Below are 66,833 nucleotides of genomic sequence, written 5' to 3' on the forward strand. Positions count from 1 at the left end.
CCTGTGCACGCAGAGATGTTTAATGCTGGGTTATTAAACCATGGGGGATTTTTACTCCGTGTTTATTAACCCGGAGACTCCAGTCTTGGGATTTCTCTGTGTTTGCATACACTGGAGTGAATTTTCAGTGTGAATTTGGTGCTTGTGGAGATTTGAGCCTGAACATTTGTGTGCGCACAGGGCTGTGAATCCCCCAGCACTGTGTTTGCGGAGTACGCTCACATCTGGGTGAGGTGTCTGTGCCATCCGCAGCTCTCCACCAAACCCTGTCTCTGCACTTGGCTCCGGGGGGTGTCACAAGGGAATGGCACCCAAACCAGACGAACAGTTACATTTCCACTGCACAGTCACCTCTTAGCCTGTGCAAGCTCCTGATGTCTTTTTCCCGTATTCCAGATATACATACACCCTCTGACACACCTGGGCAGGTACACATGGACATGTTCCTCTTGGCAGGGCAGCAGGACAGGCTCGTACAGCCGGTCCAGGTGTATGTCCATGCCCTTGGGCAGAGGGTAGGGGTGGGCTGGCCTGAGGAGTGTGGCCAGGGGGGTGGTGAAGTGCGCCTGTGAGACCTGGGGGGAAAGTGTGGGTGTCAGGGGGAGTTTGGGTGTCCGTGGGGAGTTTGGGTGTCAGTGGAGTCTGGGTGGGGAGCTGTAGGTGTCCATGTGGATGTCTATGGGATGCCAGCAAGGTTGGTAGGGGGAAGGTGTAGTTGGCCATGAGGAAGGGAGGAGGTGTCTGTGTCAGAAGCAGTAAGTATCCACGTGGGTGTCTGTCTGGAGTGGGTGTTGGTGTGGGTGTCAATGGCGTAGGAGAAGGTGTCCATGGGGACGGAGTGGGTGCCAGAGTGAGTGTCCGTGGGGAAGTAGTTTTTGAGTGTTGCTTTGAGTGTCCCTGATGAAGGAGTGATTGTTGGTGTGAGTGTCTGTGGGGAACGAGTGGGTTTCAGCGTCTATGAGGAAGGAGCAAGTGTTGGCATGGGGGTCTGTGGGGAAGGAGAGCGGGTGCCTGTGGTGGGAAGACGCAGGTGTGTGGGCGGGTGTCAGTGGAAGAGCTGGTGTGGAAGGAGAGATGTCCGTGGGCTTGTCGGTGGGAAAGAAGGGGTGTCCGTGGGGATGTCGCTGCAGGCCAGCGGGCGTGGGGGCAGCCCCCCTTGGCCCCCCCGCCGCCGCTTTGCATAGGAGCGCGGCTCATCCCACCCCATCGCGTCCTCCATATAAGCCGGCGGGGCCGGCAGCCGGCACACTGTCCCGGCCATGCTGCACAGCCCGCCGCGACCCCGTCCCGACCCGCCGTCCCCCAAAACCCCCTTCCACATCGAAGCGCTCCTCGCCCGGGAGCCGCCGCGACGTGGTCCCGCCGCCGCTGCCTCCGCCCCGCCGCCCCCGTGCTGGCCCGCGGCGGCACCGGGCCCCGGAGCGGGGCTGGGACCGGGACCGGGACCGGGACCGCTGCTGGGCGGCTGGGGCTGGGGCTGGGGCTGCGCCGTGGCCGGGCGGGGCGGTGCAGGTGAGCGGGGGTGTGTGTGCGGAGGGCTCCCGTCCGGCACGGGTCGTGGGGGGTGCGTGGGAGCGTGTCCGGAGGATGGGCAGGGAACGGGGGTGTCGTGGACGGGGCTGGAGTGCAGGCGGGGGGAGCGGGGACCTTCCAGCCGGGCGCTTGGGTGGCATCATCCCCGATAGAAAATAAGGGGGTTTGGTTTTTTTTCCCCCATCGGCTGTAGTTTCATTTCTCGCAGCCCCTCGACCAACCCCAAGGTAAAGAGTTGGGTTGGGGCTGTGGAAAACGAAGGAGGAAGAGCGAAGAATTTCTTACTAATTATTTTTCCCCACTGTAGTGATTGATAATTGATACTAGCCATTTACCCCAAACATGAAATGACTTCGTCAAGCGGCACCTTAATGACACGATTTACATCCTTCAGGCTTGACTGCAGCAGAAGGTTTCGGGTCAGGGACAGTCCCTCCCATGTCCACGCGTGCCCCCACCTGCATTTTAGGGGTCGCTTTGCACACACTGGCATTTATTTCTCTTTTCATGTACTGGAAAGACACCACAACGCCTGTGTTTTCATCACACCTGCAGAAACCTCCTGTAATTTCCCAAAGCCTCATCCCTGAAAGTAATTTCTGCCCTCTGCTGTCGTGTGGCGTCCCCTTTTCTCCCAAAGGTGCCCCTGTCTGTCTGTAATTTTGCTCTCATTGGGACCTCTCACAGAAATGTAAGTACTGAGTGTTTTGCAGCACCCAGCCCTAAAAACTGTTTGTATTTTTAGTGCAAAAGTCCCAAAGGAAAAAGGTTTTTGTTCTCGATCACTGGGTAAAATTTATACAGTTGGTGATGGACTATATTGGGTAGTCCATCAGGGTCTCCGTATTTTCACTGAGGGGTACTGTAACGTAACCTGAGCAAAAAGACTAATCTGTTTTAATGAAATACCTCTATTCAGAGTATTTTTCTTGAAATCAAGTATCTTCTTAGTATTCAGAGTCTGATCTCATTGCTGCCCAGACAAAACCTGCAGTCAAGCACATATTTTACTTGTAGAGAGAACACTTTATTTGATCCTGATAGCTACACTAGTCAGATACCAAAAGTATTTGCTACTCTTGTTCTTTTTTTTAACTACTTAGCATAACTATTTAATCTATTATTTCTTTTAAAAGACAGCATCTGCATAGTTGTGTGTTAATCTATGTATTATATCAAATATACAGGTATGAAAATATAGTTAAACAATTTGCAAAGCTATTCCCACAAAGTATTTCATGTTTGAAATTACACTTGCTATTATCCCAGTATTAAAATAGAAAAAAAATGTGACAGGTGAAATTATTTTAATGATGAAAATAGTTTTAAGTGCAATTACGGTTGTTAAGCTGTCAGGTCTCCATCCCACAAATCCTTAAACATGCGCAGAACTTACACCCAATTAACGAAAACTAAGTAGGTCAAGGTGCCCATTTGTGCCTGGAGAGTATGACAACATCAGTCATTACAGGAGAGATAAGTAGCGGGTGTGAATCTGTGTCATTATGTGCAGTATTTCTATAAAAGTTAAAGAAACTTGGCTTTCCATGATCTAGATACATCACACTAGGCCAACGTCCCTCGTGGCTGCTGTTGCTGTACCCTGGTGTTACTGGGCAATGACTCTGGCTGAGGGGGACCTCTGCGAGCTGCTGCATCCAACCTCTGCTCAAAGCATCTCAGACAGATGGCATCGCCCCGGGGCTGAGATTTCAGAACAGCCATGGTGGAGAGCATTAATGGCCTCATCCTGCAAATCCATACTGCTTACAACACTTCCCACACAGAAAAGTCCCCTTGGCTGTACTAGCGTGTTCTTTCTCAAAGTTAAGCGTGTTCCTGGGTGTTGGCAGGACAGAAGTTGTGGTACCATCAAACATATCTTAGCGCTGGCCTTGTCTGGTTCCTAATATCTTCACAACTGTACTTTGATTCTTGGCGGTGTTCTCATGGCACCCAGCGGTCTTGTCTGTGCAGGCAGGTCCCGCTGCCTGGAGTCTTTCTGGGTGTCGGGACAGGAGCCAAGTCCCCAGTCCAGCAGTTTTTGGCATTGAGCAAGATGGGCTCAACTGTCTCTCCAGCACTTCACACTCAGATGTGCAAAGTCTATGCTAATGTTTCTGTGCATGTCATAACTCCAGAACCAGCATCTTGGATGTTGAGGGTTTTTGCCCCCTTTACTCAGCCCTTGACTGTGGTCTCCCTGCCTTGCAGTCCTCCTGGCAGTGAGATCTGGCTTCAGTGAAGGTCCTTCAGGAGGACAGAGCTGGATGGGGATGAGCCCTGTGGCTCCTGGGGGATGGTCGGGGGTAGCAATCACACGCTCCTTATGTACATAGAGATGGATGTGAATCAAAGTGTGCTGGCAGGATGAGGGCTTTAGAAAGCAGAGACAGCACTGCTTTTAGGCTGGTGCCGGCTAGTCCTGTGACAGTGCTGGTGTTGTATTGTATGTTAATTAGGTAATTATGGTTATCACCAGGCCACAACTAGATAGGAGACTGAGACCAGATCCACTTCTTAGTCCTGCTAATGCCTCTGCACACGAGGAACTTTATGGATCAGTTAAACCTACTGAGACCAAAGGACTGAGGGCTGGGATGAGGACCTGCAGAAGGGCTGGTGACTCTTGTCTTCATGAGGCCAGTCTGCCAGCTTCAGTATCTTCTCCTGAACCCTGGCTGACCATGGGTGCCAAGGGAAGGGTAAAAGCAGGGGCCAGCATGGGGTAAACTGTTACAAAGATCCTGTATAGATGGAGGTCAAACCCTGCTCACCTCATCGAGACTTGACTTCTTTGGGTTTGGCTGCATGTCCAGGACTGTCCTAGGCTGTACCTGCGGGTAAAATCATAGAATATGTTGGAAGGAACCTCAAAAGATCATCTGGTCCAAGCTTTCACGGGAAAGGGAGCCTAGATGTGATGATCTAGGTAGGGACAGGGTAGTGACATCCCTGCTTTTCTTTTTGGTGCCCCCTTTAGCGCATAGAGCAGCTGCATTTGGATTTCAGCTACAGCTGAAGCAAGCTGGGCTTGGCACTTCAACAGGGCTGGAGGAATGGCCTCAAACATGCAGACCCTTTCAATTGCTACTTCTTTCTGGCAGGTCTGGAGTTGTCTCCCTGTGTAGGGGCCAACTCACTGGGCCCTGCTGTGCCTTGGAGGTCCGGGGGGCCCTGCAAGATAAAGAGGGTCCGCACTGTCTTCAAACCAGAGCAGCTGGAGCGGCTGGAGCAAGAGTTCCTCAAGCAGCAGTACATGGTGGGCACAGAGCGAGTTGACCTGGCTGCAACTCTGCATCTCACAGAGACTCAGGTAAGAAACGGGGGAGCTGGGGATGGCGGCATAGATCCCGGGTCTGGGTTTTGTCTGCGGTGATTCCCCTGCTGTGAAGTGCAGCGGGAGGAGGACATGATGCAAAGTGACCTGTGGGACTCCTTGCTGCAAGATGACATTGAAGCCACATGCCTGGAGGGATGTGAGCTAGGTTTAGATGGTTTGTGAATAAGAGCATCCTTTTCTTAATCCATGAAGTGGAACAAAAAGCATTTAGGAGCACAAACCTGCTTGCTTTAGAGTTCAAGCTGGGTTGGACTAATGTATCTACATTGTTATGATCCTCTGGAGACAGTTTATGCTTTAAGTGTCCTTTTATAATACTGGATCTAAATATTTTTTTTCTGCTCTTCCCAGTATGTTTCTGCCCTTCCCACTGCAAGCTGATTATTTAGTGTGGAAAGGAGGAGCCATGTGATCTTCCGTAGTGGGATCCAAATTCAGCTGGGAAAAGGGAGAGTAAAGCAAGGGCGGTTCTGGGGGGTCAGGGAGGGTGCGAACAGCACAGGGAGCAGGGGCAGGGGGTAGGTGGGTGCCTCATCATGCGCTCTGGCAGTCCTGCAGGGATAGGTTCAGTGGCTCATGGGAGCTAGGGGTGGTGCTTCCTTCATTCCCGTGGCCAGAGCCTCCTCTGTGCGGCTGCGTCCCCCTCTCCCCGGGTCCTTCCTCCCAGCACCAATCTGCCCATCGTAGTGTGACCTCCTCCTGCCCGCATGCACTGTGCCCCGAGCAGAGAAGGGGTATGTCCCCCTCTTTAAGGAACTCTGCTTTATGGGGACATTTGCCTCAGAAGCATGTAGCAACGGCCACCATTGGAAAGGGACTCCTGGAGACCTTGGATTAAACTGTTGTGCCATCTTCCTGCTAGGTGAAAGTCTGGTTCCAGAACCGGAGGATCAAATGGAGGAAGCAGAGCATGGAGCAGAAGGCAGCAAAGCTGTCACAGTTTGGGGTGACACAGCCTGCCACTGCAGACTCGACAGACATCAAGGACCACGAGGAGGACACCGTGGATGTTGAGCTTTGAACAGCTGATGATATTCAGCTGCCACTGTTGTTTTTTCAGCCTTGTCTGCTCGATGGAGATACAGGGGATGCAGGCACATTGGGGCTTCTTTGGTCCAAGTGAGACGTTACACTCTCAATCCGAGAGCTGGAGCTCCAGGACAAACTGCAGCTGGCTGGGAGGAACCCCCCAAATATTGTTTGGCTGCTGTTCAGTAGCCATGTGCCGTAATTCCTGGGGCTTCATCACCAGGCTGGTTGTCCTTGATGGTGCCATAGCTGTGGCAAGGCATGTGATCTCCTGTTTGCTCTTCAAGCACCAGGACACACAAAGAGTTCCCAGCAGAGAGGCTGGGGTGACAATCAGACGGTGCCTCTGACAGCTGGGAACATAAGGGCATTTGAACACGGGGTCACTTGCGTTGTGTGTGGCTGTGTGCTCCTAAGAGAGAGACCTGTGCTGGCAGGAGAATCAACCCTACTTGTTTTTCCTGGTCAACTTGACTCCCATGTTTGATGCTTAGATCACAACAACCCAAAAAAAAAAAAAAGTGAAAATTGAGAAAATTGGCAAGCCCTTTGCTCCCACCCACAGACTATCATTACTCTTGCAATAAGATGAACAGGGTCTGATCCTGCCCCTGGAACATAAGTGCCTCCTCTTGTCTGGTGCCTTGGTGCATTTGTGCCTTTGTTTTGGCTTCCCAAACCTGGGGGGCAGAACCTGGTGTGTCTCTGACTTCCGGCATCACCTTACTTCGCCAAGGTGTGCGTGTGCTGCTGCAGCAGGGAATGAGGCACTTGGTCTGGCTGAGGTGTGGGGATCAGGGCTGTTATAAAAAGGCAGCTTTCCAACACCTCTGGTGCTTCAGACGACCCCCTGCCCCTCGTCCAGATGTGCCGATTCTGGCCCAGACGGCAACTGCTCTGTTCTCTCCTCATTATACATCCAGGTGCCATGGGAAACAGCACCTGGAGTGTTCGGCGAGCACATCTGTAACCACCTGATGCAGTTAGCAGTTGCATTTCTGGTGGGTGGGAGGGCTTTGAGGGGTCAGGTCTAAGTACCTGACCCTCCCTGTCTGTGTGTTAGCAGCTAAGTGCTCTTAGGCCAGGCTGTCAGTGCTCAGGCTGTCACCTTGCCTTCCCAGGTCTGCCCAGGGTACCAGGCACCACGTCCTGTCAGCTCAGGATAATTTATTCCGTCTCTTTCTGACGCAGAACACTGTATATCACTTTACTCTTATATTGTTATTTATAGGAATAACCTTTTTTTTTTCCCCTCTTAATAAGTGTAACTTATTTATTTGCTTTGCTTCTTAATAAAAATCTAGTGTATTTTAAAAAGAGAGATGGGACTGGCTGGTGGGAGGCAGGGTTGGGCAGCTCCTTGGTTTCTGAGTAGGCAGAGATGCCTTGATGGCATCTTGCCCCCACAGCTGCCAGCGATGGTTTACTGATCCTTTTTGCCGTGTTTCTGAGGAAATGGAGAAAAAAAATACAACAAACGCACCTTTTCCTCCTCCTAATAAGACCTCCGTTGTCAAAAATAGCTGCTTTCTAACAGCAGAAGTCACAAAAGGATGATTTTTTCTTGAAAGGGTGATTTCTTCTTGCACGTTTTCATTCCTGACATGGTAATAGAAATATGAAAGCGGGTTTTTTTCCCCACACCTGTGTGTTTGTTGGTAAACCTGTGCGCCCGTCTCAACATTTGGAACATTTGGAATGGAGTAAGAATAGCTTTTAAAGAGATCAGCTGAAAACCTGTAAGCATCAAAACAGAAAGGAAACATATTTCTGAGTACTCTCTTTAATTTTCAACTGAAATTATTAACAAAAAAAAACCCCAAAAAACAAAAAACCCAACATATTTTCATCCTTCACACAAGTTTGAGGAGTTTTTCTTGATAACTGTTTCAGACAAAATAAATGCTAAAAAAACAGGTTTGTTTTTTTTTTAAAGTTGATTGATGGCCTCATATTATGGGTGAAAGTAGATAACATGAGTTATTATCTCAGGACCAGTTCCTGCAGAGATAGAACTACATTTATAGTAAGAAACGTAATGCCTGGTAAGCGTGGGGTGCTGGGGGTCGGGCTGCTGCTCCTGGAGACCAAGGACCTCTGTATGCAGGTGGACGTGGCCAAACCTTCTGTACCGCCGCGGCTCTGCCGGGCTGGTGCTTCAGCAAACTGAAGTCCAGGAGAAGGTTCCCACTGTGCTCTGCAAACACTTGACGCAGAAGCAATCCTGGCCCAGCTTCACAAATACTTCAAATCAATGTTGTGAGCACCAGGGCTTGTGCGGTGACATGAAGGACACTTTGAAGTGTTGTTGGCCAGGTGTCCTGGCCAGCCGTGACACCAGGCCATGACTCAAGCTGGTGTTATACGCGTGAAATGCCCTGCCACTTAGCACTGAAACCTTAGACAAACAGGGCACACATAATGCTGTTATTACAATAATGGCTAGTCCTCCTCCTACATACAAAGATGTAATTGAAATAGGAGTCATAAGGTAGCATGGTCCATCAGCGTCTAGAACCTTGTAGGCCCCTGGGATGGGCATTGCGTGGCAAAACAGTGCCCTGCACAGCCTGCTGCTGGCTTCACTGGGGCCATCCCCCCAAAATAAAGATGGGGAAGGTGTCCCTGGCAGTCTGTCTGTCCCTTGTCGCCGGCCGGGTGGCTGGGGAGGTGTCCTGCTCTGCGGCCATGCTTCCCCATGGGCTGCTGGCCCGGGCATGGGGACGGCGGGATCCAGCCAGCCACACAGCGTTATCACTGCAGTAACATACCAAGTCCTGCTGTCCCTGCCACAAGCCGACAGTGACATCTAGTGACTCCAAAACACCCCAAGACGCCCCGAATGCGAAATCGTCCCATATTCCCCATACCGCTGCAGCCGCCTGGCTGACGGAGAGCAGAACCAACTCCGAACGGGCGCTGGCAGCGCAGCTGTGAATTAGTAAATACAACTAAACCCGCATTTGCGTGGATTTTAGGCGTTTGCAGACAGCCTAGCAGGAGGTAGCGAGGGCGCAGGGAGCACGGTAGTGTGTTTTGAAGGTTTTTTGGGGTAAAGTCGGGCCAGTTTTGGGTGCGCAGCGGCAGCTGGTGATGCCTCCTCGCCCCGTGAAGGGGTACCTTGCGTTCCCGCCTGACAGGGACACGAAGGCTATCCCTCCCCCAGCTCTACGATTAAAAAATAATAACAATTAATAGGGGCAGCAAGCCTCTTATCTGATTTTGAAGTGGCTGTAGAAGCGACACAGACCCGTTTCAGGGCTTTTTGGCGCTGTTTTTGGAGAGTGGCGGTGGGCTGAAGGGAGGGGTAAGATGGCGACCAGCCCCCGTCCGCCCCGGGGCGTGAGGGGGGTGATGGCGGGCGCGGACCCCGCTGTGGGGGGAGCGTGATCGGCAGCCATCTTCGTGCGGGGCGGCTGGTGAGGGGGGCGGAGGAGGAGGAGGAAGAGGAAGAGGCGCCGCCCGCCCCCGGCGGGTCAGAGCGGGGAAGTCGCCGCCCGAAGATGGCCGCCGCGGCGGGGGACGTGTGCGGCGCTGCGCCGGGGAGCCGCGCCGGGGCCGGGGCCGGGGCCGGGGCCGCGGTGGCGGCGGAGGCGCGGTTCATCAGCAGCGCCAAGGTGAGCTCGGCCATCCCGGCCGGTCCCCTCGCCGCGGAGATCCGTCCCTTCCCTCACGCTGCGGCAATTTTTTTTAGGAAAAGAGGGATAAAAACGCGAGGGGATGCCCTCAGCTCCCGGGTGGGTTTCGCCTTCGGGTGCGTCCCTGACCCCCGCCTCTCCCTCGGCAGGGCAAAGGCTTGTTCGCCACCAAGAACATCCGCAAAGGGGAGATCGTCTTCGTGGAGAGGCCAGTGGTGTCGTCCCAGTTCCTCTGGAACGCCCTGTACAACTACCGAGGTGAGCAGCCGGCGGTGGTGGCACGTCCCTGTCGCCCGCCCCGGCGAGGTGACCGCAGGGTCCCGAGGGAGCTGCCCGGTTTTCAAGGAAAGGGTTTGGGTTTGTCTTGGCACCACCAGGAAGGTGGCCCTGCTGCCATTTCTGCTTCGGCACTAAATGAAGGGTTGACAAGTTGAAGGCGCTGGGGTCGTTTGAGGGCTGGTGACTTCCATCAACCATGTGCCACCATCGGGCACCATCTACGTGGGAACACCCTTTTTTTTAGTCGTATGGATGCTAATCCAAATCACACTGCAGAGTATAGCCCACAAAGGTGCCAGTGTTCTCCAGAGGTGCTAGAACAACAAAATGAGGGTTGTAAGGGCAGGATTTTAAACTTTTTTGTCCTACCTAGACCCTGCTGTCTGCCAAGCTCTGTTGTGGGTCAGCAACATGGAGACGCTTGCCATTGTTCGGCCCTTAACCACTTCTCGGTATTACAGAGCAGTAGGTGAGGGCTGGGGGTTTAAATTGCATCAGAAATGGTCTTTCCTATGGAGGGAGCAGCGAGAGACCAGTACCTCCAGCTCGGAGATGGTGTTGGTACCATTCATGCTGTCTTGCCCTGGGCCTTGGCCTCTTTTCTCACTGTGGCGTCTGTCCGTCATGTCTCCCTGCAGCCTGTGATCACTGCCTGCGGGCTTTGGAGACGGCGGAGGAGAATGCCCAGCGGCTGCTGGGGAAGAGCTCACTGGTGCTGCCTCACCCAGAGCAGTGCAGTATCCGGAAAGACCTGCACCAGCAGTGTCCCCGGTGCCAGGTATGGGGCTACTGGGAGGGAGTGTGGTCTTGTTGGGGTTTCTGACTCCTTTACAGCATCTAGCCAGGCACTTGCGCTGCCCCGAGGTGGGTGTCTGCCTTTACCTTCTGCATCACCATCACGATAGATAAAGAGTTGGGGCTCAGATGGTCAGGGAGGGGGCACAGCTAGGCCTAGGACCCCCTTTTCCTGCTGCTGTAGCCAATGCTGGGTGCTGTGCCCCTTGCTCTAGGTGACGTACTGCAGTGCTGAATGCAAGCAGGCCGCTTTGGAGCAGTACCACCAGGTCCTCTGCCTTGGCCCATCCCGTGACGATCCCACGCATCCCCTCAACAAGCTACAGGAGGCATGGAGGTAGGGCACTGACCTGCCTGATGCTCAACGGGCAGAGGAGGTGGCTCTTCTGGCTGGATGACACTGCCTGGAACCAGGGCTGAAGACTGTCCTTGCTTTGCATCCCTGCATGGGGTGGCTGGAGGGTGGTGGTGGCCTTGGGATTCTGCCCAGCTCTACCTGCTGGTTGGGCAGGAGGTGAATTTGTGTCGGCAGCACAAGGGTTTGGACACACAGCTGAGGAGTTCCTATTTTTCTCCCAGTAAAGAGCTAGAGAGCACTGAGCTGCGCATCCCTCGCTCCTGCAATTTTATAGTGCTCCTGCAGATCTCCAGCCTCTAGGAGATTCTCCTTGTAGCACCCCTGTGGATACATAAGTTGCTGTCCCTGCTTGCAGATGGCAAAATGGGCACAGACAAGAGAAATGACATCCCTGACACAAAGCTCGTCACAGACCTTACCTCTCGCTGCAGTCCTGGGCTTTGTGTGGGACTCAGACTCTAGTTTAGCAGGATGGTAGTGATTATTTGTATGCTCAGAGCAGGCAGGTGGGTGCAGGCTTCTCGCCCTGAGTGGTGCTGGATCCCCACTGGCCATTTTTGTGTGACGGATGAGTGCAGGCCTGACCACATGGATGGCAGTTGCCTCTGCCTCCATCCAGCTTTTTATTTCCATACCAGCACTGACCTGCTCATCTCTCTTCTTCGTTCTTATCCCCCAGAAACATGCATTATCCACCGGAGACTTCCAGCATCATGTTGATGGCCCGGATGGTCGCCACCGTCAAACAGGTACATCTGCAGTTTGGAGCCATAGCTGCTGGTCTGTGGTTTCCTCATTCCATTGTGGCTATTATTCCCAAGGACTGATCTCTTCTCTGGCAACTGTCAGGGTCTTACTTGAACAGGTTTCAACGTCTAGTGGTCCCTGTTCATGGAGACAGCAGGTGGCAAAGGAGGGTCCTATGACCTGAGCCAAGCAGGTCTTTTTTTCCATATCAAAATAGTTAGTCAGAATGGAATCTTTCCTTTGTGTCTGTTTCTTTGGCTTGGCTTTCTTGGCACTTAATTTGACAATAAACTGCCACCATGCAGCTGCTTCTGGTGGTTTTTAATAGCAGGGTGCATACCTTTGAGCTCAGTGAGGCTTGTCCTTTCATGGATGGGGAGGAAAGCAGTGTTGGTGCAACACCTCTGCTTGATTATTCCATTTTCAGGCTAAAGACAAGGAGTGGTGGATCAAGGCCTTCTCCCAGTTCTGCAATAAGACAGCAAATGAAGAAGAGGAGATTGTGCACAAGCTGCTGGGAGACAAATTTAAGGTAAGACCCTGGCAGCAGTTGGATGTATTGAATCCCCGAGGCTGCCCTCTCCCTGCCTGTGTCTGTGAGCCCACAGGTGCAGAGACCCCATTACAGCTGGGATGAGAGACACTGGAAATCACAAGCTCAAAGTGGGGACATAAAGCCCCCCATTAGGGGCTGACTGACCTGACAAAGAGGAAACAGGTTGCTTTAGAGGTCTTTGGGCTTGGGTGTTTTAGTGGGACTTGCTGTTTGTTGTTGTGGTGGAGTTGCTTCTGCTGTGGGATGGGACAGTGTAATATTTAGCTGCTGAATAGGTGGCTTTTGCTGCTAAAATGAGTGGCTTTCACTGCTCTGAGGGCAGCAGCCTCCAGCCTTGCAGAGGATGAGGAGCCTGACTTCTGAGCCTTCTAGCCCATCCTGCGCTCGGCTGTCAGCCTGGGTCCGACTCCCAGCAGCATCTCCCTACCCTGATGGTGTTACCATGTCCTGACAGGGCCAGCTGGAGCTGCTGCGGTTGCTCTTCACTGAAGCCCTTTATGACGAATATCTCAGCAGGGTGAGTTTATCTGCCTCCCAAATAGCTCAGGAGTGTGGTGGGACCCTCTGGTTGGCCAGGGCTTCCCCTGGGCCTCTGCCCATTCCTTGATTCCTCCAAAGCTCCCTGTGGGATTTGAGGTGCTTGTAGAGCCGGGTGCTGCTGCAGACTGGCCTGGGCTCAGCTGCTTTCTCATCTCCCTTCTGCAGTGGTTCACTCCAGAAGGCTTTCGATCCCTCTTTGCCCTCGTTGGGACCAATGGCCAAGGCATAGGAACAAGGTAATGGGGTTTTCTGGGTGCTCCTTGCAGAGCAGCAGAGATGTGGCATGGAGGGGATGTACAGTCTGTAAATCCATGCTGGCCTGTGTAATGGCTAGGTTCAAACGTAAGAGAGGGGGATGGAGAGGCAAACTTAAAGGCAGTCCTTCATCTTGACTGTTTCCAGCCCTTTTGTGTCCTTCTGCCAAACCTTGGCCACTCAGAGCCACTGAGTTTAACCCTTAGATCCCCCATGTGAGGTCCCACCATATGCTGACAGCACTGTGGGACTGTAACGGTGTTCCTCTGCTTTTTAACAGCTCTCTGAGCCAGTGGGTGCATGCTTGCGATGCGTTGGATCTTCCCATGCTGCAGCGAGAGGAGCTGGACGCCTTCATTGACCAGCTCTACAAGGACATCGAGAAGGGTGAGGCTCTGGCGTGGCCGTGGTCAGCATCAAGCAGTGCCGTTTGCAGGAGACAGCTGGAGACTCTCGCCAGCATTCAGGGACTAGGAGGGGTTCCCACTGGGGACTGGGAGATCCCACTTCCCCTGGTCCGTACAAGCCATGCCTGCTGCCTTGGCTTGCTATGTGGGTAGGGTAGGTCAAGTTTGTGGGCAGCATGACCTGCAGCAGGTTGGGGTGGGTGGAGGGCTGATCTGGAGGGATCCTGTGCAGAAAAGTGCCATCTAAACTAAATGGTCAAAGACCTGTTTATCACCTTTTTGGCTATGTAGCTGTGTGAGTACACGGACAGGCCAGGGAGCGCACATTTGACCCGGGGGTGCAATTCTTCATGTCCTCCATGCCCTCCCAGTGGGGAGGGAAGAGTGCTTTGGAAACCACCCTTCAACACCTGTCCCTCAAAGCAGCGTTGGCTGCGTGTGTTCAGCATTGCCAGACATTCCTTTGTGCTTGCACTGAGCTGTGCATCTGGAAGAGCCAGAATGGCCCATGCAAAGCTCTAACCCCTGTGTCTGTGCTGCAGAGTCAGGAGAATTCCTCAACTGCGAGGGATCAGGTCTCTACGTGCTCCAGAGCTGCTGTAAGTAACACAAGGACTAGGAGTAAAACCAATAGTGAGGAGGGGGATGTCCTGGGCTAGACTGGCTCACCTCTTTCTAAAAGCCTCTGGAGAAAGGGGTTAACGCTTCCCATCCATGGGATGTGATGGGACAGGATGTGATGGGTGCTGCCCTGGGTCCTCTCTGCTGTCTTGGGGTCTCCTAACACCTTACCTAGCTATGAAGTGGTCAGTCCTGGCGTGAATGGACTTGGATGTGATACGGGCTCCTGGAGCCATGTATGCAGTTAACAAAGAGACAGCTCCATCCTGTCTGAGTGAAATGGAGGTGAACAAACAATTAAGGGAAGGAGTCTTTCTTGTCTGGGCCATGGGGACATAGGAGAGGATGTCCCAGCACCTGGAGCTGTCTTCTTTCACTCCTAAGTGTTAATGGCAAAACGGGATGAGCAGAGTGGGGACTGGCTGCTGGGAGAGTGGGAACTGGGGCAGAAGTACAGCTCTGTGCATCTTTCCTTCAGCACCTGGAGGTAGGGGATGCTGCTGTTCATCCTGGGGGTTGATCCAGGACAGCTTGCTCTCTCAGTGGTTTCTGGGGTCTGATGGAGAGCCCTGGCCCTGCACCCTGCTCCACTGAAGCCCCTAGTCCCCAGTGTGAGAGTGTCACGCTGGCATCCCCAAGGTAGATGGAGTGGGTGCAGCATTGGTGCTGCCTTATCCTTAGCCAGGCTATGGCCCTCCCAGTTGGAGACACTGGATCCCACATGCCTGGGCCACACAGAAGGGCAGGCACAAGCCCACGGGCTCTGTGGGGTCTCTGAGCCTGCCTCTGCCTTCCCGTTTCTCTGGAGACACCCTCACAGCTGCATCCTGGCTTCCCTGCAGGTAACCACAGCTGCATCCCCAATGCGGAGACGTCCTTCCCGGAAAACAACTTCCTACTGCATCTGACAGCTCTGGAGGACATTGAAGCAGGAGAGGTGAGACAGTGGGGCCTGGATGAACTTGGGGTGGCATCGCACCATGGGAGAGGGGCTTCTTGCTGCCAAAGTGCAGATTGCGTTCTGTACATCCCTCACGGACCCCAGCCCCATACCCCCATCCTCTTGCATTGTCCTGGCAGAGGAATTCATGCCTCGTCCTGTGTTGGGGCTGCCAGACCCCTTGTTTCTGCCTGTCTCTTGGAGGGACCAGTACAAACCGTGCCCCTTTGGGTTCGTGGGAAGCAACTCTCAGCCCGGTTTGTTTCTCTTTGCTCGCAGGAAATCTGCATCAGTTATTTAGACTGCTGTCAGAGGGAGCGGAGCAGACACAGCCGCAACAAGATACTCAGGTAGGGGCTGCTTGGAGGAACCTGGGGGGACATGGTACCCCTTTGCACCCCCAGCCAGTCAGCCTGAGCTGTGTCCCCACCTTGGGGCCCGGTGTGTGGCTGTGCATGAGCTGGTGTGCAAACGGGTGTGCTCGTGGCAAGGTGTGCATGCAGCACATGGTGCTTTTTGGGCTTCGTCCATGCTGCCATCAGACCATGGAGGACTTGTCTCCGAGTGAGGCTGGAGCTCCCTGCTCTCCATTCTTGTGGGTTGTAGCCCCAAGGACCGAGGATTTGCATCCCCCCTGCCTTGCTCCGCTCTGCAGTTGGCTCCCACAAACCCTTGCTGTCCTCACCCACCTTCCTTTTCCTTCTCCACCCTTCAAGGGTAGGGGTTCCTGCTGATGGTCACCGTTGCCATGTCTTGTTACCCCTGCAGGACTGAGAAATCCCCCTGTCCACCCAGACTACCTCCACCTCACCTGAGCCCAGCATGACTGAACCCGCAAACTCCTGCGGGTTTAACATGTTCAGCCCCTTCCTGGCTGCTCTGTCCCCAACGCCCTGCCTCGCAGCAGTGTTGCGGTTGTGCCTGTCTCAATGCCATCACTCTCTCCTCCTTCCTTCCCTCCTTCCAGGGAGAACTACTTGTTTACCTGCTCGTGTCCCAAGTGCCTAGCGCAAGCTGACGATGCTGACGTGACGTCGGATGAAGAGGAGGAGGGCGAAGGGGAGACAGATGATGCTGAGCTGGAGGATGAGATGACTGACGTTTGATCCTGGCCCCGGGCGAGAGGGAAGGGACAGGGGGGTCCTCTGGGAGGCAGCAGCTTTAATACTAGAAACAGGGTTGTGTTGTGGGGTCGGGTGGGAGGCCACGTGCTGGTGGTGGGTGCGGAGGTCTGGTGGAGTGGGGCAGCGGGGGAGCCGGAGGCAGGCCCTGCTCCCACCTGTCCTGGTTGTGCACTGTGCGTGTGTGTGTGTGTCAGGCCGTCCCTGTCCTCCCTGTGAGGACAGGCTGTGAGCTGGTGGCCCCCTGCCACATCCTGGTCCCTGGAGGGGCCAGCTGGTGCTTGCAGGGGAGGCTGGATCTGGCCAGCACCTGGGCTGGGGTAGGGGACATCATGGTGGTTGCCTTGTGGCCACCTCCGAGGCTGCTCCACTGTGTCTGTGCCGGCCGTGGGTATGGAGGAGCATGTCCTTTCCTACCCCACAGGGACGAGGGGAACGTGTGTGTGTGTACATGTGTGCGTGTGTGTGTACGTGTGTTTGTGCACGAGGGGTACTATTTAATGTCTATATTAGCACTATCTACACGCTAAGGAGCTGGGGTCCTTATATATACTCCATTCCACACCTTGGCTCGGCGCGCAGCAAGGGGCAAAACGATTTTGCAGGTGGGACAGAGACACCTTAGAGGGTGTCTCAGATGCCCGAGTCCAGCAGGGACAGTGGGGCTGACCCTGGCAGACACCTCCCTCCTGCTTCGGCCGCATCCTTTACGTGATGCAAAGCCCTGTGCAGCCATTGCTGGGCTGCTGGGGGAGGGGGGAATGGCCAGGCTGCTGCTGGCCTAGAGCTGACAGGGGCTGTGGTGTTGCGTAAGCAAAATCACCGTCCAAAACCCAAAAGGCGTTTGGGGTTTTGCAGAGAGCGAGCCGTCCCACCTGGCTGTCCAGCTGTGGGCTGCTTCAGGAGCCGCCGTGGCCAGGGATGCAGCATGGTGCTGCATCTTTCCCCGCACTGAGCTTAATGGGCCCACTGTGGAGATGTCACCGGCAGCTGAGCGTTGTCATCCATCCCATGCTGCCAGCCACCAATGAGACCACACCAGTCTGCGGTGTCCCTGTCTGTGGAGCACGCGGCCGGAGGGAGAAGAGGGCTCCAAGCAACTGGCAGGCAGCAGGCTGGGGACATGCCCGGGGTATTTTTCTCCCTTCTTGGATTTTGGGGAGGTGTTTTCCTGCTGCTGCTTCCTCCGAGCCTGTGGCAGCTGGATTGCAGGACCGAGGGCAATGCTGTAGATGGGCACTGCTACACTACCACCACCGCCAGCCCTGCACCCTGCTGCTCGTCCCCAGCCGTCCTGGGGCCACGACCCCTTCAGTGTTTGTAATAAACCGAGACTGGTGAGAAGTCGGACCGTGTCATTTGTACTGGTAAACTGGAGGGTGCCGAGTGCAGAGATGAGGGCTACAATCCAGGGGCTGGTCCCAGTGGGGACATGAAGGTCTGCGGATGAGGGAACAGATGCCCACTGAAGTCTGGGCTTTGTGTCTGTGATCAGCTTGCCCTTGGGGGACAGATGCCAGAGGCAATGCTGTCCTGCGAGGCTGTTTGTGGCCCAGCGCATGGGTGATCCATGCTGCATCAGGGGTCTGATGTAAGCCCTGCCCTGGCTGCAGGAGGCACCTTGGGAAGTTTACTAGGAAAAACATCGTTAGAGGATGAGATTTGTTCCTTCATCCCCTTGCTGATGAAAAAAGAGAAACTCCCCTTTCTCTAAAACTTGTTCAGACTTCATTATCTCAGACAAAAATATACAGATGTCAGGCGAGCGCTGCTGGTACAGACCAAGCCTGTATCTCACTCTCCCTCCCATGCCTGTCGTACCGCGTCCACGTAATCCTGTATCCCTCTAAATCAGCAGCACAAATTACTGGTGCCATCTTTCCCATCGTTAAAACGTTTCCCGGGGAAGTGCTGACCTGTTCTGGACCATCATTTCCCCCCCAGAAAGTCACTACAAAGGGTGCTTGGTGCCAAGCTCAAGGTTCCCACCGTGGGCGCTGGTGTTTGCCCTTCAGCCACACGCCGGCAGCAGCAGAAAGATCGCCCTATTGCTGAATCCGGCAAGGCTGGATGGTGGGATCTCTGGAGCGCGTTGGCACCTTGTCCTCAAACCTGGTCCCTGGGGCAAGCTCCTGGGATCCACTGAGAAGTCCTTGATCTGCTGCAGCCTCTCACTGCTACCAGAAGGTCCAGGGGGGCTGCATCATTTCGTAGGTGGGGATGCTGGTGACGTTGACGGGAATGGAGATGACGGCCCAGGGGAGCCCATGCTGCTCCAGGGAGCGTCTGATCATGTACCTGGAAGGACAAAGAGGTGACAGGTGTGCCTGAGCTGCCCCAGTTGGGAGAGCAGAGCTCAGATGTGAGCATAAACCACAAACCAGCTCAAAGAGAAACCCTGCAGATTAATTATGACTGAATCCACTAAAAATGCGGCCCACCAAGCCCAGGCGGGACATGCTGATTACTGGGACCTCCCTGATTTGTGGGGACAAGGCTGTTGCTTGGCCCTTCCCATGAGATGTTCCACACTTGGGAAGACGAGATGTCTCTTGGCCAAGGCACCTACCCGTCCCTGCCCAGCAGGAAGAGTGCGGGGATGTCAGCTGTCCGCCTGGTGCTGTCCTGGATCATCTCGATATAGAAGCTGTCGTTATCATAGGCGTTATCTGCGATGATCACCGCCCGTCCACCATGCTCCTGGATCACACGCGTCTTTGACAGGAACGAGCAACCCCTGGGGCAGAGAGTGATGAACCTTTGGTGGCCACAGGCAGGTACAAAACCTGCAAGTGCCAGAGCTTGCCTGGAGATGCCAAAACATCTTGTCTCCCTAGCCCTGCGCCTCCCCCAAACCCTGCTCCTCTTTGAGTCTGTATTTTAGGCACAGACTACCCACGCTCGGCCATTTTCTCCTAAGAAAAAATAAAACAGCTTTTTCCACCTTAGGGGAGGCTGTTTTCCAAGAGACAAAATGTGAAACGCTCTGGGGTAGGAGCACCCTCACATTTTCCTTGTATACCCATGTGGGGTAAGTCACAGGAAGAAGCTGGTGGTGATGGTAAAATGCGGCCCTGGCACTGTCACCCTCTGTGCTGTGGGCAGCTCCCCTCCTGCCCGAGGGTCCCCCCCAGAGAGCTCCCGTGACGCCACACGTACCCCCTCTCCACCAAGGCAATCTGGTCCTGGATGAAGACGCCATTATTCAGCTCTCCGCAGGCTTCGGGGGGATCTGCTGGGACCAGGTGGATCTGGTCGTACCTTGTGTTCTCCGAGAAGGAGACAGGCAGGGGTGAGCAAGGGGGCGTCGGAGCTGCTTCCCATCCCCTGCCCCACCGCGGCCATCCCTGCTATCCCGTGCCCTGCCCATCCCTGTGCGGGGTGTGCATTTGGGGAAATTTAGGGGTCCCAGGTGTGGGGATGCTGGTTGCCCCTTTCCAGCCCCTGCAGAGCCATTCCGACCTCACCCAACAGCTTGCCTCGATCTTGCTGTCGCTGCGGGGAGGGGAAACTGAGGCACAGCACCGTTCATACATCCAAGTGCTCCCAGGGAACATGTGCAGAGCCAGAAAGTGTTTTTTCCTCCAGTCCTCAATGTCCCATGTGCTTTCTATCAGATCTGCTCCTGCACCCCCATCCTGATTCTGGGTTTATTCAGGGAAAGGTCTTACGTTTGCAGACCAGTTGGTTTAACTCTGCCATTCCCCGTGGGAGCCCGACCAGCCCTCCTGGGACATGGCTGTGCCTGTCTCAGCCCTTGGAGGAGGAAAGAGTGGGGCATGTGCTCCCTGAACACACGTGGGGCCAAAGTCCCCCTCCAAAACCCTGCTGAGGCCGGAGGCAGGGACCAGCATATGCCTCCTCCCTAAGGGAAGGCTTAAGGCCTTTTTATATGGAAAAGCTCCGTTTTTACAAAAGGCTTCAAATTACTGGGCCCTGCAATACAGAAATATTAGGATGGGCGGACCTAAACCAAATTAAGTTCTTAATACTTACAAACACACCACCAAAATCCTTGGCCGGAGTGGCGGTGAAGATGTAGCGGATGTCTCCAGGGCTCAGCACTTGGAAATACAAGTATTCATGGATGCGTAAACCTGGGTGTGCATGGAGAGAGGTGAGAGGCAGAGAAAATAAAAGGGAAAATTCCTGAAAAAAAAGGGGAAAATACCCAACTACCGCTCCTGAACACACCCTTTGGCAATGCCAGCTCCCAGCTGTGCCCTGGGGCTGAGGACATAAAATTCTGGGTCCAGCCTGGGGCGCTGCAAGGGGAGATGCACCAGCACCCAGGGGCATAGAGGAGACGGGGGAAAGGCACCAGAACTGGGATGCACGCGGGGAAGGGGAAAATGCGGCCAGACCATAGAGGGGATCGAGGTGACAGGCACCCAGATCGAGCTGTGCAGAGGGGAAGTGCACTTGACTGAAGCACCCTGGAAAGAAATGTACCTGGGATGGGGTGCTGGGTGGGGAAATGCAATGGAGCTGGGGTGCATGGAGGGGAAATGCACCCAGATTGGGGTGCAGGAGGGGAAGCACAATGCAGCTGTGGTGCAGTGATGGGAAACGCACACAAATTGGGGTGCAGAAGGCAAAACGCACCCGAATCGCAGTGCATGGAGGGGAAATGCACCCAGATTGGGGTGCAGTAGACGAAATGCACCTGGAAGGAGGTGCTGGATGGAGAAATGCAATTGGGTCAGGGTGCACCGAGGGGAAAAGCCCCCGGACTGGGGTGCAGGAGGGGAAATGCACCGGGACTGGGTTACATGGAGGGGAAATGTACCCGGATTTGGGTGCTGGAGAGGGAAATGCAATGGGTCTGGGGTGCACGGAGGGGAAATGCACCCAGTTTGGGGGGCAGGAGGCAAAACACACCCGGATCACGGTGCGCGGAGGAGAAACGCACCCAGATTGAGGTGCAGGAGACTAAATGCACCTGAAACAAGGTGCTGGATGGGGAAACGCAATTAGGTCGGAGTGCATCGAGGGGAAAAGCCCCCGGACTGGGGCGCAGGATGGGAAATGCAATGGGGCCCGGGGTGCGCGGAGGTGAAACGCACCCGGATCGCGGGGTGCACCACGGGGAAAGGCCGCCGTGCCGGGGTGCAGGGAAAGGAAAGGCCGGCGCGGGGTGCGGCGCGAGGCGCCGGGACCGGCAGAGTCGCTCGCACTCACCGCGGGCCGGGCAGGAGCAGAGGCAGAGGCACAGCCAGAGCGAGCGGCGGAGCATGGCTGCGCCCGGCGCCGCCAGCCGCTCCGCCCCGCCCGCCAACGGCCCACGCCCATTGGCGGCGCCCACGGGCTGCGCCTTCCTATTGGCCGGCGCCGCCATCAATCTCCTGAGAAACCGGGGGAGGGCAGGCGCGGAGGCCTGCGCAGCACCGGGTTGCGGCTGCGCCTTCCGTCCCGGTCAGCTCGGTGTCCGCTCCCGGGGTGGCGCGGCCTCGGTGTCCCCTCACCGTCCCTGCCAAATAAAGCTCCATCCATCAGACCTGCTCGCTCCCTTCCGTGTGCCTGCTCCCTTCCCTGGCAAACAGTGAGCCAGCCTCCCTGCTTCTCTATGGCTGTTGGGAAAGGAGGGGGCGCCTCACCGGGGCCGCTCTGCCCGCCCGTACCATAGAGCGCATACGGAAGAGGTCGCTTAGCAACGCGCGCTTCCCCCTCCCGCCCCGGGGAAGCTTCTCGGCGGGCGCGGTGCATTGTGGGGGCGGGGCCTGTCTGAGGCGGGGGCAGCTGCAGTGAGAAACGCCGAGATGATGGTGAGTCGCCGGTATCCTCCACCATCCTCCCCACGGTCGCGTCCCGCTGCCTGCCGAGTGGCCCGTTCGGCCTCCGCCGCCCTCCAGGAGCCGTGTGTGGCGGGACCGGTGCGCGTTCGGGCCGACGCGGGGCGGGGATGGCGGAGGCCGCCGTGAGGCCTGGCGTGAGGCGGCAAGTCGGGCCCCGGTTCCCGCCGGGCTCCCGCCGGGAGCGCTGCGTGCTGGGAGTTGCGTGGAGCTCCCGGTGTCCATGCCTGCGTTCTCCGCCCCGGCCCCTTGGCTGCGTCCCCCTCAGCCGCACGGCCCAGCTCCTCCACCCGCCTGCGGGTCCCCTTCGACTCCGGCGCTCCCCGGCTCTGGGGCCCGCTGCCGTTGCTCGGGAGCAGGCGGGATGCAGCAACAAGGGCCGTGTGTCTGCCTCTACCCTGTTTTTTGGGGGGATGCAAGGGTTTCTTTTCCGTTGAGATCTCTGCCCTGGTGGGTGTGGAAGAACTCGGTACACTTTCTTCCACAGGATCTTTCCAGGACTTAGGAAGGCCTGGCTGTGACACTCAGTCTTTCACCCGCATATCAGAGTCTCAACCACAACCTCGTTCCTCTTTAGCGCAACAGTCATAGTATAATTGTATAATTTTACTCTCTGCCTGCAGGTGGCTGTTTAAAACAGGATGCCTTGGAAACTTTGGCTGTGTTTGGACTTTGTTTGAGCCTTGCCCGTAAGGCACATTTGCTTTCTGAAAAGGGCTGGTGCACACTCAGAGCAATGAGAAGCCCTTCTCTGCTGTGGCCTCTGGTATCCTCTAAGCTGTCTCCAACACAGTTTGCTGTCAGGGAGGTGCAGTCAATTAAATTGTGTTCCTCTACCACGTCCTCTGTGTGAAAGCATATTTCAGCAGTTGCCATCCTTGGGGCAGCTTGGACTCCGATTTGAGGTGTGAGGGGCAAAAGGCCGTAGTGCCTGTTCTTCTGACCATCTTGTTGGCACTGTAATAACAAAAATAATCACTGATCCAGTTGCAGCACTTGTGCAGTTCCTTGCTGTCTCAGTAATTACAGCCAGTTTTCTCCAGTCTGGCATCAAAATCAGAACTTTGCTGAGCTCCACTGTACGGAGGAAGCCCACTTATTTTGGGGACAGTTAAAGTATGGTTCTAGAGCGCGTACTGGAGACAGTTGGGTGAATTCCAGTTACACTGGGAGCAGTGGGATGTGGAAAGCAGCTAGATTGTGTGAAGGCAGAGGAGTTTTAGGGAGGCTGTAGGTTTTGGTCTTGGTCTTTTTGTGTGATGGTTGCTTGCTGGGCTGCATGAGGAGTTAGCTCCAGGTTGTCCGCTGGCCGTTTGGATTGGAGTAACAGGTCTATTGTGGGTTCTCTCTTCAGCCAACACCAGTTATCCTGCTGAAGGAGGGGACAGACACCTCGCAGGGGATCCCCCAGCTTGTCAGCAACATCAATGCCTGCCAGGTTATCGCAGAAGCTGTGCGCACTACCCTGGGACCTCGGGGCATGGACAAGCTCATTGTGGATGACCGGGGTAAGCACTGGGCAGTGGCCTTCCACAGCCATGTAGAAAAGTCACTCAGAAATAATCTCCAAGCGCAGTACATGCTGGCAGTGTGTGTATTTACTTATGTCATCATATCAGTTTAAACCAGCATTTGCATATATGCAGACTTCAACTTCCTCACCCCACACTTACCTCAACTCTCATGGTAGGGGTTCATTTTCCGTCTCAGTGTTCAGTTTAACACCTTGACTCTGGCCTCCACTGTTAAAAGAAGGTAATTGTCAGACCTGCCTGAGGAACTACCTGTTTGTTGTCTGCTAGCCCGAGTTAAGGCAGCTGTGGTCTTTGTTGTGAGATTAGGTAGATCCAGGGTTAGTGGGACTAAATATGTGAAGGTCCATACCACAAAGGAGGAACAGTGTGTCTTGAACCGGGTCTTCAGGTATCCTTGATCATCTCTATTAATTTATTTTTCAAATGAGGCTTATAATGTGTGTGGAGCTACTCAACACTTGTTGTGGCTGACCGTGAGGTCAGTGGACGTTACTGGGTTGATTTTTGTTTTTTCTGTGTGATTTAGGGACCCCTGTCTGAAAAGACTTTTATGAAGTCACCAAACTAATGTACTGTTCGTGTGGTTTTTTTTTTTTTAATTTTATTTTTATTGGTGGTCCTGGGTCTTGGTGGTACTGTTGAAGGGTGGGCTGGAAGGTCTTAGAATTGTCTTTGTTTTTGCGAATGGGAATTATAATAATTTTTATTAAATTGGATTTAAATTTACCTAATAACTAATATGATTGATGTCTGGTCTTTTTCTTCACATGAGTTTCAGACTAGAATGTCTTTTAATCTGTCTGGGGAGGCTATTGAGAAGTAAGAGGAAAATGAATTTAAAGCTCCTGTTAATTGGTGTGAAGAATTGTTCTGCACTCAGACTAACTTCACTTAATCTGCTCCAAAATTGGACTAAAAATACGCTGTTAATATGGAATGGAGGCATCTGCTGAGACACCCTCTGTGAAACAGCTGTTCTGGGCTCCCCCTCTCCATGGGGGTGACCCCTTCACTTTTCAGCTAATCTATAGTTGTGTATCTGCCTGTAAGAGTGTATTAATATAACGGTGATTGCATCTCAAATCACATAGGAGAAGAAAAACAGTTTGGCTGAGGAAAAATGACTTTTAAGTGGAAATTTGGGATGAGAGCCTGCAGTTCTTTAGACATGACAGAATTCACAATGGTGCAGGACCGGGGCTTGATTGGGAAACACTGTAGCATAATACTGGGCTGAGGCCACATTCGACCTGAAAGGCAAGCTGGCTGGTCTGAAGTTGCTGTTGTATTAAAGTCTCTTTGAGGTCTGAAAAGCTCCCTTGGGTGTTGGGGTGCCCTTTCAGAGTGACCACGGCTTTACTCCTGGCAGTCAAGCTTGACTTCCTCTTCTACATCAATCCTAGGTAAAGCCACTATCTCTAATGATGGTGCCACCATTCTGAAGCTCCTCGATGTTGTCCATCCGGCTGCAAAGACCTTAGTGGACATTGCTAAATCTCAAGATGCAGAGGTAGGAGGATAGCCTGGCTGCACCCAGGAGCATAACATGCAGCAGCAGGCTTGTTCCTGTCCATGGTTGTGTGGACTTTGTGTTAACAGGTGGGAATTGCTCATGGAGTGCTGGCATTCACTCTTGTTTCGTTACTGATGCCTTCTTGTTTGTGATAACTTTCAAATCTCTTAACACTGTTTCAGGCAGATCTGATGGGGGGTTTGGAAGTTTCAAACATATAAAGTTCACATTTCATGAACAAAAGTGACTGGGAAAGGAGACTTCACCCTCAAACGGGATGTAGTCTGAACCCAGCCCTTCTTAATCACTAAAGAATCCATCTGCAAATCTGTGAGCAGAGAAAATTATGAAATCTGATTTCCTTTGGAAGCCCTTGCGTGGTTTTGAAGCTGCTATCACAGGGGCTCTGCAATGTGTGGATGATACAGAGCATTTCCTCTCTGTGCAGGTTGGTGATGGGACCACGTCTGTAACTCTGCTTGCTGCTGAGTTCCTGAAACAAGTGAAGCCCTATGTGGAGGAAGGCCTCCATCCTCAAATCATCATCCGTGCGTTCCGCACAGCAACGCAGCTGGTAAGGGAGTGCTGCTTGTAGCTGAGGGAGCGCTTGGCTGCTGCAGACCTGAGGGGTGTGTTGTATTGATGCTTCACCAGAGCATCTGGGGAGAGGATTTCTGTGCCAAAGAGGAAAAATAGCACACTTCCAGGCAAAAGTCAGTAATGAATGGGTGTGGGGGTGACAGTAGTGATCTCATGATGTCTTACTGCAAACATCAGCTGCCTTTTCTGGTGTCAGTGAGCTGTTATTACCAGCTAGTACCTCTTGAGCATTAGTGCTTCCTTTGCTTTTGCTCCAAGGAAAAATAAGTGGGAAAATTCATTTCCCATTCTCCTGATCTCTGGTACTCCTTGACAAATATTACGTCTCATGAAGCACATCAGTCCCATTAACCTGAACCTTCTCTGGAGGTTGACTCCCTCAATAGCCTTTTGATTCCCCAGATCTCTGTTGAAAGCAGGGGAGTATCTCCGAGCTTTTTCCTGATCCTCTTACGTTGGTGTGTTTCTTAGAATTACTGTGCTGGAAGGGGTGGAATAGTTTAAATGCTTGAAACTGCAGTGATGCTGAAGTAGGGAATAAAAGGTAACATAAAATACAAAGAGAAATGTTGGAGATCTGATCAGCTTGCGAGCATGAATCATTAATCCAGCTGTTTGGTTGTGTTTTGACAGGCTGTAAACAAGATCAAAGACATTGCTGTTGCAGTGAAGAAAGAAGATAAAGAGTAAGTTTGCCTTACAGATGACCTGGTTGTGTAGCTGGGCTTCAGTTAGCTGGTGTGAGGATGTTTCTGACTTCTGCCGTGGCTCTGGCTGAGTCTCAAGGTCAGGCAGAACAGCTGTGGCCCCACATGAGGGTTATTCTTGAGCTTTTGGAGTTTCCTGCTCCTCTGGGGGAGATGCCGTGCTCTCACTTGGGCTGCAGCAAAGTATGTAGGCCAGTGTCTTTCTTCCAGTGCACATGGAGGAAGCTAGATACCAAAATAAGTGGCCTGATTTCTTTTTTTCCAGTGGTGGTGGAGACTTGCAGCTTTTCCTGTAATCAGTGGCAGTGTTAAATGCTCAGTGCTTCTCTGAAAATCAGGTGATCACTTTTTAGCTGTTGAATATATGAAGTTAGATAGCTAATAGCAGAAGGGAAATGATCCCTTCAACTGAGATGAGAACACTAGAGTTCATTTTCTCCATGCATTTTAAGCTCTTGTCTGGCTGATCTGACATTACTAATACCTGCAGTAAAAGTTCCAGTTGAACTGTGTAACCATCTTAAATAAAACAGAATGAGTTGTAGCCTTTCTACTGTCCTGTGATGCAAAATACAGTAGTTCTCATAGTCAGCAGTAACTTGGGTGATAGAGCCTGTGAGTTGAATCCATATTTCCCTGGTGTTCATTGTATCATCCACTCTGTTATGGCATACGTTACCTGAGTTAATACTTTAGAGAACATGCCACCTTTAGACGGTTTCAGAAACTTCTTACTGCCTTTGGGTGAAGGAGAAGATGCTCAGCCCTGTGGTGTCTAAAAGACAGCTGACCTGGTCAGTGCTAGTCTGATGCTTGGGCTCTAAAAGGCAGAATCATACTTTGACAGTCTGGGCTTTGGCATGTGTGCCTTGCTTTCCCTATCGACAGAAGGGAACTGATCTTTGCCTCTGTCAGAGTGGATTAATCATACCATGCACAATGTTTAGTGAGCTTGTGAAAAGAATTGGCAAGTGAACAATACTTTGTTTTTTCTTTCTGTCTTGCAGTGAGCAGAGAAGCCTGCTAGAGAAGTGTGCAGCCACAGCCCTGAGCTCTAAGCTCATCTCCCAGAGCAAGGAGTTTTTTTCCAAGATGGTCGTAGATGCTGTCATGATGTTAGATGACTTGTTACAACTGAAAATGATTGGAATAAAGAAGGTGCAAGGAGGTGCTTTGGAAGTAAGTTCTGTTGGAGTCTGTCCTGAAAGGATAGGAGACAGCGATTGCAGCCCCTTGGATGGGTTGACTGTAGGAGAAATACAGCCCAGCTTGATAATGCCTGTTCAAGAATTATCAAAGCTAAGCTGTTGATGTGAGGAAAAAAACTTAGTGAGTAGGGCTGGATTTCTTTTCTGTATGTAGAGGATGGGGTTTTTGAGCCAAATATACTCTTATCTCACTGCCTTCTGCAGCGAATATTGTTACTGATTCAGATTCCATTTATATCTCTGCAAATAGTGAAATGTTCTTTTGTGGGAAGTCTTTGTTACTTCTGGAACCAAAGGCCCTGCGGTCCCGGTTGTACGTGTGAATATTGGTCTGGGAAAAATGCAAAGAAAACATTGCGAAGGAGCTGATCTAGTGGTGGGCAGAGCAGATGGGCTGTGTGATTTATACCACAGTGCTGGAATACCTGTCTTGTACGGGGCTGCACGTGTGTGTGTGGTAGAGGCTGTGGGACAGCTGGTGGTGTCCATGCTCTCTCCTGCCTGTATCCTGTGTAGGTTTGGCCTGTTGCTTGGGACCCTTCTGCTGAAAAGTAAGGCCTGCCACAGTCTCTGTGAATTGTTATTCTGTGGCTGTTACTGTCTGTAAACACTCTGCACGAGCATTTTCATTGAGAAGAGACGTTATAATTACGCCATTATCTTCCCAGACAACTAATTTAGCGAATTAGGAACGTTTCAGCATCTGTTTTTGTGGTGTCTGGGCCTGCTAATATTCTGAGGTTTGTAGAAATTGGTCCCCTGGGGAGGATGGTGTCTCCCGTTCTGGTTAAAAGCGGCTCTCCTTACTCCGTATTGTTTGGCCATTGTATTTCGCTGTCAGATCCCTTGGAGACCTGTATGAAGATGGGGCAAATAATTTAGCACGCCGCTTTCCAGGGTTGGCTTGTGAGAGATTCTGGGTCATTTCACCCTGTCAGCTAGAGCACAGAAAACCTGGGCTTGTCCTAGCTTAGGAGGGACAGGGACCCTCTGGGCTGCAGTGGCTGAGCAGAGCCAAGCGTGCAGTGTGTGGTTAGATACTCATGGCAGGAAATTTAGATGCTGATTTCTCTCCCAGCCATGAAGTCAGGAAGTTACCTTCAGGGGGCAGTGTTGGGCAGAGCAGTCCTGCTGCCAAACAGTCCTGGAGGTGGTGGTGGGGCTGGGAAAACCAAACCAGGGCAAAAAAACCCCTGAGTGGGGCTGTGGATGAGAAGTATCTGTCTTCAAAGGGTGGGAATGGGAAAGACATCAGAGAGAGAACAGATTGCTCCATCCCTTGATCTTCAGATTGTGTATAGCATCTTTTGCTGTGGTGTCTTGAGGGGTAGAAAGGAAGTGATAGAAGCTGGTTTTGTGAACAGAGAGAAGAAAATATTTGCTGATTGTTTTCTCTAAAAGTGGGTTAATCAAAGGAGACAGCTGTTGGTGAGTGCTTTGTAAATGAGGACTCTGAAAGCAGGGAGTCTCCTGTGGGAGTTATTAACCCTGTTGAGAGAACCTTAGGAGGCTGAGCCTAACACAAATCCCTGTCTTCAAGGACTCTCAGCTGGTGGCCGGAGTTGCCTTTAAGAAGACATTCTCTTATGCTGGGTTTGAAATGCAGCCCAAGAAGTATCAGTCTCCCAAGATTGCCTTGCTGAACGTGGAGCTGGAGCTCAAAGCCGAGAAGGACAATGCTGAAGTCAGAGTAAACACTGTGGAGGTAAGAGCGAAAAGAGGCGCTTGTCCCACTTCCTCATGCCTGCAAGATGTGGTGGCTGCTTGAGAGCCAGTGGGATAAATGGGATTGCCTTCTGCACATCCTTCACCTGCTGAAAATAGCTGGTGGGTTATGCTGCCTCGTTTGGGAGAAGGGTATGGCAGACTGAATTACAGCAGGTTTAGGGCATGTTTCTGCTTGGTCATCATGCCTCAGCTGTGCCATGATAAGTTGTCAGCTGTGTGGTGACTTCTTTATGCCTAACAAGTGTCCTTCCAGGGAAAGGCCACTTATTAAACAATTTATTAAGCAGTGGTCTAAATGCTGGAAAAGCCTCTGCATATTTAAGCAAACAAGATAGCCGTTTGGACAGTAGTTCTCAGTAGTTCTCTTTTCTGTCTTGTTAAAATACCTTTATGAAACATGGTTGTTCTCTGACACCTTCTTGAAAAGTACCGCAATGTTGCATACATTTTGTTCCTGCATAATTGTGGTATCTAAAGATCTCTGGGTGCTTTGTTTTTGGGGTCTTGGCCCCAGTGATCTCACTAATTGTTTCCCTAAAGTCACAGTGAACATGATGGTCTTTTCTGTCATAGTCGGCTGCTATGTGTGGTGTTGCTGTGTGCTGTTGTAACCTTTCCCAGCTGTCTGTGGCTGTATTTCACCGACAGCTAGAGCACAACAGGCTCGTGAAACCTGGGCACGCTGGTAAAGCATGAGGTTTCTCAGGAGCTGTGTTTTTCCTCTGTGATAGATCCTGTAAGTCTCTCTACCCCAACATCCATGCACAGTTCTGTAAACACCTCTGACATCAATATGATCCCTTCTTCTGATATCCCTCTTTTGAGCTGTTGCTGCCTCTCTGTCAGTTCATCCAGCTTCTTTGTCAACTCAGTTCTGCTGCTGGAAGTATTTTAACAGACATGGCTCTTTGTCGTAAAATGGAGTGACCTAAAATCACCTATGGGTCTTGGAAAGCAGTTGTCTGCTGGGGTTGCACAGAGCAGCGTCACTGCTGCCGTTGTTTTAGATGAGCTCTCCCTTTGCAGGCGCTGTGGGGTGGCATTTGCAACCTTTTGTAATGTGAGCGCTTGTCCCTTTCTCTCTCGTCCCTACTAGGATTACCAGGCCATCGTGGATGCTGAGTGGAACATCTTGTATGACAAACTAGACAAAATCCACAAGTCAGGAGCCAAAGTCGTCCTGTCCAAACTTCCTATCGGTGATGTGGCTACTCAGTACTTTGCAGATAGAGACATGTTTTGTGCTGGCCGTGTCCCAGAAGAAGATCTCAAGCGAACTATGATGGTGAGCTGCCTTGTTTCAGAATAAAGACTTTTAGTTTTAACAGTGACAGGCTGGTCATTCCCAAAACAGGGCAGCAATCAGTGACTGAACACACTATTCCTGACAAAGATTTAAAGTGAAAATCACGTAATTTTTGCCAATGTGGCTATTATGTAAAGTTGCCATACACTGACAAAGCTGTTCCTTGATGGAATGAATAATTGCACGCTAATTACATCTGCGCTGCTTTTTTGTTTCCCTGATGTTGTTCTATATTAGGGTCTATAGGGTAAAGGTTTATTTTCCCTATTTTTCGCCTGTTCTATCGTGACTCTTCCCCGCCCCCCCCCGCCCAAGCTTCCTTTGTGTGGCTGCTGGACTCTAGAGCCTGTGAGTCAGCACTTAAAAGAAGCATAATCTTATTTTGCTGTCGAGGATTATTTCTGATGTTGGTAGCCTGCCTAGATGTATGAGATGGGAGGAAAGTAGAAGTTTTTTTCCTGAATCTGGCCTGCAGGGTGGTTTTGCATCAGCTAAAAGGTTGGACTATCTCTGAAGAGCAGGAACCTGCTGGGTAAATTTGTCTTGTTTGTCAGTGTTGGTAATGCTGCGCTTTATCTCCTTTCTGTGCAGGCCTGCGGCGGTTCCATTCAGACTAGTGTCAATGCCCTATCGGATGATGTTCTGGGCCGATGCGAGCTCTTTGAGGAGACTCAGATTGGAGGAGAGAGGTAAATACACCAGCTGTGAACCTGTAGTCCTGTGTAAGCACTCTAATGCTAATTTGAAAAGTTAGGGTCTAAGCCTTGGTAGGTTTGAGCATCTCTCAAGGTGATGGTGTGAAACAAGATAGTGTTATTGCTGCTTTTTCAGAGGCTGAGGGGAAGAGGGCAGGAGTAAGCTGTCATCTAAATCTTACCTCTTTTATATGCTTTTAAAAATATATATTTATTCCCTGATGCCTTGTAGAAAGTATAGTGGTACTCTTTCATTCACAACTTAAAAGCAATGCTTTTTGGGGTTGGTTGTGGCACTCATCTGATATCCCACAGTGCCACTTCACTATCAGTGCCAATGAAGCTGTGACCTATATAATGGGGTTCTTCCCATTGCTAGAAGAAAAATCCTCCTTGGGGCTGCCTGCTAACGTCTGCAGTGTTGCTGCCAAGTGAAAATGAGAGCACTGGTTTAGCGCAAAGCCCTAGCAACAGGAAGAGAGTGGATTTTCCTGGGTCAGCTTGAATTTCACTTGTATGTTGCCTGGCTCTGCTCCTTCTTAGCTCAAGATCTGATAGGGGCACTGTGTAGGGTAAAACAGCTTCAGTCATGCATCTGGCTTGTAAAGAACTTCTCCGTTCCCATACTGTTGTATCTGTGCAAAGCCTGTTCAGCAGCAGCACTCCTTCGCCATCACCTTAACCATTCTTGCGTTGTGCCATTGGCAGGTATAACTTCTTCACAGGCTGCCCGAAGGCAAAGACTTGCACGATAATCCTTCGAGGGGGTGCAGAGCAGTTCATGGAAGAGACGGAACGGTCCCTGCACGATGCCATCATGATAGTCAGGAGAGCCATCAAGGTAAGGACCAGCGGAGATATCTCCCTGCTGGATTGGCATTGGGGTTGTTGATCAGACCTAGGACAGCTGTAACTCCTCCTAGAAACCTTTTCACACACCAGTATTTGGCTGAGGTCTCTCGGGAGAGACCTGGAGCTCTCAGCCAGTTGAGTGGAGTGTGCAGACAGACAGCATCTGATAGATTAACTCAAGTGCTGTTCCTTGGCCAAAGCAGCGCTGTCTGTACAGTGTTGCCAACTGCTTTTCAGGCGCAACTGGTTTTTGCCTTCTCTTTAATACAGTTGTAACTCGTGCTTGCGGTGTTCTGTAAACACCTCCATCCTAAAGGGAACACAGTCTTCTGGGTGCGTTAGGTAGATCTTCCGTAGATTTGAATAGCAGGATTGATTTCACATGCATGTCAGCGCCTGTTAAAGCCACTTGTTCCCTCTCGGTGACCAGTCTGAGGGGGGTGACTGTCCCTTGGCTGTGAAGGTAGGCTGAGAACACCAAGAAGGAAGTGTGAGGCATGTGTGGATCTGTGCTCTGCTTGTGGATTTGTGGTCCTGTGTGGTAGATGCTGCCTAACTCTGGGTGTTTCTGGGTTATGCATAATAAAGTGTTAATGTGGTGTTTTCTGGTTAAAAACAGCTTTGAGGCTGAGTGCCCTGCGGGGATGGGAAGAAGCATGTCAAGATTTTTGGAACTGTTTTGCTTCTAGAAAGAACATCCTGATCTCCCTACTGAAGCATATAGGGAGGGGGAAAAATAGCAGAACTGCTTAGTTCTGTGCTGCATAGTGCTGCTGCAAATATCTTTAATTTTGAATGCTTTACAGAAGTGAGGGAAACTTGCCCAGCAGAAGGGGGCTGTGGTCTGCTATCCCTCCCCTGGTACAGTGTCGCCAAACCACTCCTTGATCTTGTGCACAGCAGGAAAAAACTGCTGGTATCTGCTACTGGAGGTTCTTGGCCTGTATCTGAAGCTTCCAGCAAAGCTGGCAGGTGCTTCCAGGGGTGGCAGCAGCCTGGGCTGTAGATTCCCCTGGGCCTGGCGTGTCTGCATCACCCTGATGTGCAACACTCGCAGGAAAGGAGGCTTTCCTGCTCTCCGCCTTCCTGGAACGAGAGTGAGAGTTTCCCCTCTTCTTTCAGAACGACTCGGTTGTTGCCGGTGGTGGTGCGATAGAGATGGAGCTTTCCAAATACCTCCGGGACTATTCCAGGACCATTCCAGGCAAGCAGCAGCTGCTGATAGGAGCTTATGCTAAAGCCCTTGAGATCATTCCCCGCCAGCTCTGTGACAACGCTGGCTTTGATGCCACCAACATACTGAACAAGCTCCGGGCCAAGCACGCGCAGGTAGGTGCCCACCTTTGAACCAAGGGCTGTTAGGGAGAACCAGTACTGCGTGTGATTTCTTCCATTTTATTTTTTCTTGAGCCTGACAGATCCGGTGTAATTCAGCTAAGCCCATGTTAGGCTTGCATCCTCTTTGATTAAATGCGGTGTTTTGTTTTCAGATCAAGTGTGGGCTTCATGCAGGTTTCTATAAAAGGAAATAATCTGTTTTCCCTTTGATCACAGCTGTTGAGTGACTTCTAGAGCTGGGAGTTCTGATTTGCTTTTTAAAAATACCTCATTTGTCAGGAGGGAGGCTTCTATATTAAATATTAAAGTAATTGGAGTATAGAAGTTGGACAAGCTGTTTGTTTTCCGGAGGAGCTGCAGACTGCAGGTCCTGATTGCATGCAATCATTTCAGATCTTGTGGAGCGCATGCACACAACGTCCTTATTCAGGTGGCTAGAGGTTGCCCCATGGCTTCTCTTGGAAGCAGCCCCCGCTTTGTGGGGTCACTCCCACCACATTTCATCCTGAGGACGGTTGTGGGGTTAGGAGGAATGCCCCAAAATGAGCGGCTGTATCTTGGATTGCAAAAACTAGGGCTGAGACAGCAGCGGAGTCGAAGTCAGTCCTGTAAGGCTTCTACGGCTTCTTTCTGAAATGGAGCGCACTTTCTGTTTTCTGAGGCTTTGTTGGTGCTGTTTGCTGACAACAAAGGATTCCCCTCCCTCCTCGCCTTTGTTTCCCTCAAATATTCTTCCTTCATACAGCAAGATCAGTCGCTGCCTCTCCCTGAACATTTGCATGTGTCCGCTTCCCAGTGCGCTGGCCCTGAAGTCCTGACTAGCCCAATAACGAGTCTCTTCCCTCCTATCTCTCCCACCAGGGAGGTATGTGGTATGGTGTGGATGTGAACAACGAGGACATCGCCGATAACTTTGAGGCCTGCGTGTGGGAGCCAGCCATTGTGCGCATCAACGCGCTGACGGCAGCCTCTGAGGCTGCCTGCCTCATCGTCTCCGTGGATGAAACCATCAAGAACCCCCGTTCCACCGTGGATGCTGCGCCCAGTGGACGAGGCCGGGGGCGAGGCAGACCCCACAACCACTGAGACCCCATCCCCCATGGCCATTGTGACGGGGGCTGGCGCTCTCCTCCAGTGTGCAAAGTGAAGAAGAATTGATTTCTAGCTTAATTAACGGGGTGTTTACCAGATGGTCATTTCGAGGGCTTGCAGGCAACCACTGGCCTTGTTTAATTAGAGTCAAATCTTGGCCTTGGTAGTGGCAGCCTCCTGCAAGATGCCCTGCCCCAACATTTCCTACACAGCACTGATCCCCTTAGGCTCGCCTCCTCCTTCTGCTTGGAAGCCGCACTGAGCGGAGCCTTCTTCAGTGCTGGCAGGTAGTGCAGCGAGCGTGGGGTTTGTTTGTATTTATACTCTGTCTTTTTTTTTTTTTTTTCGCCCCCCTGCTGGGTCTTTTGAACCCAGGCTCAAACACAATAAAAAGATGACTTTGTTTCAGTGGCAAATTGGGGTGTTACTCTGTTTTCCGCTGCTTGTTTTGTTCCACAGGGTGGTAGCTCCTGGGTAGAGTTAAAAGGTGTAGCTGTTCAGACTGTGGGGTTTTTTTTGGTTTGGTTTTTTTTTGTGTGGTGTTTTTTTTTTTTTTTTTTTTTTTTGCCAAGACACTGCTGGGAAGCAGGACCTGCTCTGAGTGCACCCCAGGTCCCTGTGCTTCCAAGAGAGATCGCCTCCGTGCGTGTTGCCTGTCTTGGAGCTCTTTGCTATTGCTCAGTGACATTTCGACTTGCTTTTGCTTAGTGGCCCATTTACATCTTGCTTCATGGAAGGTGGCTCGGGGCAGCAGCTGTGTCTGATATCTCTGGCCCTGGCTATGGGGAGGGGATGTGTGGGACTGGTGGTGCTTCAGGGATGGATCCTAGCGCTTGGGGCGTCACTGGCAGGAAATTTGAGGATCGTGGGGAGACTTGGGTCTGGTAGGTTGAACGTGTTAATGGAAGGCAGTGGCAGAAAGTTGGTATCTATCTGGTATAAACCCTTTGAGATGTAATTTATTTAGGCAAGTTGATGCTCCGTTACACCACAAAGTGTGTTACTTCTGCCCTGTTCCCAAAGCGCTGCCATGCAGTAGCCAGTACGAGCCCTTTTAGAGGTGTAGAGGTATCTGGCGCATCCCTTAATGTGACCCTTGTGGCTGTTCATCTCTGCTGAAGTGTGATGGGCACTGTGTGAGTGATGGTACTGAAAAGTGAGCACAGCTGCAGCTTCCATGTGAAAACCCTCTCAGCGTTTGTTAGTGGAAGCATTTAAAGATGAACACGCCCAAGAGACAGCACGCCAGCTCTGCAGCCTGGGAGGGCTAAAAGTGGGACTAGTGGGGGCTGATCATCTGTCCCTTTGCAGGTGCCTGGTGCGTTGCCCATTGCAGATGGCAGATCCTTGGGGCTAAGGGCATTGCCCCTCCAGTGGCAGGGACCTGGAGGCACGTGTTTCCTCCTGCCTGTGTCATAGCAGCGTGGTACCCTGGCCTGCCTCAGCCTGGCGAGGCTCAGGGAGGATAGGTTTCCAGTTCTTCCTGTGATACTCTCCAACCTGCAAAACTGATTCCGGACTCTGGGGTTGTGATCTGGGAACTGGGAATCTTCCAGCCATCTGGGCTGTCTTCACCAAAAATTAATCCCCCTTTTCCTCCCTCCCCTCCCTGCCTCCAGAATGTTCATAAATCAATTTTTTTTCAGCAGAGGACAGGCACAAAAAGATTCAAACTCTTCCCTCCGCAGTTGTTTAAGATCAGCCCCTTCCCTTACCCAAGGAGATGGGGATGGGTGTCACATCTCTCGGCGAAAACCCCACCTCAATCTGAAGAGTATTTATTCAACACTGAATCATAAAATAGCTCTTTACACACCCTTTTTTTTTTTTTTTCTTGTAATTCTTTAAATACACATTGTTTACACTCGGCAAAGTTTCAAAGCAACAACATCAAAGTGCGTCTACAGGTGATAGTACCAACCAAAGTGCTAAAACCAGGGTCTGCTGCGGCTGATGGGCAACAGCTGCCACTTTGCCCGCTCTCCCCAGCCGCCATTGGACCCTGCTCCCCCCAAAACCACCTGGAGCCACCCCCCACGACCCCCCCATCCCAGGCTGTACCCCCATCCCCGTCTCTCCCCCCTCCTCCAGGGCAGGTTTAGCATCGAGGACCCGGTTTAGCATCAAGGGACCGCAGGGTATGGGGAAGAAGGGACGTTTGGTTCTCCAGACACTGGCACATCGCTGCGAAAAGACTAAAATAGACCTAAATTTTTATAGATTTAAAAAAATAACTTAGGAGGCAAACTCGCTACCTTTCGGGGAGGGGGAGGAGGTCACTGTACAGAGCCCCTTAGAAATCGCTCACCAGGGCTCAACTTGCGCTGGAGCAAACGTTGTCATGAAGTGCTTTAGGGAAATAATTGCGATTCCTGTATATATATATATATAATTTTTTTTTTCCTTCTCTCCCTGTGGGGAGCTCGTCCTCTGATTATCTCTAAGCAAGTGTGCGTTACCGCGCTCGCTTCCCAAAAAAGTCCTCCCGCACCATTGCACCCACTTGTCCCCGGCCCCAGCCCGCCTCATCTTCCCCCTCCATGGGGGCTCAATCCCGAGGCTGGATCAGAAAATCCCATTTTTCCTGCTTTCAGGCAGTTTTCCCTCCTCTCCTTGCTGCTGCACAATGGGAAAGGATTTGCAGCAGCTTTTCCTCGAGGCAGGAGGGACAGTTTCACCCACTGTGGGGATTATTTTCCGTCCCACGGATCGGGAAGGTCGTGCACCGCCACCGCTCACCTTGCAACAACACCCTGCAGTGCTTCGGTGGCAACAAACCATCTCCGGTTGCTTAAAAATCTCCCCGTTCCCTGGGTTTGTTTTTTTTTTTTTCCAATTTTCTCTTTTTTTTTTTTTTTAAAAGCGTTTTGTCATTTGGCACTGATTCCCAAATGCTTTCGCTCCACCCGAACCTCCAGGTTTTCAACCCAAAATGATCAGCTGAAGTGATGTGCCAGTTCCTGGGTCAGGCTCCTCTAAGAGCCGAGAGAAGATATTGTCCAACTGCTTTAAGAGCCTTTACCAAAACTTTTCATGCGATTTTTTTTGTTCTGTTTTAGCCAAATTCAGAGCCTTTGGAGGATCCAAACAAGCTCTCCAAGGCCTGGCCGTGGCTGTGCCTTAGGTGGCAGCAGGGACTGTGACACACAGCGAGAGGTGGAATATTTTTTTCTTGCTGCCTTTGCTTGATAAAGAGATTTAAAAACCTCCTTGGACAGAGCCAACCTGGGAGGTTTCTCCCTTTTCCTGGAGACCTTACACCCCTGGACCCCCCCAAGCCGGGGGCACAGGGATGAAGGCAGGAGGCAGCCAGTCCCTGGGGCATCCCTGTCTCCTGGGGACTCGCAGTGATGGATGACGAACAAAATCCGACACACCAGGGAAACAGAAAAACATGGATTTGGGATAAATTTGGCCCCCAAGCTGGCTTTGCTGGTGTTGTTCCTCTTGAGATCCCTGACCGGCACCTGAATTTAAGAGAAGAGGAATGTCGGGAGTGTTGGCCACAGGGAAACTTTGGGCAAACTCACTAGAAAAGGAAGAAATTCCCCACCCAGAACTGGTACTGTGGGAACCAAGCCTGGCAGGAACCTTCAGCACCGTCCATCCAGCCCCCACCAGATATGGCCATGACCACGACCCCGGGCGAAAGCTGCTTGCCGCTGATGCTCGACCTGGGTCAGGTAGCTGTGCCCTGGCTTTTGCTGGGGATTGTCATCGCAGAGCCCTTCTGGGGCTTCTCTAGGGCCTAGTATGGGGTTGAGCTCACACTGCAGCTGTTCCTTCCCTATCGGCACCCGAAGACACTGCGTGATTTCAAGGCTTTCCCAGGGGATTTGGTATTTCTGTGCATCTCCACCATTTCCAGAGGAAATGGGGTTGAAAATCCATTGCCAATGCGGTGAATCCTACGGCCACAGGCAGTGCTGCCTGAGCATCCTGTAGGGATGGGGGTGGGCGATGGGGGTTTGTGGAGGAGCCAACGGGGCCACACACCGGTGGGATGGAGAGGGAAAGCAGCAGGGAAAACATCAATATGACATTTCAGCGGAAGAAATACGGAGCCCTTAATGAGCTCATTGCCATTAACAACCTGGGCAATTAGGAGCTACCAGGAGGGCCAGAGAGAGGCAGGGCTCTCATTGCCGTTAAGCCTGTGCCAGCCACCTTCATCCTCAGCCCAGGAGGAGGAGGAGGAGGAAGGGACCCATCCAAGCCCAGGCATCAAGCGAAACGGGGAAAAACCCCCACTTTCCATCTTCCAATCCTTGAACCTTTTCAAGGTCTTGTGTCATTGCAGGATTTTGGTAAAAACGTGGCTTTGCTGAGCTGGAAGTTGGACTTTCTGGGAATGCCCCAAGGGGAAGCGGATGGTTTGGTCTGGTCTCGGTGATATTCCGAAGCACCAAATTTGGGTGAGGTTGTCTTGCTGCGACTTACAAAGCCCTCATGGCAGCAGGGGGACAGGGATATCACACACCTACCCACGTTCCACGCCACCATGGCCACCAGCAGACACAGCCACCGATGGCACCAGCAGCTGCACCGGCCTCTCTGGTGAGCACAGAAGGTTTCTCCAAGAGTCCTCAACATCTCCCCCAGCTTTCCATCACCCCATCTTCGCCTTCCCCACGACCTGGATGAACTGGGCGAGGGGCTGGGCATGGGCTAGCAGCAAACCCAGAGCAGCCACCTTCAGTCTTCGGACATGACTCTTCAACACGATAGTCTTTAAGCATAGAGTGTATAAACATGCTGAGTATATAATTTTCCTTTAAAATCTTTTTTTTTTTCTCCTTCTTTTCTTTATAGAAATAAATACTTACTTTGTTTTATTTTTAAGGGAATTTTGCAAGTCTCTGAGCTGTTTCGAATGGTGACATCTCCGCTGGGACCATGCGTGTGGGATGGTGGCCGGGTGGTCCCCGGCGGGTTTTAGCTTTGCTGGGTGTTATTTTTTTTGCTGGTTGGGACACCACTTGCTCCTCTTGCCCCTGGATTATGTGTGTGTCAGCCTTCCCAGGATGGAGGTAAACCCACGTCAGGGAGCTCATCCCCGGTGCCAGGGAGCTCATCCAATGCTGCTCATGGGGGCATAGTGGGACACGGTGGTTTCTCGCAGGTGTTTTTTTTGGGCTCCCACAATTTGTGCATACAGGGAACAGCCTTCTCCTGGAAAGCTGCAGTCAGTGGGGGAATGGAGATGCTTCAAATGGGGGGCTATGGCCAAAACCCCCTACCCTGTTTTGGAGGAGATGGGACGAGAGGTGGATGAAACGGTCTCCTGAGGTGCTTTCTGGGGTTGGAGACCCAGGAGCTGCCTCTAGCCCACCACCAGCTTCAGTGATTTGGAGTGGATTTTATTCTCTATCGGGGTCCCCTGGGCTGTCGGCATGCTGGGAGCCGCCGGCTGAGGTCTGCAGCTCTCATGATGTGGATGAGGAAGGTGGTACCAGGATGGGTCTGCAGCCTTCTCCCTCCTGGGGGGATACTCCATGGCAGTCCATCACCCCAGGAGGGCTGGAGGAAGGGGAGATGCCCGAGCAAGGGCTGTCTCCTCACAGCCATGCCAGCCAACAGACAGTGAAACCTCCAATGATGGCCCAGAGGAGAGGACAAACTCACAAAATCTGCCTTTCCCAGTTGGCTTCTCTCAGCTCAGCACACCTAGTTGGGTCTCAGGGTGGCAGGGGGCTGTGGTTAAGGCCCGTGTGTCCCTGCTGCTGGCAGTGCTGTGATGGGTGTCCCCCATGGCATGGGCACCTCCTGGAACCTTCTCAGGGTGGAGGATGGAGGCTCCTGACCCTGCGGATGCCTTTCAAAAGCCTTTTCCTTTGGAAAAAGAAGCGTATTCTGGGGGCAATGGTGTCCTTGCAGGCAGAAAACAGTCAGAAGAAAAAAGCAGAATTAAAAAAACAGCCATGGCCATAGATAAGGGACCCACCAGCACAGTTCGGTTGGTGCTTTCACCAGCAGCTTTGGATTTCAGGACAGTTTGGCCAGGGTTTCTCCTTCAGGCCGCTTGGGAAGGTGATGAAATGGCAAACGTGGGTGTCCCGTGCCAATCCCTCTCTCCACGTGGGACAATTCACTCCGGAGGGAGTCTGAGTGGGTGGTGGATGTTGGTGGGGACAGAGGTGCGACCTATGTTTCCTGGTGGGCGAGGATTTGGAGGTGGTTTATTGCCTTGGCAAGAGGGTCTGGCTGGAGAGGAGGTGAGGCTGGAGACCTCTGGAAGAGCAATCATCTCTTCTGGTGTCCTCTGGCTCCTACAGCCCCCAAGATGCAGCTCTGCCATCTGGACTTGTGCTGTTGTGGCTGCTGATTTCTGGGCAGTATTTACCGGGTTTGGGTGTCCCTCTGTTAAACAAAAGAAATGAAAACGAGCAGAAACCCTGCAGGAATGCTGGGCACTATTTCCTCTGGAGGAACAGCCCCTTCCCACCCCACCGCCACCAGCCCACGGAGGGGATGGGGACAGTCCAGCCGCGATGCAGTGGTGCCAAGCCCAGCGCTCTGCAAAGAGCTTGCAGGGATGGACTGAGCCATCCTCAGTTCCCTCACTATCAAACGGCCAAAAAAAAAACCCCAGAAAGAGACTTCAAAGAAAAAGACATTCCCCAAACAAGGATCCTTGGCAATGAGCAGCCGCAGGGGGTTTGAAGCCGTCTTCCCTCCTGGGAAAGTGTAGCTGTGCCTCTTTGGGCGGCCAAAAAAATTTCCTTAAGTAGCACCTTCTTGCCCGCGAGCTGGCCTCGGGGACGAGCACCGGCTGCCAGTCACTAAGGCCTGCAAGAGTTTGGGTTTTTTGTGCATGGGCCGGCATCTCCGTGCTCCAGGTCCGGCAACGGATGAGCGGCAGACAGTGGGTTTGGTTTTCACGAGGCCTCTGGCTGCGCCGGGCTGAAGAGGGAATGTGCTTTGTGGTTTCCTGAAGGTCTAACAGCCTCCTTCCACTTTGATGTGTAAAATCTTGGAGAAGCCGGGTCTCTTCCTCAGGGCCTGAAAGAGGGGCAGAGAGCATGGTCGGTGCAGGACCTGGCAGTCTTGCAGCCCCACAGTTTGAGCAAGAGAGAGTAGAGGACATCTTGAATCCCCACCATGGGAAGGGGTCTACACTGGTCCTATCCCCACCACTGCTTCCCACGGGGAATTGGCTTCCTTTCAGGAATGACTCAATGTCTCTTAATCCCATGCCCTTGAAACTAGCTCTGGATTTGGTTTCTGCTTGGTTAAAAACACTGTTTCCAGAGGACAGTAGTAGTTTGGGACTATCAACGTATATCAAGACGGGATATATCAAGGGGCAGGTGGGATTTGTGAAGCATGATGGTCAGCGGCCATGCAAGGAGAGACCTTCTGAAATGTCTCTTCTCTGAAAGTGACCCCCAGCCTCGGGATGGACATGCCCACTGTTGTTTCCATGCCATGGCTTGGTGGTGGAGCAAGAACTGCATGAGCCATCTGACTCCATCCAACTGCACTGGTGGGCCTCCGTCCCCAAGTCCTGCTTTCCCGCATCTCGTGGGAGTTTCACCTTATGCCTCCAATGGGAGCCCAACCCGCTGCAGGATGAAGTCTATCGGAGGATGAAGTGAAACGGAGGCAGCTACTTTTCCCCTTCGACATGGGTCTCTCCCCTTGGAGACGTCTGCCTTGGAGGCCCTGAACAGACCAAGGACAGCCCAAGCCCTGCTGAGCATCATAAGCTAAGCAAGGTCTGCAACTCAGCCTAACTAAAATTGTCCCTATTTCTGCTTTCATGGGTAGATTTTAAATCACTTCACAGTGTTGGGCAAGTAAGTGGCCCTGCAAAGGAGGCAACATCTCTTGTCTGTCCCCTGGAAAGAGACCCGCAGAGAAGCATTACTGGTTAAAGCAATGGGAAGGAATCACAGCATGTTAGATCTTGTTCCAGCCTTTGGTGTACATGCATCTGAAGGACAGCCTTCAGGACGTCCCTAGTGAGCTAAAATGTTCTCTACTGAGGAACTTTAGCAGTGGGCAAGTATTTGTCCTCAGACCCCATGAGGACACAAGACTGGTGATAGACAGGTGACCTGGGAATGGCATCCTTTACCTGGAGTTTGTTCACCATTTCTTCAAACATCTTCTTGGCTTCAGGGCTGTGGGGCTCCTTGAAGTAGTCCACAATGCCCACCTGCACGACGATGGACTTTAGGTTCCGGCACACACCTGGGGGCAGAGATACCACCTGGCTTTTCCATACCTGGTGGGGAGAGGGAGATAGCCTCCCCACAGCCGGGTTGGACCCTAAAACCCACCCAGTGCTCCTCAAATCCTTATGTGTTTGGGGCAGCCTCGCCCTGAAGATGGAGAGGACCTGCGCTTGGTGACCAAGACCTATGTAGGTCTACGAGATGTTTCCTGGTTGTCCCATCCCAATTCAGCAGTCCTACCTCTTACTTGGGAAATCCTTACTCTTCTACCCAGATAGGTGGGTTCCCAGCAAGTCACATGTGCCATGACCACCAGGAACGGCACCTCAAACAGTCCCTCCTGCCAGCTGCAGGCCTCTCTGTCCCCAGAGCTCCTATCCTGGCAAACGGCTTCAGTAAATGACATGACTCCAAACTCAGATACATGCGGGTGAACCTCAGATGTGCCACAGACATTGAGGCCCTGATTACACTGAGGGCGGCATGGAGGGAGTGTCTCCCTCCTCCCTAGGTCCCGAGGGAAGATCAGCTCTTCTTAACCCATCCTTGGCAGGGAACTGTTGGATCCCCTCTTAGAAACCTTCCACCATGGAGCTCCAGCACCTTCCAGTGTTGGCAATGGGTTCCTGTGGGTGGGACTGGAAAGTAGGGTCTGGTTCATGGATCTGGATATCTGGTGGCCTTTTGGTCAACGTACGATACTATGCACTCCCCCTTGGCATTGCTACTCACTGTTGAAGTGCAGCAGGGCTTTGGGGGTGACCGGTGTGGAGGTCAGCACTAGCATCTCCAGCCCCTTCAGCCCCTCTCGACACATCTCCGCTGCAACCTCCTGGTTGATCTCCGCCACGTGATCGAGCTCCAAGACCTGAAGCCGCATGCAGTTTCGGGCTGGAAGGACAGAGCACCCACTGTCAGCACCCCACGGGGAAGGGATGAGGACAGCTGATGGCAACGGGGTGGTAGGAGGGATGGGTGACAGCAAGGAGGGGCAGGGTGCACCCATGGTCCTTGGGTTGGGCTTGTCCGTTGAGATCCCCATGGGGCATCTCCTAAGGGTATACCCTGCGTCCAGCAAGGTCCCCTTCTCCTTGTCCCATCAGAGGAGAGCTGCTTACCTAAGGACGCCAGTCCCTGGACACCGCAGCCTGCCCCTCCAATGCCCAGCGCCCGCAGGTGTGGCCAGCACCGGCCGATCATCTGAAGGCAGCGGTTGCTGAAACGTGTCGGCTGCTGGCTGAGGAGATGAAGAAGAAAGAGGTGGGGAGGGCTGGCAGAAAAGCTTGCCCCCCGCACCCCACCAAGTGCTCCTGCAAGTGGTGTGGAACTGGGACCTCTCCCACTCCACCAACCTGGGTGTCGCCACACTGTAAGGACGTGTCTCCAGAGAAGATGTCTCTGTCTGAGCAACCACCCTGGTCTGTGTTGCAACCAGGACCCAGCAGGTCCATGCACTCAGTGGAGTCCCTCTGCCCCAAATTATCCACCCTTGGAGATCTGCGTCAGGCCCTGAACTCTGTTGCTTGAGGCGATCAAACCAGTAGCAGGAGCCTGGATCCCTAGCTCAGGTGGAGAAGCCTACATGCCATGTGATGTTTCCCCCCGGGAAGAAACAAGCCATCAGGGACTTGTCATCCAGCTTCTCCTGCTAAAAGACATGCCCCTCTGTACACCTCGATCCAGGTTGACGGGGGGCATGACATTGCAACAAACCTCCCAGGACAAGAAGAAATGCCCAGGACGCAGCCCCATGGCATGGAGGTGAGGAGCCAAGTGACCTGCTCTGTGACACATGCAATCCTGAGCACCCAGATGTTGCGGTGAGGAGACCCACTGGCATCTTCATGCCCCCAGAATGCTTTTCCAAAGCAAGAGCGACTGCAGTCATCTCCCTAACCAGTAACTTGACACTGTTTGAAAAACGTCTGGGCCCTTCAGGGCTGCTGTTACATGAGCAGTGAGGAGCTCAGACAAACGTTTGATGTTCAGCATCACCTACCAGAACCATCATGGCTCCCCTTTCATCTCCGGTGTTAGCAACCTCCCCGGAAACTTTCCTGGCTTGGCAGGGAGGCGCCTACACCCAACAGCTCCCAGTCTTTGCAGGGAGGGATGGGGCTGAGTTCCCGGTCGCCCAAACTGGCCTGCAGGATTGCTGCTCATCTCACAAGGAACCCCCTCCAAGCAAATCTGGATCTGACACCCAATTTCTTTCCAGCCCAGTGGTGCCCCTCACACTCAGTCTGGCCTCCTCCTAGCATAACTCTTACCATGGATGCAGAGGTGCGACCTGGAGGGAGATGATGTCCCTGCAACCTGCTCCAAGGGCCCAGATGACTTCATGACCCACAGGGTCTGTAGAGCTCCTGGAACAACACAGAGGACATGTGGTGGCCCCCACTGGCAGTGATGCCGCCCCTGGGGGCTGGGTCTGCAACCTCCTTGCTGCCACATCTCTCTGCACCTGGAGGTACAAATCTGGTCATTACTGATTACCCACAATCTGCCCATGAGCCACAGTCCCAACACCAACCCATGCAAGAAGGCCAAAGGCATTTCTATCTGGAACTGTGCCTACGGATGTGCAATGTCAAGAAAAATGGAAGAAGGTGAGGTTGAAGGTGAGACTGAAAATGAGGTAAGGCTGAAGGTAAAGGCTGAAGGTGAGGTTGATGGTTGAAGGTGAGGTTGAAGGTGAAGGCAGAAGTCTTCCAGATGCAAAGGTGGCAAGTGATTGAACAGAGACTGCCAGACCGTGTACTCTTGCAGAACAAATATAACATCCCCGCAGATCCCATTGGGTTGGTTTCACTTGCCACCTGCCCAGCCTGGATGGGGAAGGTGCCAGGAGGTGCTGAGGATGTTTCAGCTGATGGGCGGTAACTTCCAGCCAGGGGCAGTGGCTGCTCCATGGCCTTTGTATCAGCTCTGCAGTGCAGTTGTGCTACCACATCTGTAGGTGGCTGTTGGCCAAATGTCACTGCAGAGGTTTGCTGTGGGCTTCTCCTTGGTGTTTTTGGAAGTATCAAAACAGACGCCGTGGGATGCTGCTGGATTCGTGCAGGGGAATAGTGCATCTGTAGGTTTATCAGGAGTCACGGCACTGGTTGGGCATAGCCATGCTGCCTGCCCACCCAGCATTTGAGCCACTGGCTCAGAAGAGCTTTCGCTGGTGCCATTGGCTCTCTGCAGCAAGTCAATGGAGGAGAGATGTCAGAGAGCATCGTCCTGATGCTGCCAGCCCAGAGAGAGGCCCCTGGCTGCTTCATTGCACTGGGTTCTCTCCCAAAGACTGAGGCCACACTTCCTAACTCTAAATGACCTACTTCAAAACTTCAGGCAAGCCTAAAAATAAGTGATTGGTGTTATCTTGAGCATTTCACACATCTCCGCTGAAGATGCCTGCCAAGAGCCCATTGCCAGTGTGGCGGGTTAATTAGAGCATGAGTCAGAGTCACAGGTTATCAGTGTGCCAGGAGCACTTTGGGCTTGCTCTAATGCCCTTGGAAGGGCTGACAAAGGAGTCTTTGGGTTAAATCTGGTGGTGCTGGGCTGGCTCGCAGCATGGCGTCCCCGGATCAAAGCCACTGCAGACCTCACTTGGTCCAAAACAGAGGAGCCAGCTGGGTGTGCTTTCCCACCTGAATGACTCTCCATCCTGGGCTGGATGAGGGCACCCATCGGCTGCAGGCGAAATGGATACCAAGGCTGAAGCGGTCATCTGCAGGGTGCAGCGGAGCAAGGATCATCCTCCTTGAGTGTGTAGGAAAGTTAAATCCTGACTCCATGGAAAGCAGAGACTTTTTAGAAGGTAGCCAAGACCAAGGAGCAGGCAGTGATCTCCTGCAGGATGTGTGACCTCTTCCAGGACCTACAGCATTGTGGTCTTGTGTCTTTGCTTTTGGGCGAGGTCTCCAAGTTGGTTCATACCAATCCCATGGCAGAGGCAGAGCCATTCCTCCCTCCCAGGACAGAGGGATGCCAAGGTCTCTTCTCCCCTTTGTCAGGGGGTGACAGTCAGGTGGGACCTCACCGGGCTCTAGTGTTGGTGCACCTCTTCTTCACCCTTCTCTAACATAAAGCATACCAAGACCCTGGTCATGCCTCCAGCTGGTGTGAGATTGGTAACAGGATGATGGGAATGGAGCTGTAAGGGAAACATCTGCATGGGAACACGCCAGAAGAGGATGAGAGTTGCAATGACAGCTTGCACTGGGGACACCGGACACGGGGGCTGCTGCTGGACTGGGGACATGGAAAAGTGTCCCTAGCCAGACGGGCTGCATTCTGACAGGGAACAGGGATGGGCATCAGAGGAGTCCCAGCACATCCCATGGATGTTCCCAGCCTGCTCCCAGCCAGGGAACAACACAGTCCCCATGGACAAGGGGGAATGCTGATGGCCATCCTTACCGGTATGTGACAGCCTGCAGGGCTCGGCAGTGGCAGCTGGCCAGCCAGAGTGAGCGGTCCGTCAGCACGTTGGGGCAGTGTGAGATGCGGAGGATGAGCAGATTGCTGCCCGTTGCCTGCAGCAGGGACTCCAGCCCGGCTTCCAGACAGCCCCTGCCAGGGATGGAGGCAGGGTCAGGCACGGGCACATGCGCTCACGCTCCCCATGGCCACCCCAGGGAGGGTGATGTGTCCGATGGGGATCTGCAGTTCCAGGACACCCAAAACCCACAGCAGGAGCCAGGGTGTGATGAACGTCCGCCAGCGGAAATGGGATGTTGATGCTCATGGAGCATTGTCAGCCCTGCGGACCGGCAGCTCTGGCTGCAGGAGGAGGATGCCTGGGATGCAGGGACTCACCGCGTGCTCTTCATGTAGTCCTCCTTGCTCTCCTTCTTCCCCCGCTGGCGTGGCTTGAGGTTTTGGAGGGTGAGGGAGTGCATCTGGGTGCACCACTGCGACAGCATGGCCAGGAACTGGGGGGGACAGGGATGGCCATCACCGAGGGGGCACCCTCAGCATGCCCCACGCCACCCATCCTTGGCTGTCTTGGGCAGACCTGTGCACACACATGCACGCACACACAGAGGCATTTCTGCCTGCACACACGCACACGCCATAAATGTGTGAAAATGCACATACAAAGTCATGCAACAGAAATGCAACAAAATCATGAGTGTGACCACAAAAGCATGTGAGAATGCATGCACAGGTAAGCTCATGCCCACAAGCACGCACGTGTGAATGTGCGATGCACCCAGCTGCTGGTGCAAGCACACAGCTGTGTGCACCCACGTTCCCACGACCATCGCAGCGTGACAATCAACACAATCGAGATGATTGCATGGCTTCATCTTTCTGGAAGAAAGGTCTTGCCAGGGGGCAATGCCATCCCCATCCCCGGTACCTTGGAGGACACCCTGGCATTCTCCAGCAGGACCCGCGTCCACACGGCCGGGTGTCGGGCCACAAACTTCCAGTCCTTGCACACCTCGGCCGCCCGCAGCAGGGTCTTGGTGTCCAGGTAGGTGAAGATGCAGAAAAGAGCCGCCCGCATCTTGAGGATCTCGGGGCTGATCACCTCGCTGGAGTGGCCCGGGCTGCCCCTCTCCAGCCGGCCCGCCTTGCCCCCAGGCCCCTCGGTCCTGGCTGTGGGACACCCACTGTCAGTTGCCACCAGCGGCTGGGGAGGGCAGCAGGGATGGGATGCTCTTCGTGGAGCCGAGGAGCCATCCCTGTCCCTGACCTTCCAGCCTCCCAGTCCTCCCACCCCACCAGAAGAGCCTGGCGCGGTCTCACCCGTCAGCCGGCAGCTGGGTCGGGATGCGGCAGATCCGGGTGCCTCCGGCTCCCAGCCCTCAGCCTCCGACTCGGTGGTGCGGGAGCCCACGTCGGAGACGTCGCCCTCCTCGCCCTCGGTGCTGTTGCGGTAGGGCCGGCGGTGCCAGTTTTGGATAGCTTGCCGGCGCAGCCCCGAGCCCCGGGCGCCGTCCCGCGCCGGGTAGGGATGCCCGTCGGCGGTGTCATCGGTGGGGCATGGCTCCGCGCTGTCGCTGTCGTAGCAGCCTGAGCTCTGCGACACGGCTTTCGCCCGGCTGGAGGCACTGGAGGACAGGGATGCCCAGGCTCAGCGCTTACTGGGGTGCGTGTCCCCTTCCTGTCAGCTCCCTGCCCGCTAAAAAACGAGCATCTCATTAAAATCCCAAACTGGCATTGCGGATAGGGGACTCACCCAGTGCTGGAGGAGGAGCGCTGGTTGGACACACCATAAGGACCATGCATGGCCGCCCCTGGCCCCGGGTGCCGGTCTCTCTGTGGAGAGAGAAGTCAACGTGACAAAACCCAAAATGTGGGTGGTACAGCTGAGGGAGACGACCCAGATAACCCACCAAGCGCCAGTCGCATTTTCGTGCGAGGCCATACCCAAACGGGATGCAGAAGAGCATGCCCAGCGTCGCCCCAGCACCTTGCTCGTGCTTGCCATGGGAATACGGACCCACTGAGAAGCAACTTCTCTTTGTGATCCCCCTCCAGGATTATCCATTTCCCCATGGGAACAAAATGGGGGTCCCTACACATCCCTTTGCAGCCATTAGAGAAGCCACACGGGTGCACGCCCGAAGCCGCTGGGGTGCCCGTGCCTGTGCCCGCGGAGGTACCGGTCGGCTGGCGGCCTTGGCCCCCGGCGTGCCGCAGCGTCCCAGGCTGCCGTTCGGGGTGGTGCCACAGCTGCTGCTGATGATCTGGAGCTGCTTCTCGGCCCGGTCCGCCCGGTCCAGCAGCTCCTCGATGAAGTGCTGGAGACGGACCTTGGCGTTGGCCTCGCGGGCGGCCGTCTCCTTCAGGAACTGGTCGATCTGCAGCACCTCCCTGCATGGATGGATCAGTGGGTGGCACCCCAGTCCTTCCCCACCTGTCGCTGTGAAGGACCTCCATCCCTGTCCTCGAGCTGGGGTGGGGGCGATGGTCAAGGATGCTCATGCGCATCCGGACCATTCCATCATCAGCCTGGTTTGGGTCTGTGCCAACCCAGACAGCTCCTAGGCATGGTTTGGGGCAGAGTGTGGACCAAGGGATGCTCCTGGCATGCAGGGCAGATGTTGCCACCTTATTTTGTGGGGGATGACATCCCCAGCACCTTCATTTGGATGTACAACCCAGCCTGAGCCTTTGCTGCCAGGACAGGGGTCAGGCCCATGAGCGCAATGGGGCAGAGGGAGGAGGATGATGATGGTGTGGCAGGATGATGGAGGAGGATGGCAGTGGTACCCTGCCTCATTTGGAGCAGACTTAAAGAAAGACCTTAAGGGCAACCTGAAGTCCTTAATCCCCGCTCAGCCCCATACACCTTCAAGCCCAATGGTTGTAGGACCCCAGCTCTCTCGTTAACAAAGTAATCAGCAGGCGTTTAGGAACTTTGCGCCTGTGGATGGGCAGGGTTCGCCCTGCTGAGACACTGAGATGGCATTCCCAAAATGTGCTGGCAGCTCAGCGACCCAAGGTGGCCCTGTCCCACGCCGCATACAAGTGCGCCCCGTCACACACGCACCCCCCGACCTCGTCCTCTTCCCAAAAACTTGGCCATGGACAGGCAGGCACACACAGCCATCATACCCCCTCACAAGCACGCGTGTCCCAAAAACTCATGCAGCCAGACCCACCTGACTGTCACACCCTTGCAAGTGCAGATGCCCCATGAACACACACGTGTAGACCCCGGCACACATACACGTGTAGCCCTCATGCACACCCCAAAGCACACCCTGCGCACGTGTGGAGCCGCCCTGACACGCACAAACACCATGAAAACACACATACAGATGTACACCCCGACACACACGCAGGCAGCATCATGAGCAGGCACATGCACACGCACCCCACCCCGCCCCGGGCACACGAACAGCCGGTGGCACACGCACACCCAGCACTGATCACACCCGCACGGTCGATGGTGCACAGGCTCTCTCTCTCACACACACACACACACACACACGCACGCACGTGCACAACCGCTCCCACACCCTTGCTCAGCACCAGCAATCCCTGTAGATGCCCAAACACAGCTCTGCACGCCTGTCCTGCGCACACCCGACCGCGCACACCCGACCGCGCACACCCAGCCACGCCGTTTTGCACCCAAGCGCAAAGGCAAAGGAGGGGGCAGCCTTTTGTGATGTAATTCCTGTTGCTGGTTATTAATTGCCATATAATTGCCAATTCATTGCCCCCCAACATGCCATTTGCTGGGTGAGGCAGGGAGCTCCCTGGTAACGCTTTGGGAAGGCTCCTGGCGAGGGGACACAAAAGATTTGGAAGGCAAATGGGGCACCGGCACAGTGGGTGTAAGGTGATGCTGATGGTTATCACCGGCACCTCTCTCATTCCCACGGACAGGGTGGAAAAACACCACCGGCAAAGCAAACGGAGCCCAGGAGCAAAAAGCCTGCCATGGGGACAACGGCTTCATGGTGTTTTGGAGATGACAGGGCTGGGAAATGTCCTGAGCAATGTTTTGTTCTTGGGGAAGGGTGAAAAAAGCTCTTTGCTGATGAAAATGATTTCAGATGAATTCCCCACATCTAGGAAAAAAACATCTCTTTTCATCAGCTCCTCACGTGCTTCCTCTGCAACCTGGCAAGTGATTTTGTCGCTCTGGCTGGTGGAGTTTGAGGACTGATGGAGACAGGCAAGGGGCAGGATGGTTTCTTTAAGGAAAGGGGGGTTCTGGAGGTAGTTTTGGGGTATAAAACCAGGTTCTCATGTGGCAACAGTGCCCAAGCTCTGCCACGGACCGAACAAGATACATTTCATCCATTGCTTATCCTCCGTTTGCCCTCTCTCACATCTCTTCAGGCCCTGCTCCAGACTTGTCCACCCCATTGGCACTCATCCTGCCACCATGTGCCCCCAAGATGTCCCTAGACAACACCCATGAGGCAGCTGATGGCAGCCCCCAAACCTCCCCATTGCCTGTCCCATACACATGCATCCAAACCAACACAGCCCCAGCATCATCCTGCTCCTCACCCCATCTCCACCACCAGCAAATCCTGTGAACTTTGTTTCTGAGCTGCAGTCATTATTTTGGAGTCAAAGTCACTAATGAATGTGCTAAGGATGGTGGAGATCCAGACAGGTCCTTGAGGAATCCCACCAGTGCTCCCAACCCAGCACAACCGTGACCGTTCCCCATTATCCTGGTCCTTAATGACTTTCTGGACCCCATGGTGGCCTCCAGCTTTGCTAAGAAACTCCTGAGGAACGCGGTCTACTTTGCTTGAGTGACATCGATTGGCAAAATGACACAATGCTTGACTGGATGGAAACTTAGGAGCAGTGCTGGGGTAGGAAGGGGATGTTCAATGGGGAACATGGGATGAAAATGAGGATGACAGTGCCGTGGTTCTAACAGCAGATGGAGGTCATACTGCTCGGGCTATACCATCCTCCTTCTGGGAGAAAACCCCTGAATTAGGCATCGCCAAGCTGGGTCCTCTCATGTTTATGACCATGGGACAGGTCGATGGGATTGCTCAGGTTGTACAGGGCTGGACGATTCAGCTGTGGAGCCAGAGGGGATGATCCAGCCCTGATTTTGGGGGACACCTTTTGGCACTAGAGGTGGGCTGCAGCAACATGTCCACCACCACGTTCCTTGGCAGGACAGCAGGATGGCCATGTGCATCGCCAGCCTGGCAATGTTCTGGGAGCACCAGTGGCTCTGGGACAAGGTTTGGCATGACGTGACCCAGCTTTGTCGTGGACATGGAGAGGCTCAGGGCTACGTGGACGCTGCCTACATGGGAGAAGATGCAAAACCTGATGAGCAATGATGCTAATGGGTATTGCCAAGAGGATTGTGCTCTAGCACTTGGTCTGAGGGTTTGGTGATGGTGTTGGGCTCTTAGGGCTTGCCATCAGGGACTGATTTCCCCCCACCCTGCAGCCAGGAGAGGGGGAAAAGGACTCACTGTTGCTTGCGGGTGAGCTCCTGCTCCTTCTGCACCAGGTCCTGCTTGAGGGAGGCCAGCATTTCCACGCTGACGTCCACCTGGCGAGACAGTTCAGATGCCCGGTCCTCCAGCTCCTGCTTCTCCCGACTGAGCCGCAGGCTCTCCTGCTTGGCCTTCTCCAGCTCCGAGCTCTTGCGGTCCAGCTCCACCTGGAGCCGGCCCACCTGCGAGGCGATCTTCTGCTCCACCTCCTCTGTCAGCTTCTCCAGACGCTTGTCCACCTCTAGCTTCTCAAAGGCGCGGATCTTCAGGCGGGCCAAGCCTTCCTCGTAGGCAGCGTCCATAGTGGCTGGTGGTGTGGGGGCCGGTGCCACAGCTTTGCCCCGTGTGAAGATCTCCGTCAGAGGGATCTCGATCTCGTGGACATAGCGGGGCGAGGGGGAGGAGGACGGGGCAGGCTCCAGCTCCTCAGCAGGGACGAGGTCACAGGAGAAACGCTGGTCCTTGCCTTGGAAGGAAGTGCTCTCAAAGTAGTCCCGCCGGGCAGCCGGCGTCAGCAGGGCCCCATCGGCGGCCAGGGGGAACACGGCAGCATCGCAGATGCTGTTGGTCTTGGAGAGGACGTAGAGGGTCTCATAGGTGTGGTTGTACTCCAGATGCGCCCGCAGCGAGGAGAGGCTGCGGAAGCGCTTATGCTCCCCGCACCGCGGACACCGGTAGGGCAGGTCCAGTGAGGCCATCCCTCAGCTACGCGCCCTGATGCAGGGGAACTGCACGGCCCTGCTCATGGCACGGGATGGATGGACTGGTGGCACGTGGGATGGGTTGGGGAGCCCCAGGCGGTGGGGCTGCAGCTCTGCTGGGGCATGGTGGGGTGGAAGCCCTGGGATGGGAGTGGAGGGTCCGATGAGTCTGGGGGGGGATGTCAGCATCGGCCAGTGCCAGGTGCTAGAAGAGATAGGGGGGGCAGTTAGTGATACAGGGACGGCAGGTCCCCAGAAGTCCCTCCTTGGCCCTTCTTTTTGGTCCCCTGTCTGCTTCCATCCTCCCCTCCCATGTTGCTCCCACTCATACACAATCCTTGGGAGGGTGGGAGGGTGCACAATGCTCAAGAAGGTGAGCAACCCTTGGGACAGTCCGCAACCCTTGGGAAGATCCACAGCCCTTAGAAAGGTGCATAACTCTTGGAAAGGTGTGCAACCCCTGGGAAGATCTGTAACTGTTGAGAATGTCCTACTCCTTGGGAGTATGGGCACAACCATTGGGAAAGTTCACAACCATTTGGGAGGAGCACAGCCGTCAGGAAGGTGGACAACTCATGGGAAATCTCTCTTCACACACCTTGAGCTTCCCACAGAGGGGTGGCCCATGTGCTTTCCTACCCAACCACCGTGCAATGAGCCCCTGCAGGCCAGGGGTCTCCAGGCCCTGGGAGCATTCCTGTGTCTGACACTGGAGCCTGGGTGCTGGGAGCCACCTCCTCCAAGCAACGGGTGACCCAGTCCTGCTAGATCAGCCCGTGCAGCCTCACAGCTGGATTAGTTACTTCTCCAGTCCCCTCACTGCAGCCATCGGGTCTCATTGATGATCCCCTATGGCGTTGTGGTGATACAGAGGACCTGGTGGCTTCCCACGCCCGGGCAAGTGAGGGTCCCTGTGGGAACCTGGTTTATCCCCCACTCACAAAACCCTCCAAGACACCGGGGGTGGGGGGGAACTTCCCTCACCCTTGTGAAATGGGATAAGCCAGCAAAAATCCAGCCTAGGAGGTCACCGTGGTCTCCTCCAGCCTGGGAGGTACAAGCACCCATTGGGATGCATTTTTGCAGTGCTTTCATTCCAAAGGACCCAGGGCACCCATGGGTGGCAGCATCCTTTGCTTGTCCCTCTGCAATATCCCACAAAGGCCTCTTCCCACCACCCTAAAACCCCTCCAAGCCTCTCCGAACCCCCACATGCCAGCCTTGGTGACCACTAAACCACCTCCAAACCCTCCATCCAGGGCAACATCCCCTGAGGTTCAGCACCCCCATCGGAGTGCACAACCGGGCCATCAGGTTTGAGAAACCATTTTTTAGGGAAAAACAATAAAGGCAAGAAATCCATGCAAAAAATAAAAATGAGATGTGCTGGGAGGATTTCTGGAGCTGCCTGGCTGCGTTTTGGGGTCGTTACAAAATGCACCCTCGCACGTTAACCCTGCCTGGGTGATCACCAGCGCCAACCTGGCCAAAACCCAGAGAACACAAAGCACCACCGGCAACTTCAGTTTCATCAGGCGCCTTTGCTGCCGATGGGACAAGAAAGCCCTTTTCCACCATGGGGATGGGGCCACAGCATCGTGCCACTGATATCTCAGGCCTGGATCCCTGCCCACGTCTCCTGGGGTACCTGATCAGCCTTGTTCCGTATTTCCCAGCCTTTCAGACGAGGCAGGATCTGGCCCAGGCGAGTCTGAATGCACACGCAGCTCGGTCCCTCTCCTGGGCAGGTCCCACCCTGACCACAAAACCTCTCCTCCCTCCCACCCCCCCCGCCATAATAACGACCAGGATTTAAGGAAATTATTAGCAGAGTCATTACTACGGTGGCCACGCTAATAAAACCCGCCTGCATCCTGAGCCGGGAAATGGTCCCGGCCACCGGGAGATTGCAGCAGCAGGCGAAACCCATCCCCGGGACTGCTTCAGCGCCGCTACCTGCGATTCATCATGGATCCTTTCTTCGCATTGTTTAACATTTTTCCTTCCCCCCACACCAAAAAAAAAAAAAAAAAATCCAAATTACCAGCAGGCAGCTCCACTGCCTGGTTGAAGAGGGAAGGGGGGGATGGAGAAGAGGGGTGGCGGATGCTGCCGGGGTGTCGGATGCTGCCGGTGCTGTGTGTCCACTGATCCCCATCCTTCCCTGGCTGGGGCTGCAATGGCAGCGGGGTGGGAAGGAGCGGGGTGGGGGCACCACGGTGGGTGAGGGTGGCCGGGGACCAGGCGGCGGGTGCTCGCTGGAGGTGGCCATGAAAAGCCGGGGTACGCTTAGCCCCCCCCAGCACCTGCAGCAAGGAGCGGCGGGTCCCTCCTCACCTCCTGGCAGCGGCTTTGTCCCCGCTGCGTCCCCCTGCTCCGCGGAGGCCCGGGGTGAGGAGCAGCCCGGGGACAAGCCGCCGCCTCCCAGCGCAGCATCCCCCTTCGCCCCATACCTGCTTCTCGCCGCCGACCTCCCGCGCTTGGCTCCTCCGGCGAGGGCAGCATCTCTCCCGCTTCCCCGCCGGCCGCCACCGTCCCCGCCGAGCGGAGCGAGCCGTGGGGCTGCGGAGGGTGGAAGTGGGGGGGACGGAGCACGCACACCCGCCCCGGTGCACAAAGGAGGCGGTTGCTGAGCGGCTCAGGGCTTTGTCGGGGAGGAGGGATGCCGGGCAGGAGGGATGCAGCCCGGGCAGGAGGCAGGAGCGGCGGGAAGCATCCGGCTCCCTGCGGCCAACACCTCTATGCCAGCCAGGCCCTGGGGAAGGAAGGAGGGTGGTGGCCGCGGGAGGAGGAGGAGGAGGAGGAGGAGGTGGAGGAAGAGGAGGAGGAAGGGAGCAGAGGCTGAAGGCCCCGGTGGGGTGGCGGGAGGGCGAGGGCTGCTGGGCACCCTGGGGATGGCAGGTCCCCGGGGCGCTGCGGGGCTCAGGGGGGGGTATGCATGGCGAAGGCAGGGGCGAGGGAAGGAGGGAGGGAGGGAGGGATGGAGGGAAGGAGGGAGGGCGAGCGCAAGCAGCCGCCTCCTCCTCCTTTGCAGCCTGAGCCCGGACTGTTTCTCTCTGCCGCTTTCCTCCTTCACAGCTCCCTCTGCCTGTCTCCCCACGAACACCGCGGGCCCTCCGCCGGGCCTTGCTGCCATGCGGCAGCCCGCCGGCCTCATCCTGCGCCTCCCCTGCCCCCCCAATCCCAGCATCCCTCCCCTCCCCCCCAGTGAAGCTCCTGGCCCTGGCAGGCTCCTGCTTGGGATCACCCTGGAGCATCCCCCCAGGGGGGACCAGCTGGCGTGGGGTGCGTGGCCAAGCATGGGCACCTGCATTCATCCTTCCCAATCCCGGGTTGGACTCGTGGTTGCAAGAACCCTGGCTTGGTCCTAAAACTGTCTTCCATACCCTGTCTTTGTCCTGTTCTGGTCCCCAAGCACCCTGGCTTGGTCCCCAGCTGGTCCCCAAGCACCCTGGCTTCGTCCCTGGCTTCGTCCTAAAACAGTCCCTGAATACCCCGTCTTAGTCCTGTCCTGGTCCCTGATCACCCTGACTTAATCCCTGCCTTGGTCCTCATTGAGTTCCCAAGCACCCTGGCTTGGTCCCCAGTTTGCTCCTGATGCAGTCTCTGGGTGCCCTGGCTTGGTCGCTGGCTTGGTCCTGATCTCGTCCCCAATCACTCTGGCATGGTCCATGGCTTGGCCCTGATCCAGTCCCCGAATACCTCAGCGTGGTCCCCAGCGCTGAAGGCATCCGGCACTGACATGTTTTCTAGTCTCTGATGCGGACACGGGGGAAGATGGCAGTACTGGGACCAGGATGCTGCCAGCCTGGGGTTGAATGGTTGTCCCCATCCCTGAGTAGCCCCAGGTTTCAGGGTGCAACCACTCCTCCTCTCCTAAAAACACAAGCACACATGCTCGGTCCCATCCCACCCCAGAAGCAGCTGCACCCAGCTGCTGTCATGGATGCCCCCCTCCTTCCCGCCCTCCCTCGGCTTCGCTGGCCTGGGGCGCAGAGGGTGAAGGCTCCAGCCTGGGTGCCTTCGCAGAGCTTTCAGACTCAGCATCAATAATAGATGCACTTTCGGAGGAGTATTAATAAAGGCCTCATGCATCATGCATCGCCAGTGGCACGGGGGAAAGCAGGGCTGTTTACGGCCCGGCAAGAGCTGACATCCCCTGGAGAGGTGCCCAAAAGATGGCCTCTTCCCAAGGGAAACCTGGGTGCTGATGTCCTTATTAATGATATCTGGGGTGTCCTCCCAGAAAAAGATTTTTTTCTGGTGCCTGGGGCCACCTGCATTCCATGGAGTGGTCCTTGCCCAGGATCAGGCTCCCACGCACATGGGGTGGTTCAGCTGCTGGTGCCAGCAGTGCTGGGGGCTGGTGGGTGCTCACCTGAGGGGCACGAGTACCCTTGGATGCCATCAGAGGTGTGAGCTCTTAGGGACAGGTCTAAGGGGACATTTAGGATTTCCCCCTCAACAAGGTGTCCTTCTGGTCCCTTCCCCCATCCCATCCCTGCTAGCAGCCCTTGGGGACCCCGCATCCCCTGTCCAGCTTCCCACCCCAACTCCACAGGGTCCTTGCACTTCATGGACACGCCATGGCAAGTTCAGCGCCTGGTAGTGGATTTTGCCAGGATAATGGTATAACTGGGGTTTAGTCCTGGGATGCTCCAACCCACATGTCGGGAAAAGGGCTGGGGGGACACAAGGGGATGAAGCAGGGAGATCCCCGTCGCCTCCATAACATGGTTGGGGGGCAGACCCCTCTCTCCAGGGCTGGTGGAAGGGACAAAATCTCTTAGAGCGAGCAGGTTTGTAGCTGTGACCCTTCCCTGCCTCAGTTTCCCCCTCTGCAAGAAAAGGCTGATCATTCCCAAAACGCCTGAGCATCGATGATGACTGCCACAGACACGCTGCCCCATCCCTGCTGCCCAGCTCCCTCCATCCCCACAGGCACCTTCTCCTGCCCGTTAATTGAAATCAAAGACCGGCTTGCCCCATCCCCATGAGCACCTCCTGTTAGAAGGACAAGATTTTGGGCTTGCATGGTTTTAGCTGATTTTTAACCACCGGAGGAAGGAGGCTCTGCTATCGGTGGCACCTTCCAGGCTGCAACATTTTCTCCTGTGCCGTCCAGCCACTGGACATTCTCAGGAGAAGGGAAGCAGCATCTCTCTGCCATTTAAAATGCCAAAAGAGAGGGAGAAAACAGCTCCCCCGGCTTCGCATCCTGCCTGCCTGCCTCTGCCTGATGGTGCCTGGATCTTCTCCAGCCCTGGGGATGTGCCAGGTTCAAAATGGGGAGCGGGGCTGTGTTTCACTCTGTTTCTCGTGGGTGAAACCTGCCAAGGGCACGCGGGGCATCCACACCCCACAGGGGACCAGAACCCCAGGGTGGGGGGTCTGGGCTGGGCTTTGGGGTCCCTGCAGTGAATCCCACGGCTCTGGATCCAAGTAGGGCAGATCCCTCCAGGGCTCGGCTTCATCGGAATAAACCTGGAGCCACATCCCCCTTTTCAGAGGGTGACCCACCAGCGGGGAGTTGGGATCCCTTCCCCTCTCTGTCCCGGGAGAAGACCCTTCTCCTGGGATGAGCCGCCCACCCTGGGGATTTGGGGATGCTCGGGAGGAGGGTCGCCAACCCACCCGCTGCACAGATTGGTTTTTCTCTCCTGCTGATTATTTAAGCACCTTTTTACCCATATGCAGTAGCTAGAGGTCAAAAACGCAACAGAAATACCACTGGCGTCGACGGCTACGCGGGATTGAAAAGCAGAGAACAACGCCAGCAAGGTCTTAGATTAGCTCAAATCTTTAATTAGAAAAATAGACACAATTTGCTAATATTCTTTTTACAAACAGGAAAAAAAAATTAATAATAATAGTAATGACATCACCTTTCCAAAGGGACCGTTACGCACCAGTTGCTGGAGCCCGGTGGCATCTCTCTCCTTTGGGAGAAAGGACCGGTGCAGCCGCAGCCCCCGGCCGTGCTGACCAGTAAATAACCAGTCGGGAGCGTCATGTAAAGTGCTGGCGGGGGAAATCTCAGTCAGGTCGCTACAAACGCAGGATGTCCGTGGGTTTGGGTATATAAAAAAAGACATCTCGGTGGTGATTTCTTTCTGTACATGTGTTGGTTTTTTTTTTCTTTCCCTTCCTTGGAATAGGAGCTATAAAAATGACTCAGTCCCTGCAGTTTGGAGATGGCTCCGGGTGGCCGGAGCTGCCATAATCCCTCCTCTGCAGCCAGTGGTCCAGCGTCACAGCATCGCCTCTGCCTCCTGCGTGCCCCTCTCCTCCCTCCAGACGGCCCCATCTGCCATCATCTTCTCCGGGGCCACCCCAGGAGGATATTCCCACCCCGGCTCTCCCATGAGATACTCGGGGGACCTCGGGAAACGCCATCTCCCAGCACTCAGGTTGTGGCTTCACAGTGTCCCGAAGGAGAGACCCACTGAGAAGAAACCCAAACCTTTGAGCTTCTCCTCCGTCCGGGCTTTCTGCTTCAGGTGGACCTTGCTGTGGCGCTTCTTCTCGTCACTCCTGGCGAAGCGGCGGCCGCAGGTGTCGCAGGAGAAGGGCTTCTCACCGGTGTGGGTACGGATGTGGGTGGTGAGGTGGTCGCTGCGGCTGAAGTTCCTCAGGCAGATGCGGCACTGGAAGGGTTTGTGGCCCGTATGGATGCGGAGGTGCCTGTTGAGCTCATCCGAGCGGGCGAAGCTCCGGATGCAGTTCTCTACCGGGCATGCGAAAGCCTTCTCATGGGGTTTTGGGCAGAAGCATTTGGAAGAGCATTTGGTCCGGCGGGTCTTTTTCTTGGGCTCGGCCAAGGCAGGAGGGTTGGTGGGCAGCAGGGAAGGGATGGAGGAAGAGGTGGGGTGGCTCAAAAAGTCCGTGGGGGGGATGGAGGGTGAGGGGTGAGGATGGAGGAGCTCAGCAGAGCTCATCAGACCCGGCAGGACTTCAGGCTGGGCCAAGGAGGTGTCGAACTCCGGCATTAATGGAGGAGGGAGGTTGTGGATCTTGGTGTCTGCAAAGTCCCCACGGGCCGGGAAGTTTTCTGGCTCGCAGCCGAAGCCCAGATGGGTGCTGAAGCAGGCAGCATCCTCCGCCAGGCTGCCGAGCTCCGACTGGCAGCTGACGGACAAGACGTTCTCCATCTTGGAGCCCAGCGGGTGGAACAGCCCCTGGCTGCCCTCCCCAGCCGGGAAGGCTTCAGGAGAATGGTAGCTGGTGGGCAAGTAGGCCTGATGCTGGGTGACGGGCTCCCACTGGGCGCAGGAGGCTTTAAACTTGTCCAGGGGTGGGGAACCGGAGGGCAGCTTGATGTCCTGCTTGTTGTCCAGGAGCTTGGGCTGGAAGAAACACTGCGAGGTGTTTCCTAAGGTGGGTTGTGCCTGGAGGGATTGAGCACCCTCCGCCGTGGGGAAGCCACTGTAGCCCTGCTCCGGGAAGGAGGCTTGGGTGGATCCGTTCATTTCAGACTGGCAGGCAGTGTAAAGGTCCAGCTGGCTCTGAGCCACTTCGGGACAGGGGTAAAGAGCATCCAGGTGCCTTTGGTGGCCCTCGGAGGAGGCGAAGGGGGAGATGCCCAGGATCCCCGACATCAGGTTGAAGAGGGATTCCTGGTCCTGGGGATGCTCCGGTACCGCCTTGATGAAGAAGCTGCCAGTGTAGCTGAGCGAAGGGGAGGGCTGGCTGCCCAGGAGGGAGTAATCCACCGCTCCGCCGCTCATTGGGGCACCCAGCAGCTCACCTGGGGACGCAGAGGGGACGGTGGTTAGAAGGATGGAGGGATGGGGCGGGGTGGGGGGGGCGGGATACTGGGAAACAGCGGGAGGCTGATATTGCGTCACTGTGAGGTCCCCGTCCTAGCCGGGTCCTCGGAATTGCACAGGGAGCCCTGGGTTTCACACCCCTTCCCCAGCAGGACCCCCAGGACCCCCACCCTGGGCTAGCGGGGGGCTGTCGAACCCACAGCCAGGGGCTGGGAGCAGGCTGGGGGCTGAGGAGGGGAAGATGCCCGATTCCTGGCTGCAGCTATCACTCCCAGTGGGGTCCCTCATCCCTGCCCGGCTCCCCCCTGCCCTTACCTCCCAGGAAATCGGCCTCTGCCAGAAGTTGCTGCTCAGGCTGCCCCAAACCCTGCAGGTCTCCGGTTTTCATCTCGCAGCTCTCCTCGTATTTGGAATAAAGCGGGTCCGGGCAGGAGAAATCCATAACGTTGAGCATCTCCCCTGGAGGTACGGCCGGAGCGGCGGGGCCGGGCTGGGGCGAGCCGGGGGATGCTCCGAGGTACCCGGGCTGACGCGGGGGATGCTGGGGTTAGGTGTCGGGGACCGTCTGGGGGATGCTCCGGGGTGCTTGGGGCAATCCGAGGGACGCTCGGGCTGGGTGTCGGGAGCGATCCGGGGCGGGGGGGGGTGGGTGGTGTTGCTGTGCCCCGCGGGAGGGGGGTGAGGTCCCGGGGGGAGGGGGTGCAGGCAGGGGCCGGCAGCAGCGGCAGCCCGTGCGGACACCCGGCTCTCCCTCCCCGCCGCCCCCTTTATAGCTGCAGCGGGGCTGCTCCGACCTTCCGCCGCAGCCATTTCTGGAGTCCCCAGTGAGGCTGCCGTGACGTAAATGCCCATATATGGACTCAGGATGTAGGCAAGGGAGTCCCAATAAGGAAATCTCTCCCGTGACGCGCTGCCCCCTCCCTCCCCCTCCCCCCCCCCTTCCCCTCCCCCTTTTCTCTCGATGTGGTTGTTTTTTTTTTTTTTTTTTTTTAATCCCCCTCCATCTCTCTCTTTTTAACTAATAATCGCGATATTTTTAACAAATCGCTGCAGGGCCCGCAGCACCTGCTGCTCTTGCGTGCGTGTGTGTGTGCACAGCATCCCCCCCCCCCCCCGCCGCTGGCACCCCCTGCCCGCATCCCCTCTCCCCCCCCCCCCCCCGCCCCTCTTCTGCAGCATCCCCACGCACGTGCACGTGCGCACACGCGTGTGCAAGCACACACGCGTGTGCCCACAGCCTTTGCTTCCCCCCCTCGCCCCCCACCCCGGGTTCAGCTTTGTCCCCGCAGTTCCCACGGCTGAGCTTGGAGTGGTGGGGGGGTGGGGGGGATGCTGGGCACCTCTCCGGATCCGGCCCTTGGGCCGCAGCAACGCAGTGGGGCTCTGGCTCCCCTCCCAACGTGGGCTGCTGTTCTTCCAGATTTACATCTCCCCAGGCTCTTATTCGCCTTATGCTATTTTTTCCCTGTGAATGCCTTTTGTTGCTCTTGTTCCTTCTAGAAGCGTGAAAGGTGCTGGGTTTGCTATTCCCGCCCCCCCCCCCCCCCCCCCACCTCTCCTCTCCGCGCCTGATTTTGCAATACTTTCTGCTGGCATTTCGTATTTGCTTTGATTTGGAGCCGTGAAGTGGATGCCTGCTCCTCCTGCGATGGAGCAAGCGGCCAAAAAGAGAAGGCAAACGCTGCAGCCAGCTCCCTCGCCGCGTTTCAGTCATCCGAGTTCATGGCTCCCACCCAGGCCAGCATGCGATAGGCATGGATTCGAGCTGGGAGAGGGCAGATCCACGCTGCAAATCCCACTGGCTCATCGAATGGTGATGTTTTAAGAGCAGACTCAACACGAGCAGTGATTCGGAAGGATCCTGGCAGTGCTTCCACCCCCACCACGGTGCCCTGAGCATCCTCCCAACCCCCCAAGCCCCTGTGGTGGGGTGAAGCCTCCAGTGAAGCAAGGCTGGAGGCTGTTGCTTTCTCTGCTTGGTTGTCTGGAGTTTTCCAAATTTCCAGCATCGATTTGGAGCTGATCGTGGACAAGCGGCGATGCTTTGGGGAGCGGATTGCCACAAGTATCCAGCACTGGCAGTTTGAACGGGGAGGGGAAGGTTTTCTCTGGGCAGTCTGGCCCTTGGGTTCAGAGCCCACTATAAAACACATCTATAAAAATATTTACAGGTACAAACCTGCCGCTTCTGAGTGCAAGGTGGCTGATGAGAAGGTTACCTCCGCAACGGCATCCACAGGAGGAAGCTGTAGGATGCAAAGGAGTTAGAAATGAGGAGGGAACCTCTCCCTGGCCTCTCCACCTGCATGTTTTCCCTGCCTCCATGTGCTTACAGCCCTTGCTGGTGGGTTGGGTCCATTGGGGATGTGCAGCAGTGACTGCATCCATGTCCACAGGGCCAAGAGACACTCGAGCCAGGGCACAGTGGCTGAAGCGGGGCCCTGCTCCGGTGCTATTCCTGGCTCCAGCAATGACTCATTGCCTTACCTCGGGCAAATCACTTGCAAATGTGTCTAGCAGTGCTTCCCCACGTTGGGGGCAGGCTGTTCACCATGTCCTCTGCAAAATGCACGGAAATCACTGGCAAAGAGGTGCAAAGAAGCATTAAGCCCGGCTGGTGATTCAGGGAGTGTCAGGGAATGAGCTGTAAGGTTCAGGTGGGAAATAAAAGAGGGGATGGAGAGAGATCCGCAAAATTATCAGAGTGTGGAAATGGTGAGTGGGATCCAATTATTCATCATTTCTCATCTCACAGGAGCTGGGGGGAGCCCAGTGCAATGGCCAGAAAGTGAGTTTCAGGCAAACCAAAGGCAATACTTAGCCCTAATCAGTGAAACTGGAACTCAGCGCTTCAGGACATCGTGGGCACCAAGATGATAAACAGGTTCAAAATAGTCCATCTGTGGCTTACTAAATATAACCACGACCCGATGCTTAGGGGATCTGCTGGATGTCCATGGGACTTGACCATGGGATGGACCTTGAGGCCCTTGCTCTCTTCTTCACCTCTCCTTGGCTGCATTAGATGGACACATGACACCTTGGTTGCTCTTACTTTATTTGGCTGTGCCACATTTTAGCTGGGTTGACAGGCTTTAGGATGTGTAGAGCCTCCAGTCTCTGAGCTGGAGTCCAGATCTTTGCTCTTGCCTGCTGCCGTGTACACCCCTGGCACAACTGCTGCCAGGACAAGCAGCTCTCCTTTTCTCCTGGAGATGGAAAAAAACAGCCCACCTTTCATATGACACCAGCCTAACGTGCCATAGGAAGGTCACCCGCTATCGCCGCGGGGCAGAGGCAGCTCTCATAAACCTCTTTCCATCCTCAGAGGTGATCTTAAAATACTGGCAACATTTCAGTTCCCCAGACAAGAAAATAAACAATACCGTGTGGTTTATATGTGCCTCATCTGCCTGGGAGAGTGCTGCTGACATACAGGGGTGGCTGTATAGGAACTGTCTAATGTCCCCCCTTCCTCTGGATGCCTGCTTTTTTCTTTTAAGCTTGAGATAAATAGAAACCCACTTATATTAAAAAAAACAGTCTGAAGTGACCCTCTTGGATGGCAGTTTCCACGGGAGGAGCATGGCTGTGTTAGCTCCAACCGTGGAGGTGACACGACGCATGAGGTAATGGGAAAACGTGACCACGGCCAAAGCCAAGCTCCGGGATCAGGTGCTGGCATAGCGTTTCCCTTCCCAGAAGGGGCACTTGGCTGGCGAGGAGGCGGGATAGCCTTCCTGGGGTGAAATGTGTCGTCATAAAAATAAGGGGAGGAAATCCGTGCAGCAGCCAGGTCCCCCCTGCCACACGCAGGCACCCCGGGAAGCTACTGTAGCTTGGGCTCTGCCCCATTTTTGGGGTTTCCTCTCTCCTTCTCTGATCCCTGAGATGCTGCAGGAAGCTTTGCTTAAGGTCTTTAAGAGCTGAAGGAGTTTTTAAAGCCGCTGTGGCAGCCCTGTGTATGTCCGCGGGGCATCTCGCAGCAAAATTTCACCCAAGCAGAAGGGCTTCGGGCTCCTGCTCCCTCCCTGCACCCTGGTGGGAGCATCCTTGGGGCTGCAAATGATGTCCCCAAAGGAAGGAGTGGTTTTGCTCCAGTGACACTGGGACCCCAAAAGCCGTCTCTGAGCTTTCTGGCAGGGTACGGGTTGCTCAGCCCCAAGTTTGTCCAGGACTGCAGCCCTCCAAGCGTGCCGCAGTGCGCAGGCTGCCAGCCCGGGACTCCCCCAGTCACCTGCCATCTGGAACCTGCTGGCACAAGTCACCATCCCCAGGAGCCTGCCTGCCTCCACCAGCCAGGGCGAGCACTTTCTTGGCGAGCTCCTTGCTAGCTCCTGCTGATCCACCCAGATATTTCCTTTGCAGAGCTGGGGGGTCAGCTTGGTCCCAGGGGTCACCTTTCCTTGACCGTCCCACCACGATGCATGCAATCCGTTGCAATGGCACATCAGCCTTCCTCTCCCTCCAGTTTCCCAGTCTGCACTCTCACTTGGGGTTATAGCATGGAAATCAAGCCTTAATTCCTGGCTTTGTCCTGTTTCTCCCCCAGCTTTCACCTTTGGAGGCTTGGTCTGGGGTCTTCCCTACAGCCTGGGGAGATTTTGTCAGGGGGTTGGATGTTCCTGGGACTCCCAGCCTTATTTAAGGGAGAAGCTGCTGTCGAAAGCAGGCAAAATATCTTCATCCTCCTGCCTTGCCTACCCATGAGCCAGCAAGGAGATGGGGGAAGGTCTAAGGAGCACCTTCCCCACCACAGCATGCAAGCTGGGCAAGAGGAGACAGCCCTGGAGCCTCTGGCAAGGGCAGAGATGGGAATCACTGATCTGAGGTTGGAATTCATTTTTCCAAAGGGATGGGCTGAGTACTGGTTCATAGCAATACTACTTCGCCAGCCAAACTTGGGCCCATGTGCTCAAAGCCAACAGATATCTAGGGAAAAGTGGAATTTCCATGCGTCTTCTCCAAGTCCCAAGGATTCATGGCTCATATATCTTCTGTATTCGAACTGATGCCTTATGTTTAATAGTCCTCAGTGAATTTTTCCACTGTCTGATTCCTTTTTGGACCTTTAGAATCCTCTGTGCTGTGAGATGAGCTAAGTTTTACGTGAAGAAATCTCTCTTTCTGTTTCTTTGGAGCGTGCCCACTGCCTCTGCTCTTGCAGCTTCAGAAGACCCTCTGAGCAAAGGGGCGTGTGTGCAATAAATCTGCTGGCTGCTCACATGAGGCGACAAATTCCCTCTTCCTGGTGATCAAAACCTCTCTGTGGTGATGAGTGAAGATAGGAAATGCCCTGCTGGTGATGCTAACCTCTTCCAAGGGCTTCTCTCACAGGCAAGAAAGTGGGTCTGTTGACACTGGGCCACTGGTCCTCAATATTCAAGAAGATGCTTCTGCGATTCAGAAGTGTTTTTTTTTTTTCCCCAGAAAGCCAGGAAAAAGAAAACAATCTCACAGCACTTCCCATCTCTCCGTGCTCCCCAGCGTTTCCATCTCTTACGGCCAACGGCGTCCCTTGGACGTCTCCTTGTGTCCCTGGTTTGCTCTGAAGATGGGGCTGAGCAGCAGATGGAGTTTGCGTATTTCAAAGAAATCCCCCTGGGAAGTGCTGCTGCTTCCCCCCATAGCTGTTAGGGGCAGGGACAGAGGTGGGCACCCACAGGGTCACCTGCCCTATGAGCTCCCATGGCTTGCAAGCTGCCGGT

The 66,833-nt window shown here is 54.3% G+C and overlaps 6 protein-coding genes across 10 annotated transcripts; 3 read left to right on the plus strand and 3 right to left on the minus strand.

Annotated features, from left to right (window-relative positions):
- The first annotated feature begins 1,259 nt into the window (after window positions 1-1,259).
- LOC134516292 (homeobox protein not2-like) lies at window positions 1,260-5,897 on the plus strand. The gene is made up of 3 exons (XM_063336297.1): window positions 1,260-1,512; window positions 4,641-4,849; window positions 5,739-5,897. The coding sequence occupies exons 1-3, from the start codon at window positions 1,260-1,262 to the stop codon at window positions 5,895-5,897; spliced, it is 621 nt and encodes a 206-aa protein (XP_063192367.1).
- Window positions 5,898-9,352: 3,455 nt separating this feature from the next.
- On the plus strand, window positions 9,353-17,506 carry SMYD5 (SMYD family member 5). The gene is made up of 13 exons (XM_063336783.1): window positions 9,353-9,522; window positions 9,693-9,801; window positions 10,461-10,600; window positions 10,833-10,954; window positions 11,655-11,724; window positions 12,150-12,254; window positions 12,733-12,795; window positions 12,984-13,054; window positions 13,354-13,460; window positions 14,023-14,079; window positions 14,944-15,038; window positions 15,321-15,391; window positions 16,009-17,506. The coding sequence occupies exons 1-13, from the start codon at window positions 9,409-9,411 to the stop codon at window positions 16,145-16,147; spliced, it is 1,263 nt and encodes a 420-aa protein (XP_063192853.1). The 5' UTR covers window positions 9,353-9,408; the 3' UTR covers window positions 16,148-17,506.
- Window positions 17,507-17,858: 352 nt separating this feature from the next.
- On the minus strand, window positions 17,859-21,921 carry PRADC1 (protease associated domain containing 1). Of its 2 annotated transcripts, none has more exons than XM_063336040.1 (5): window positions 21,661-21,921; window positions 20,159-20,259; window positions 19,322-19,431; window positions 18,732-18,899; window positions 17,859-18,460 (listed from the first exon to the last, which is right to left on the minus strand). In XM_063336040.1, the coding sequence occupies exons 1-5, from the start codon at window positions 21,866-21,868 to the stop codon at window positions 18,340-18,342; spliced, it is 708 nt and encodes a 235-aa protein (XP_063192110.1). In that variant the 5' UTR covers window positions 21,869-21,921; the 3' UTR covers window positions 17,859-18,339. The 2 variants fall into 2 exon arrangements, with proteins under 2 accessions (XP_063192110.1, XP_063192111.1); XM_063336041.1 differs by having other exon boundaries at window positions 17,861-18,460; window positions 21,344-21,793.
- On the plus strand, window positions 21,788-34,936 carry CCT7 (chaperonin containing TCP1 subunit 7). Its single transcript, XM_063336039.1, has 12 exons — window positions 21,788-21,927; window positions 23,309-23,462; window positions 24,893-24,999; window positions 25,451-25,576; window positions 26,236-26,288; window positions 27,317-27,488; window positions 29,058-29,222; window positions 30,342-30,530; window positions 31,143-31,240; window positions 31,955-32,087; window positions 33,221-33,427; window positions 34,298-34,936. Exons 1-12 carry the CDS (start codon window positions 21,922-21,924, stop codon window positions 34,520-34,522), a joined length of 1,635 nt encoding a protein of 544 aa, XP_063192109.1. The 5' UTR covers window positions 21,788-21,921; the 3' UTR covers window positions 34,523-34,936.
- Window positions 34,937-36,584: 1,648 nt separating this feature from the next.
- FBXO41 (F-box protein 41) lies at window positions 36,585-56,413 on the minus strand. Of its 4 annotated transcripts, none has more exons than XM_063336269.1 (13): window positions 55,810-56,400; window positions 52,632-53,561; window positions 49,320-49,530; window positions 48,893-48,972; window positions 48,460-48,764; window positions 48,068-48,309; window positions 47,521-47,636; window positions 47,122-47,274; window positions 44,979-45,074; window positions 43,827-43,945; window positions 43,441-43,599; window positions 42,609-42,724; window positions 36,586-41,530 (listed from the first exon to the last, which is right to left on the minus strand). In XM_063336269.1, the coding sequence occupies exons 2-13, from the start codon at window positions 53,351-53,353 to the stop codon at window positions 41,468-41,470; spliced, it is 2,382 nt and encodes a 793-aa protein (XP_063192339.1). In that variant the 5' UTR covers window positions 53,354-53,561; window positions 55,810-56,400; the 3' UTR covers window positions 36,586-41,467. The 4 variants fall into 4 exon arrangements, with proteins under 4 accessions (XP_063192337.1, XP_063192336.1, XP_063192339.1 ...); XM_063336268.1 differs by having other exon boundaries at window positions 49,302-49,530; window positions 55,810-56,394; XM_063336267.1 differs by having other exon boundaries at window positions 36,585-41,530; window positions 48,068-48,764; window positions 55,810-56,413.
- Window positions 56,414-59,220: 2,807 nt separating this feature from the next.
- EGR4 (early growth response 4) lies at window positions 59,221-62,051 on the minus strand. Its single transcript, XM_063337061.1, has 2 exons — window positions 61,441-62,051; window positions 59,221-61,103 (listed from the first exon to the last, which is right to left on the minus strand). Exons 1-2 carry the CDS (start codon window positions 61,577-61,579, stop codon window positions 59,776-59,778), a joined length of 1,467 nt encoding a protein of 488 aa, XP_063193131.1. The 5' UTR covers window positions 61,580-62,051; the 3' UTR covers window positions 59,221-59,775.
- Between the last annotated feature and the right edge of the window lie 4,782 nt (window positions 62,052-66,833).

Source organism: Chroicocephalus ridibundus, chromosome 5 (assembly GCF_963924245.1).
Source record: "Chroicocephalus ridibundus chromosome 5, bChrRid1.1, whole genome shotgun sequence".
Taxonomy (NCBI): domain Eukaryota; kingdom Metazoa; phylum Chordata; class Aves; order Charadriiformes; family Laridae; genus Chroicocephalus; species Chroicocephalus ridibundus.

Bases quoted from the DNA above. Each gene is read 5' to 3' on its own strand.
- LOC134516292 (XM_063336297.1), top strand. From the start codon at position 1,260: ATGCTGCACAGCCCGCCGCGACCCCGTCCCGACCCGCCGTCCCCCAAA. The intron at 1,513-4,640 runs GTGAGCGGGGGT...TCTTTCTGGCAG, and splicing joins GGCCGGGCGGGGCGGTGCAG to GTCTGGAGTTGTCTCCCTGT. The intron at 4,850-5,738 runs GTAAGAAACGGG...TCTTCCTGCTAG, and splicing joins TGCATCTCACAGAGACTCAG to GTGAAAGTCTGGTTCCAGAA.
- SMYD5 (XM_063336783.1), top strand. From the start codon at position 9,409: ATGGCCGCCGCGGCGGGGGACGTGTGCGGCGCTGCGCCGGGGAGCCGC. The intron at 9,523-9,692 runs GTGAGCTCGGCC...CTCCCTCGGCAG, and splicing joins GGTTCATCAGCAGCGCCAAG to GGCAAAGGCTTGTTCGCCAC. The intron at 11,725-12,149 runs GTACATCTGCAG...TTCCATTTTCAG, and splicing joins TGGTCGCCACCGTCAAACAG to GCTAAAGACAAGGAGTGGTG.
- PRADC1 (XM_063336040.1), bottom strand. From the start codon at position 21,868: ATGCACCGCGCCCGCCGAGAAGCTTCCCCGGGGCGGGAGGGGGAAGCG. The intron at 18,900-19,321 runs GTACGTGTGGCG...TCTCTGCCCCAG, and splicing joins ATTGCCTTGGTGGAGAGGGG to GGGTTGCTCGTTCCTGTCAA. The intron at 18,461-18,731 runs GTAGGTGCCTTG...TTGTCCTTCCAG, and splicing joins TTCCTGCTGGGCAGGGACGG to GTACATGATCAGACGCTCCC.
- CCT7 (XM_063336039.1), top strand. The intron at 27,489-29,057 runs GTAAGTTCTGTT...CCTGTCTTCAAG, and splicing joins TGCAAGGAGGTGCTTTGGAA to GACTCTCAGCTGGTGGCCGG. The intron at 31,241-31,954 runs GTAAATACACCA...TGCCATTGGCAG, and splicing joins ACTCAGATTGGAGGAGAGAG to GTATAACTTCTTCACAGGCT.
- FBXO41 (XM_063336266.1), bottom strand. From the start codon at position 53,353: ATGGCCTCACTGGACCTGCCCTACCGGTGTCCGCGGTGCGGGGAGCAT. The intron at 47,637-48,067 runs GTACCGGGGATG...TGTCCCCCCCAG, and splicing joins ATGCCAGGGTGTCCTCCAAG to TTCCTGGCCATGCTGTCGCA. The intron at 45,075-47,121 runs GTAAGGATGGCC...GTGTTGTTCCAG, and splicing joins CTGCAGGCTGTCACATACCG to GAGCTCTACAGACCCTGTGG.
- EGR4 (XM_063337061.1), bottom strand. From the start codon at position 61,579: ATGCTCAACGTTATGGATTTCTCCTGCCCGGACCCGCTTTATTCCAAA. The intron at 61,104-61,440 runs GTAAGGGCAGGG...CTGCGTCCCCAG, and splicing joins AGAGGCCGATTTCCTGGGAG to GTGAGCTGCTGGGTGCCCCA.